Below are 72089 nucleotides of genomic sequence, written 5' to 3' on the forward strand. Positions count from 1 at the left end.
GGAGAGGGTGTACGAATACTTTCGTCAATTTCAGGCCAAGCAGTTAAAACCAGTTGTGATCAATGTACTGCAGAGGCTGTGTAAAAATATGTTCAATTTGAGTGACAGATTAAAATATTTTGTCTGCAGCTTTCATCGTGACATACTCTTTTCTTTTGTATGCTGGGAACTTTAACTTTCTGGTCGCCCATCCCAAATTTTAAAAGCAGTGATTGAGATAGATTTCAAGCTATCGATCTATGTAAAGTTTTTGAATCTTCGATGCGACGAGGTTAAACTTCTTGTTTATGATTCTATTTACGGTTTCTCATCATCTATCGCCATCTGATGCCTGAGCCGACTAAATTGTATTCAATATATTTTGCTCCTGGTATCATAAATGGCAAAGAAGATTGATTCTTTTATTCAAATTTCTTTCGAATCAACAACACTGTGTGTAAATGGAGACCTGGATTTGACATTCTTTGAGAAAGTTTATACTGAGGTCAAATCTACATATCATTATCTTCATAATGAATATTCAGCGTTTATGATTGTTTACCACCCTAAACAATATATTCGGGTTCGCATTAATTAGAAGGTACAACGTCAAATCGGTGAAATTTAGATTAGTTTCTTGGAATTTTTTGAGCGTTTTATGATCAGTTAAAAATCAATTCAATCGTAGAGATATGTTTTCTTGCAGCTTATTTTCTGTTGTTTCAAGAAAAAAGGTTAAATATCAGTTAAATATGTGTTTGAAATTTTTTCCCCTTGATCTCGCTGGCCTTCGCGGACCTTCCATTAACGAGCGCGACATCCTAATTTTATCTTAGCAGTTGGAAAAAACAATACCAAGTCATTTGAATTTTTGCATGGAAAAAGACAATTGCAGACGTGAATTGGACACAAAAATCGATAGTGTGAACTGTCCAATCGATGGCGACGGCGGAAGCAGGGACAATGTTACAAGGTGACGATGGCGGGCCGTCGATATTCTTCTGTATTAGCAGGAGGAAAAGCTCGTCTCAAATTTCTTCCTAGTCTGACAAGCTTATGGAGAGACAAACTCCTTCTGAAATAGGTTCATCATTTGCCCGAGGTTGGACTTGATTGCAAAGCAAGTTAAACCCCCGTCATCAGGTGTTTGAATACTGAACACATATGTCCTTTTATTAAACCAACTGTTAATCGAACTTTCAAATAAATTTAGATTTGGGAGATTTGAAATAACTTTTTAAAATTCTTTTATTCATAAAAGCTCTCTTTTTATTATTTATCATCGGCAGAATGATACACAAACACCTCAATCAAGAATTTAACAAGAGGCACATTAGCCACAACATCCACCTGAGTAACATTCGCACTACTGTCCATAAGATTTTCTCCTCTCTTTATTCGTATGAAAAATGTTGACCTTTTTTTAACACCCCTTCCCCCCATCCTAGCCTCGGCGACTGTATTTTGAACAAACGTCAATCTGCACTAACTGAAGATACAGCAGTATACTTGCACATTCAGGCGACTGATCGTGAAAATTTGAAAAGTTTGAAAATTTTACGACAGATAACAAATGTCGATCAGTAAAGCTCACTTCAGCCTCTGGCTCAGGTGAGCTAAATAATGGATTAATGGCGTAAACCCCAAATATCAATAATTTCTAAGTGCCAGGTTATGCACACTTTTCTCTTGATTACACGTGCCCTTGGAAGAGGGTGTTAACCTTTATTTGAACAAATTTGAATTCCCTTTACCCCCCCCCCCCCCAAAAAAAAATATTATGTTCCAAGTTTGGTTCAAATTGGCCCAGTTGTTCTGGAGAAGAAGGTGAAAATGTAATCAACGACAATGACGACAGACTTTCGATCAGAAAAGCTCAATTAAGCCTTCGGCTCAAGTTAGCTAAAAATGGATTAATGGTGTAAACCCCAAACATAGATATTTTCTAGGTGCCAGGGTATGCACACAGTAGCATACCAGGCATTCATTTGTATTAGCTTTGTCTGACTTTAAGTGGACCTCCACTGACATTAGTCGCTGATCTACATGCCTTATTTCCCCCCTCCTCAACCATTATGTCCATCATGTACAGCTGGGGTTCATTGTCAATGTTGTTTTCCCCTTCGGAATTGCCAACTATACTAGTGCTGAAACTTGACATGACTGTGTAGCACTTAATTTATTACACTATTAGTGTGAGATGGGTTTGTTACTTCTATTACTATCACAAATTCTAAATATTGTCCATCTCGTACCCATCGATGTTTGGCATTTTCAGAGTCGAATTTCAAAAAGTTATCTCAACAACTGTTTAACTGTTCGGTTTATCCATTTCATTTTTTTATTCAACTTTTGTCAATTTAGTTTGTTTGTGATCCTCTAATATCACCTACATGTATTAACATCATAATTCATTAATAACTCTGACCTAAATATCCGTCCATTGAGATTCTGTAAACGAACCTTACGCGTGCGTTTGGTAGAGGACTTAACACGTGTCTGCAAGTTTCCCTTTACACTCTCTCCAAATTCAGTGATCTCATGCTCCAAAACCCTTTACAACCTCTCAAAGAACACGATGAAACAATTGATTCCCTTCTCGATTATTTGGCATTATTTCTCATTACTAACGCTCTCAGAAAAACTCCACTATTAATAGATTTTTACTTTGGTTTAACAATCCCCTACAAACGATGATAATTAATCGTAGGGGATCGCACTCGAGCTTTGGAGAGCAGTAAACGTGCTTCTTGTGAAGCTAATCACTCTTTTACATGTTTCTAAAGTGTCAGCCCTCGAGTCTTCTCGTAAAGTTCTTCACAGTTTGTTATCTTCTTGTGCTATATAATTCAGAGAATATAACTTTTTTTCTCCTCGGTAATATTTTCTACATTCTCTTTTAAGTAATAAACTTCAAATCTCTCATTTTTCCATTTTTCAAGTTAGGTAGATATTTAAAAAATGTGTCGTCATCCTCTTTATTAAATTCAGCTACGCAAGTTAATCATTTTCCTACAAAACACTTTAATTATTTTGCAATCTTTTTAGGGAGGATCATTTTATTTTGAAGGAACTATATGTTTGTGATGTCCGAGACCTTATTAAGATTATATATATATATATATATATATATATATATATATATATATATATATATATATATATATATATATATATATATATATATATATATTCGATTAAGGAGGATTCATTTTTTCATGTGTGTCCGACCATACTTTATATTTTATCACCAATTCTGATCATACATGTATTGATGCATATTGGAAAAAACAATGAACGAGAGGCAGGCCACAGAAAACACAACTGAACAAAGTTATACATAGTAGTACATGTTCTAGTAATATCATGCCCAGGTTAAATCTTGCAAACTGTTCGGTGTTGGATAATCAAGTTTGTTAGATGGTCTTTGCTGATAAGAAAGTAGACGTACATAGCCTGTTAGTACATGTACAATGTATACGTCATGACGATGTCTAAGATCCTGCATCTGTATCACAAGGAATTTAAACCATTACATTTAGAGCCACTGCTGGACCTTGTTGGAAATGCCAGGTTTAAAGGAACAAACTGCACATACATGTACAATGTATCACTTCAATTTACCGTTCCCGATGTGCACTTTGCTCTTTATTGACAGTGACCTTATCCCAACTGCTATGAAATAAATATAAACTTTATTGGAGAATTATTTTTAAAATATATTTTCAAGCATTTCTCCACAAGGACATTAAGTTTATAGATTATCTGGCTCAGTTTTTTATTCATATGTCGACTTGATATATCCCGGTGAACTCGAAATAAAAGATATCGTAGAATCTGCCACATCTGTTTAACATTTGAATGTTTTACCGACTAGAGACGTTAATAGCAAACTAACAATTAAAGCATATGACGAACGGGACGACTTCAACTTTTCCATCGTCAGCCTCCTGTATATTTATATAGTAGAAATTTTTCACTATCACCTTCTTGTGGTGTTTATGTCTCCAACTGCTTCGTTACGCAAGAACATGTTCCGAGTATGATAAATTTTAACTGAGGCAGGCTACTGACAAATAAATTGATGTTCCAGGGCTTTCTACAATCTCGTATAAAATCAGTATTTTGCAAATTTCATGGTGGGAACGATACTTGTTTGCAAATACAACCTATCCTTGGGTTATTTTTGCTGATATGTTTCATTCCAATTGTTTGGCCATTGTTTTTATACTACACGTAATTTTGACTACGGATCACTCCGTTTACTTGATCAATACACAGGCCTCACGTGTCCGGTGAACAGGGGATGCTTTCTCCTCCTAGGCCTCTGATCCCACCTCTTTAGTTTCCAGAGGTTCTAGTTTTGCCTTGTTCACGTTATGTATTGTTTAAAGGATTTGTGAGACTGGTCATAGATTGTTACCTTCACCTTTTCATTACATATCTTGCTTGGCTTATTTTATTCAATATGCATTTGATAAAAAGATCAAATTAACACACATACAGGTAATAAGTAAAATCAGATTATCTTATACAAATATATTAAATTAACAAACAGTTAAAGATCACCGACTCTGCATACAAGCACTCTGAATTGATATTAAAAAGATGCTGGGGTTCCTCATTGACAATATCTATGTGGTCTTAGGAAACCAGGTCTCCCAACCATCTGTTGGAATTCCAATTGGCACTAATTGTGCCCTTTTATTAGCCGACCTGTTTTTATATTCTTATGAAGCAGAATTTATTCAAAAACTTCTACATAAGAAGAAACCCTTGTTGTGACCTTCTACTTGACATTAAAATATATCGACGACGTTTTATCAATTAACAATAGTTACTTTCATTTATATGTCGATTCGATATATCTCAGTTTATGTTGAAATTAAGTTAATAAGTTGAAATTAAAGACACTACAAAGTCTACCACCCCTGCTTCACATTTGGATGTTTTACTGACCACAGACGATAATGGCCAACTAATAACTAAACTGTATGACAAACGGGATGGCTTCAGTTTTTCCATCGTCAACTTTCCTTATTTATATAGTGATATTCCAACATCACCTGCATATGGTGTTATGTCTTCCAACTGATTCGACACGCAGAGCACGCTCAGAGTACAATCAATTTTAAATTGAGGCAAGCTACTGAAAAATAAGTTGTAACAAAATAATTGTTACAAAGATTTCAAAAACCAGTTTAAAGTCAGCTTTTCACAAATTCTACGGTCGTTATAATGACCTTGTTTGTAAAAACCACCTATCGTTTGATCTTATTTTGTCTGAAATGTTTGAAACCATTTCTTGGGTCACTGCTTTTATACTTAATTTTATTACGGAATACTCCGAATACCTGATCAATACATAGGGCTTCCAGCGGTTGTGACCCGTCAACAGGATGCTTACTCCTCCTAGGCACCTGATCCCACCTCTGTTGTTTCCAGGGGTCCGTGTTTTGCCCTGTTTACGATTTGCTTTGTTTACCGAATGTATAAGATTGATCACCGTTACCTTCACATTTTACATAAACTAAGTTAACTTAAACAGTACACACTATATTGTTAATCTGGTTTTTTCTACGATGTGGCAGGCAAGAACAGCAGTTGTAAACATCTCGATTTTCATATAACGCATTTATTTATAATCAATTTGCTCGCGGCAAATAAGATATAGAACATTATTTGTCATTTTGAACGAACATATCACAAAAACATATAAATAAGAATTCCTCGTCAATTTTAAAGCTTCTAAACAACTATTGTTTGTCTAAAACTTAAATCATATATGCCTTTATTAAAATGGCGTTTATTATACACCCCGCTTGAGAAGTGGGGATCAGTGTCCGTCCCTTGGTTCTTCCGTCTGTGCATCCCTCCGTCCGTTACACTTGGGGGTAGCTATTCCTCCTATACTACTAAATAAAATTTTATGAAACTTTACAGCAATGCCTTTGTGCACCTCCTATACTAGTATTTGACTTTTTTTGATCGGACACAAATTGGGGTTTCCCATAAAGCAAATCATGAACACTAGTACTGCCATTCTTTCATAATATTGTGGTGGCGGGGTAATCATTTCTTATCCGCAAATGAATGAAAATTTAATGAGACTTTCTCAGAACCTTTATTATAGTTATTATAGTGCCATTGTGCACCCTCCTTTTTGCGCTTTCATCAGACAGATATTTGGGGTTTTCCATAGCAAAACATCTATAATATTGGGGTTACCCATCTCTTATCCGCAACTCCTCCTAAACCACTGGATAAAATTTAATCAGACTTTCACAGAATCTTTATATCATAGTTATTCATTGTGCACCACCTATTTTACGTGTTTATAGGACAGATGTTTTTTGGGTTTTCCATGACAAAACATGGACTTTGAATTATGCTCATATAGGAGCTGGGGTATTATTTTGTGAGCCCGGGCCCCAAGACCATAAACTGAGAACAGACTTAAGTCAAAAATTCAAACCAATATAACTTTTGAAATAATTTTGATAATGAAAAAAAATCATATATTTGAATTTAAATTTTATATAAAATTACAAATTTTTAAGCAAATACATTAAATAAAACTCAAGATATTAAAAATCAAAATTTTGACTTTAGTCTATTCTCAGTTTATGGTCTTGAGGCCTGGGCTCACAATGCCCCTAATTTATAATTAGAGTTAACACTTTTTGTACACTTATAAACAATCCCTGAAACCTAAAATAATTAACTACATATAATTAAAAGGCCGGAGAGAAGATTTACCAGTATTCAAATAAACTTGTATAGTAACTGAATCTTAAATCATAAGTTTTCTAAAATATAGAAAGTTATGAATTTCTTTACGTTTTAATTCTAATTCACGATTTTCTCATCTATTCTTCGATTTAAGAGGTAAAAGTATTTAAATGGCGCTTTATTGACAACACATCGCTTCGACTATCTTATGTTTCGTGCATAAAGGATTTCGTATTGGAATATTGATCTAGAAAAAAATTTAATTAGCCAATTAATGGTCTATGAATGTTAATCACGAGTTTATGGCTGCCCTTTTTGCACTTTGTTTCAAGTAGAATTGAGGCTAAAGTGCAATGCCTACTTCCCCAAATTTACGGCAAATGCAAATCCATTTTCCAGTGCTTTAAGACGAAAAATTGTAAAATTATAATGTGAAATAGGTTCCGGGTTTTAGATTTACAAAACATTAAAAGTAAAACTGAAGAAAAATGATTGGTCCTCAAGAAACTGCTAATTTCATTACGATCTTGCAAGTTGTGCGAGAAAACGATAAAAGAAAATTGGAAGAATCAGGCACTTATTGGAGAAATCTGACCTTCTACCACGTCACCGTAAATAAGGATCCTCGGGATTGTTATTGGGCCAATATCCTGAATTCAGAGAGTTCCATTTGTGTTCAAAGATCAGGAAAGATGTACAAAAGGGCATGCGCAGTCACGAAAACGGAACAAATTTAATTGCCTATGTCAAAGATAGATTTTATTCCAAAAGCGTTTAATTATAGTCATTTTATGTCTCGAGGATCGTTTACAAAATTGCTTTAAAAATACATACATGCAATTTCTTATTCCAATCCTTCTTTCATTTCTAGATGACCATTTACTGCTAGCGATTTTCCACGACTATCTGCAAATAAAGAAGCGACTGACGGATATTGACTGTTCAAAATTAGTAAATCAAGTATTGAGATTTCAAAAACTTCAAAAATACTTATTTATCAATCAAATGCAGAAAAAAACCTTTTAAATGATTTCTCTACAAGTAGTTTTGCGTCCTATTTTTTGGTCACTTTGGTGAGACAATCGCTAAGGACCTACAGGGTCCGAGTTCATCTTTTATGCCCTCCGCAGATCGAAGATTAGGGGCATAATATTTTTGTCCTGTCCGTCCTTCTGTTTGTGTGCAGACTTTTAACGAGGTTGGATCCTGATATTTAAAGTCTTAAAGATTTTTTGTCAAGTATATTTTTGGTTTGTACACACATAGCTTAATTAAAAATCAAAACAAAATATTGGGGTCAATATGCTTTTTTTGGCGCTACTGTACATTTAATATGACCTTTTTGCACTGAAATTTGTGTCTTAATGAAAAATCACATATTCGACATTTTCCCTCAAATGTTTTTATCCAAATAAATCATGGGACAAAATAAACTATTAGTCTATTTAAAAAAAAGACTCATTAAAAGTGTGACTTAGAAAAATTTTCAATTGCTTCGCATAATCAATTTGACCTGTCTGCACTCACAAAATGTGATTTTTCTGGCATTAAAAATTTAACAAGCAAGAAAATTATTTTAAAGTCTTAAACTTTTGCTGAATTTAAGCAGATTGATCAAAGTTGTCTTATAATATATATTCAAAAACGAGAATCAAAAGTGAAGGTTTATGATGTAAATTTTTAGATATCACTAAAACAGTGTTAATTTTATGTTAAAATTGGTTCAATTTTTCCATGGACTTTCAGAATATATTTACTATATTTGTCACAATAAGATGAAAGAATTCATATAAAATAGAAAATTGGAAAGAAATAATTTATTTGGTATTTCAGAACCAGCACAAAACATTTCACTGCAAAAAACAGCTCTGTGTGCAACCAGCATCGAAAAATAGGAATCTAAACTTAACAGTACTGTATATATTTCAAAAGGAAAAATTGATCATTTTCTTCTTAAAAAAAAACAACTTCCGCCACAAAATATAGTTCCTGGCTTAATCCTATTTGAATGGAATTTGATCGCCGAAAAATATTTTAAAATATTTGGCATTAACTGTTGAACCATAGTAAGAAAACTCTTCAAGTTTGGCAGGAATATTCAACTATTAAAGTTCATTCAAATGAACTCAGATATTGAAGACCTGTGTTCGTCTTTTTAAGCATGATAAGATTTTATAACTGATTGGGATCGCACATATGCTACTCTGGTTCATTGGTGTTTATTGGGAGGTATAAGGGGTGAGAAGCAGTAAAAAAGACCAGAAAATACACGAGAATAAATTAAAATCCGGGGAAAATACAGCAAATGATTGGTCAACAATTACCATCATTGATTATTATTTCTTATGCTGATTTTAAGTTCATAATGGTCACCTTTTTTGTTTTCAATCCCTTCCAAAGGTACCAAACTTTTCCTTGGGACATTTTGACCAAAATACATGTACCTCTAAAAAAGGAGTCCTTATTTGACAAAAACTATTTAATCACTTTACTCGAAATGAGCCTTCAACATTGAGACCGGTTCAAATACTGTTATACATGTACTTTGAATATTTAAAGCAAGGATAATTTTACATTATTTGCACTCCAATATGTATTTTTTTTCGTGATTTTCAAATTTCTATATAGGCCTCAGCCTACTGCTTCCTCCAAAGAGGAAATATGGATTTATTTATTTTAGGTTTCATAACATCAACAGTAAAAACCTCCCAGCTACTTAACTGCAACATCTGTAGATACAGAAATATAGAGGTCTGTGTCTCACCTGGCAAACGTAGGAGTGCTACAGGACCATCTGTTGTAGAGGGCTTGCTGCGGCCCAGTTTGTTCACGGCTAACACTCGTATTTTATATTTATGTCCCATTTCTAGGTCAGCGATCCTACAGACCATCACTGGGGGCTCAGTGTTTCCAACCCTTAACCATTTCTTCTTGATAAAGTCAAATCGTTCCACCTGGTAGGAAAGTATGGGGAGTCCGTAGTCTATTTTTGGTTCTTTCCATTGTATAGTGAGAGTATGGGTTGTGGCATCAACAACCTTTACATTTCTTGGCGGAGAAGGTACATCTATAAGAAATGTAAATTATCTATATAATAAAAAATGGACCGACATAATATCACTGGGATCTCGTACATCTTTAAAAGGAAATTCAATATTATTCTAATTTGAGTTTTGAGGGACTTGAATGATTTCAGTTAAGCGAATGATATGACAGTTTACCAGGTTGTAAAATATAGAATATTTGTAACGGCAGTTTTCTCTGACAATTTTCGAAAAATAAGGGGGAAAATAATTAATGGAAATGTAACCTTTTAGTACTAGTGTAGTACACTTCTTAGGATTATATACCTAAAACATTAATTAATTTTCTATTTCTTTTCTTATCGTTTTTATCTGATATTTTTATGATTCACCTGGTTCAACGATGCCTTTGACTGAATATTCGGACATATGAAACTCTGTTCTAATTATAAAATCAAACGAGTTTCCCGTCAATAGGTCTTTTATCCCCTTCTCTTCAAATATAATTAGAACCAGATTCTTTAAACTTTTTCCTGATGAAGACTGACAGAATCTTTTCATGGCTTCTCTGGACGAAAACCGGAAGTCCATTATTGGAGCTGCACTATCGACAGTCACCTCCGCGCCGGAATCATCAGCCATTATTCTGTGTCTCCAGTCCAACTGTTGTAGAGCGCAACTTAATTTTTCTTCCATACGTAAGTCATATTCACTCCCTTTCTTTGCAAGTATCTCAATGATTACGTGTGGTGGTGGTTTTACTTCTGAAAAAACATTTATAAAAAACATGTTTTAAAATTTTCAAGATAAAAGTTAACCATTTCTAGGAATTGGTCATTTCTGAAGACTAACAGTCAATAGAGAAGCGTCTGTCCTCAGTCTACCGTCGTTATTTGATTCTTAAACTTCACCCATTCTTTAAAAATGATACTTTACTAACAAATCTAACCCATGGTAACCTTTGATGGTAATAATATACCCATGGAACACAGCACCTACCATCACTCATGCGAAGAAAATAAACTAACGTTCTACTTTGTACAGATTTTTGACTTTCTAGTTCCTATGCTACATTTGTAAAACAACTCTTCGACTTGATTAGAACGGTATTTCTTTTTCAATTTCTACACATAATTTACCTGTTCCTGTGGTTGAAAAGTTTTGAACTTAAAATATTTGGCTCAGTTGAGCTGTAAATGAAATTTGCGTGACTAGGTTGTCATTATCTTTCCTTTTTATAGAATATTTCTCTAAGCCGAATCCTTTTCTCAGACTAATTAGTTGTCATTACCTTCGCATGACTTTTGCATCATCCTCGTTTGAATTGACAAGCAACTTTAAATTAAGAAGAAATGTATTACCTTAGATAGCATCTGAGCATGCAACTGTACAATAAAAAGAAAAGAGCAATTGTTTGCTCCTACCCATTTCACTCGAATAGTCGCCAGCCAAGAAATTCTTCTCCAGATAAAAACGACAAGTACTGTTGATAGATGTGAAGTCTTCATACCCTTTTCCTGAAAAAAAAAATGTAAAAGTAAACACAAAGAAAACTAACTTCTTTTTCTTCGTAAATGTTTAGAAGATCAAAAGTATTGCATAGTTGCCAATGAGATCTAAATTAAATATATGTTCTTCTAAGACGATGACAACGAAAGATTCCGGTGACCTGAATATTGTTGTACTGTTTTTATTTTGTTTGTGTACAAGTATTTATTTTATTATTTCCCAGCACTATACCTACTTCTATGCCAAAAGGAAGCTAACAATCCACCTTGAGTAAACTTTATGCTAATAACAAAGAATTTGGGATGGGGGGGGGGGGGTGTGGAACAAAAAAAAATATACTTAAATACCTTGTTCCTTATATGACTCGTATGCTTTCCATACAATATTTATATCTATAACAATGGCTTCAGAAACTTTGGATTCAAAACAACATAGTCCTGCTTGTGTCAATTTCCGTTGTATGCCCTGATCTCTAAAGACCCTCAGGGTAGCTTCTTCCCATGCTCTTACATCATGTAGTACCACTAGCCATGTTGTTTTGGCAGAAATCTCTTGAAGAAACAATGATCGTTTTTGGACTGTCATTTTAATGTTGTCCATGCCCTGCAGAAATAGTTTCTGTTTACTGGGATTATGGAGTTCTTTCATTGTGTTAATTTCTAGCTGTGGACATCGAACATCTCCTTTGTAAATTCTGAAGAATACTTCTGTCACTAAAGAGCCATCTAAGAAAATAATTGTTAAAACACAAGTTTATTCAATGTTAACCAAGTTTACTGGTCGTATGAGGTGTCAAAATAATGATGGAATAATAGTGCGGAAACATGTCATGAATAGCTTTATTACATTGTATTCTTTTGCAATGTTTATACTATGTTGATGAGATTTTGGACGACGTTGATATAATGTCTCAACATGAAAAATAATTCACTTATTCTTTTTTATTGTACGTAAAAACGACTTTTAAACATGGTGTAATTGTTAATTTCTCCAGAATCCACTTGACAGACGAATAAAAACTCTTGTCACAGTATGACATACCAACTTGTAGAATATCTGATAGATTTTCCTGAACAAAGTGCCTCAAATTAAAACTAAAGGAATTATCGTGGAACTCGTGGAATCTTGGAAGTTTCTTGGAGATGTTTTCTAAAACAAAAAGAAACCTTTCTTCCAATGCACTCGGGAATTTTTCTCTTAAAAAGGTATAACTGCTAATTTGTCACTTCATTCCAAAAAAAGCTATAAATTACTCAGATTGCTCTATTCAGAAAATTACTGGCATGACCGATTTTTCAAACAAGTTAATCACACCTATAGGCGAGTACTATGGGCACATTTACGAATTCATAAATTCATTTGATAAATCAATATGCAGGTATTTTTATTTAACACTTTCAAGTTTTCGTTAAAGGTAAATGAAATTGATAGTTGAGCATTTATCGACTGATCAACCACTGAAGTTTTGTCGGTACGTTACCCAAATTCTGTTTAAAGTCACAGTCATTAGTCAGTAGACCCATTATATTCTTCACCATCACCAGTTCTTCTTCGCTTCCCTTTTGCTGCCTGAGCTTGAATGCTATTTTAGCAAGCTCTTTCTTAAGGAGAGCTGGTTCAAGCCCATGTTCCAACCTCATGCCATGCTTGCCATTCTCCTCTGCTAGTGTCTTTAGTCTCTCAAGAACTTTATTTGTATGCTTTGAATTAATTTTTCCAGCCTTTAGAATTTGAACATTATATTAATTAATTTTTAAAAATGTGTCTTTTGTAGTTATTTGAAAAGGTAATAATAATTAGATATCTTTTACCTATTCATACCTTTAAATTTAATTTTAATTCAAAAATACACTTGTTTACGCCCATTTCGCTGATGCACCATGTCTGCAGTGAAGTGACGTAATGGTCAAGAGTTTCTTGCGTCATATGGATGCCTTTCACGTATCTAGCAAGATCTTTGAGTTTATTTTCCACATCATTACTCACCCAGTTTCCTAGATCTACTAGTATTTGCAAAACATTTTCATATTCGTGTTCAAATTTTGTGTCTGGAATGCCTTCGTCAATGTGTTCAAACAAATAATTCCGTTTTTTCCTTAGCTGCTGAATATCCTGAAGTAACTCACCCGTGAAATGACACGTATAGATGACTAGGATGGACACAACAATGATGTCAAAGTTTTTCGAGGTCACTGTTGTTATTTTGTTTAACGGGTAAATAGTATGCCACTGATCGAGAGTAATTTGTTTGGCTTCATAATGTCGAAGCAAAATTTGATATCGTTCAGCATTATGAAGGTAGTTCTCCAAGTTTCCATGATTTACCTCTGAAACCTTTTTATCCAAAAGATTCCGAAAAACAATTTGACCTCCCTCCATAACCAAGTAAATCACTTTCCCAATGTTTTCTTCAAAGGGGTGAACTTTAGATGAACAAGGCAACTTCGGACCTTTATTGGTGGTATTTTCTTCCATTATTCATGAACGGATATTTTGAAGTATCAACTGATTTAAATGAATCTGAAATCATAACTTCACTCACAAATATAATGAAACGATCCCATATCATGACAATAAGATATAAAAAGAATGGTTACCGAAATAAAGTTCTTGTATTCTTTTCTATCTGTATTGTTCTAAATGCTTCGGTGAATCTTATCGTATTCTAACAGTTACAAATAACTCAATCCACTCAGTATGTCGATATACAATACAGTTAAAGAACTGCACGATTGAGTAAATATTTAAAGCGAGGGGTAAATTAAAACAATACATTAATTTTCTTAACTTTTTAACCAAATCAAAATTTGATATTTTAATTTTCGCACCAATGAATCTCTTTGATGTACAAGTACACATTTTCCATTCTCTCTATTCATCTATTGATATAGAAGAGACGAATAGTCAGTTACACTCTATTTAGGGGCCTAGACATGAAAACTTGGAGAAATAAATCACAAGAACTACATGACAGTTTAATTTTATTTTCATTATCATGACATAACAATAAATACATTTATGTGCCTCAAAAAATGACAAACAAATTTTTGTTTGCTATTTATCAACCTTTCTGAAACGTTGTCCATTTCCTTGTATTAAACTATATTAAACCAACTACATGAATTATTCACAACAACTTCCCTATCATCGTGAGTCACTCAGTTTGAAATCCATCCAGCGACTGAGGAAACATTCTACATAAATAAATGGTTCTCAGCGAAAATGAAGAAATTCGCGCAATCTGATTAAAATAAGATCTTTGAATCTCTCCGAAATTCTGCTAGTCGCTTTGTGTAGCGACTATCAGAATTTTGGACTGAATCAAAGATCTGATTTTAATCAGATTGATAAACTCGCGGATATTTCTCGCACGCGAATAAAAGATTGTTTCCGTCGACCAATTCAGAGATTCTGCGTCCATCATTGGTATATTAAAAGGGCATTATGATTCATCAGTGGGTAAATGTTGTACTTAACAGCTCTAAAATACTGATTAGAACAGGGTTATAGCTCCTATTCAGGTAATAATCCAGACAAAATTGGTAACAATTGTTTAAACACTTAGTTCAGGACAGGATTAATTTCCCTGGGTATTTATACCCATTTCACTGTGTTTATGTTCTTTTTTTTAAATAAAATCTAGAAATACTTTGATTTTTACCCAGGGAGTTAACCCTGGGCAAAGGCGATTCTTTTAGGTGTACTTGTTCATCAACACCGGAAGAGAGAGCCCATTTTATAAATGGTAAGTCTATTAGATTCTGTGTTTCCCTTATAATTTATACCAAGTCTTTTCAGGTGATTAAAGTGATTACAAAAAATCAATGAGGATGTTGCTTCCACAGTCAATCAGAAACTGGAACTCTTGGGTCTGTATATACATGTACCCCTATTTTTTGCACACGTAGAGATATCTCATTTATACTTCAGATCTGCGAAATTGTTTGAAAATAATGATGCCAATTGAAATGCACGTTTAAATGTTGGGAATAAATTTTAAAAAATAGAAATGTTAAATGACACAGTACCAACCATTCTTCCGGTGAATTCTCTTGGCCGGTCTGGGAATAAGAAAGAGTAAAAATAAAATCTGAAAAAATGGATAAAACTACAGGAATATTGTCCTCAGGATGTAATCTGAAGAAACAATGTCACAATACAGAACACTCTACTCTAGTATAATCCGCTCGATGGAAATCTGAACGTAATGTGTATAACTATCGTGAAGAGTCATTTTTTCAGAAATTGTTTGATATCGTGATCACGCTGAAGTTTGATCACAATACATGTATATGTAACATGTAGTGGAAACAGACATGGTCATACATAAAAACAAAAATCAAATATCAACAGCCTTATAGAAAATTTATTGGTCTTCCACAATATTAGAATCATGACTCGCCTGTAATCGAAACAGAACATACAGTTCCACAACTTTTACCTTATCCCCATATAGAGTCAGGGTTATAGGGAGATAATGACCTCGGGAATTCCTGATTATCTCCAGGAATGTCCTCCTTCAAGGAATATTGAAGTCATTTTATTGCGCTTCTTGCCAATGACCCCATTTCATTTGATAGGTGTGGTATATTAGCAGAGTTCTATCAAGTTCCCCATAATATATATAATATAGTATATTATACATATAATATCATTGCAGTTTGGCTTATTAATCAAATAGAGATCTTTCTATCAAGATGTGATAAACTTTCAGATTTCTCCTTGTTCTTTTCGAACACTACTAAAGCTTAGGATAAAAAAGCTTCTTTCTGATACAGATCCTCACTCGATTAAGGGGAGGTAAATACTAATTTTTCCATCAAAATATGATAAACTTTCAGACTGCTCTGAGAATAACTCTTCTAACCTACTAAAGCTTGTGATTAAAAAATAGACTTTTTCTGATACATGGTCTTCGCCAGAGTTCTGGAAAGACGCTTTGCTTTAGTTTGACTGCTTATGTCCAGAGGCAATGAAGATTTTTTGAAGATTGCACTCAATTTGATGGATTTAGCCATACTCCTCAGGCCCCAAGGAGAGATCATGAAATTCGTAATTTTGTTCTTCTTATAATAACAATATCTAAAGATGGTATAGACCAAAATTGGTTGAAGTTGGTTCAGAAGTTCAAGAAGAGGTTGATGTTGTTTGAACGTTTACGACAGATGCACGACAAACGACGACGGACAAAACTAACAGATAGCAATATGTCACCTGACTCAGGTGTAGCATTACTTAAAACAGTGAATAACTAGATGTCATTGAGATGGTGGCCATCTCAAAGGGCCCCGCTTTCAGCAACGAACATGAAAACGTAAAGTAGCTGAAAAGGGTTTATTTTGAAGAGGAACATTTGTGTACTATTAAGGGAAGTGTTGTTTGACTCTAAAGGGCTTCTATGTCATCCTTGTTATGATAATGGCACGAAAATCACGAGTACTCCATACCTTCTATCAAAAAACAGCATAAAAATCACGAATGTTGCATATCCTCTATGAAAATTGTTGCATATCCTCTATCAAAATATGGAAGGAAAATCACAAATGTTCCGTACCCTAAGTCAAATGGTAAAGTTTGAGGCTGACTGGACTTAAGGGAAAGAGATTATGCACCGAACAAAGATTTTAAACAGAGAAGCTATTTTTGACCTTGACCTTGACCTAGAAACTTCGTTCAAGTTCACTGCACATCCATTGACCAGTGGCACTCTGTGAGTGAAGTATGAGCCACAATGGACCAAGGGGAGAGAAGATATGCTCTGGACAAGGATTTTTCATATAATTCTGCTATGACCTTAACCTTAGACCTAGAAACATGGTTCAAGGTCACTGCACACCCTTTACCCAAAGGCACTCTGTGGGTGAAGTATGAGCCAGATTGGGCCAAGGAGAGAGAAGATATGCTCCGGACAAGAGATCTCGGACGGACTGACGGACAGACTGATCACTATAGGGCGCCCGCAGAGCGGGGCTCTAACAAGAAAACATGATGTTGTTTTAGTCTTATATTGACATAAATGTATATGTGAATGTTACCAAGCTGAACAATGTCATCGCTGCAAATAAATTCTGTGACTTCATATGCAAATGCTTACCCCCGAGATCGGAAATTTTCCGGAGACAGCCGAGCACATTGCTTGACCTCATCAATTCCTTACCTTGGCATGGACGAGCCAGGGAACCAGGCTTATCTATTTTCGTCCCCGACGTCGGAGATTTACGGAGACAGCCGAGCATATCACTCGACCTTTCCAGGAAATAGATATTTTTCTAGAGAAACCAGAAGTCTCTGACGAGAATGTTGCTCTACTGGTTTGTCCTTACAAAAAAAAAAGATTATCTTAGTATAGTCTACTAAATGTGTACCAAGTCTTATTGAAATCTGACCGAAACTGTAGGAGGAATAATGTTTTGAAAAAATTTCCTAACACATGGCAACATCGATTGTTTAAGTCAAAAACCAATACAGTAAAGTCTACTTGATAACCAAGTATTACTGAAATTGGATTTAAACTGTAGGAGGAGGAATAACACAGATATTAATTTTATTTTAAGTAACCATGGCAACACCATTTGTCATAATCAAAATTTGAGAAACAGAATTACATGTAGGTATCTTAGAGTAGCCTCACTAGTGTACCAAGTCTTATTGAAATTGAACAAAATCTGTAAGAGAAGTAGTGTTTTGAAAGAAATTCGCAAAAATGTCTACTTTTTGTAACATGGCAACATCGCTTGTCGAAAATCAAAAACCATCCAGAGAATCATGTTTCTTAATAAAGTCTACCTATGTACCAAGTTGTACAGAAATCAGACCAAAATTGAAGGAAGAGTACGGATTTGAAAAAAAAAAATCCATTTTTTTTTAATTTCTAATAAAGTGTAACCATTGCAATACCAATACTTAGACAAACACCGATACTTAGAATTATGTATCTTAGTATAGTCTACTTGTGTTCCAAGTCTTACTGCATGAAATCGGACCAAAACTTTAAGAAGAGTAGCATTTTGAAAAAATTTCAAAGAAATTTCTAATTTAGTAACACCGATTGTCCAAATAAAAATCTGATACTTGGAATTACAGTCTATTTATGATCCATATCTTTCTGAAATCAGACAAAAACTGAAGGAAGAGTAACATTTTGAAAGAATTTCAAATATATATATATAGTAACTTTATATATACATGTAATTATATATATATATATAGTAACCATGGCAAAACCGTTTGTTCAAATCAAAAACCAATATTTAGAATTATGTATCTTAGTTAACTCTTCTTGTGTATTTGCTGAAGATCTGTAGCTCACTGGTCTGAAAAAAATTGGGATGAACGTCCAAAGAAATACAGTGCCACCCATTGAAAAAGTTGTATATGTATTGCGCACAAAAAGTTCGCTGTTTCTTGATTCAGGCACGAAGCAATTGAAATTGGATTTTCGTGTTTGGACAATTTCCCTTTTTCTTTTTCTTGTCAAGTTTTTTCAGGTAAGTTGAATTTTTTTCTCTGGCTGCTCCCCCCTTTCAAAAACGATGCTACGTCCCTGCGATTTATTTCTCCATAAGCTGCCATTTAAATTATTACTAACCGTGTGTCCCTTACATATTCTTTTACTACTTCCACAACAGAAATTTCCTTTAAACTATATTGTTAATCAATCGCACGAAATCGAGACCACCGAAAATTTCGCCTATTTATGATGTCATTTTGGATGACAAGACAATATGGTCGAACGCACTTCGTGCACGGTTTGATACTTGATATTTTATACATTTTTTGTGGAAATAATAAAATAAACTATTTTTGGAACACGATTAGAAATAATTTGAGATGGCAGATTAAATATCCTAATTTGAGATGGCAGATTAAATATCCTGAAAAATAATTCGAGAAACAGCGCATTATTTTGTGCGCACTAAATATACACTTTTCAATGGGGGGCACTGTAGCTCTCTTGTAGACCAACCTAATTTTATCAAATTTCTATTCAAGTAATCATGGCAAAACCATTTGTTGAAATACCATATACATATGTCCCCGGGGGGGGGGGGGGTCATACAATCACGTGATTTTGTTTTTTTCCCGGGCACATGTATATGGTATGGCCAAAAAACAAGACGCTAAACATGGGGAATATGGAATAGCCTTCTGTTGGAAAGTGCACGTTTTTTAATCATGTCTTCGATTCTTACTAATATCATATATTAAAGTTACGAAGTTTTTAAAAATCGTTAAATATTAAGTCATAATTGTTGGTATTACGATTCAATTTGTTTTACATTTCTTCTCAGAAATATGGCACTTGAACTTACATGTACTCCAGTATACAGCAAACCGGGCCTCTGTGCTGCAATGAATTTCCACCAAAAATGTAATTTTCTAGTTCTTTTAGCATGTTTATGGGGGTGTGAGGGGATCGCACCCCCCCCCCCCCCCACCTTTCAACGGTTTTGATATATTGGACCTATACAATATATACTTTATGGCTTGATATATTGGACCTATACTATACTTTACGTGTACGGTTAAAATCGGCTTATCACAAGTTTGACACTCTAGCCAAATTAAGTGCCCCATCCCCTCTAACTTTGCTGGTATACAAAGCTAATTTACAGTTGAACCCCCTCAAAAGTAGCGTGTTTTTTTGTTGGTTGGTTGTGCACATCACCCACCCAACTGAAATTGCTTCTTACGGGTCACAGGCACGTAGTATCGGAGGGAGGGTGGGGGCAGGGGGAGGGACTGCCCCCCCCCCCCAACTTTTTTTTCCAGATATGTTTTTCTATAGGAAATGTTCATTGAAAGTCAGTTTGCCCCCCCCCCCCAACACACACACTTTTGGTTGCAGTATTGTCAAATAAGGGTAATATAAGGAGAATGCAGTGTTTGAGTAAACAAGAGGCCCACGGGCCTTATAGGTCACCTGAGTATTGTGTAACAACTTTCCAACAATTGAATTTGGTTCGTATTTTAAACCAGAGGCCATGTAATTCACAATTTTGAAAGAGGCACTATTGCTCATCATAACTATACGGTTAGCATGCTTACTTTGATTACTTAATACCCAGAGGCAGAGCAGAGGAACAAAAACAAGAGAAGTAGGAAGATCAGGATCAACAAAATAATTAGTCTAGTATTCACTATTAACTCAGAAATTGAGTTCTAATCTGTCCCCCACTTAACACTAATCACCATGCAGCCTATTAACAAACTATTAGTGCTTCTGTACTATTTATATACCCATATTAAGACCTCTAGCATTGACCTCTCTTATGGTCTTTGAAGAACTTTTAATAAGATAAGTTATTTTTGTCTCATTTTTATTTATCTATTACTTACAGGTCTACCTGATTATTAAAACTAAGAAAGTACTTTTTTAATTATACGATAAACATTCTTGCATAATTATCTTATTCTATTAACCTTTCAAATACATTATTTACAGTGATTAATTATCAAAGGTGAATGGAAAAGGGGAATAACTTCTCTCAGTAGAATACAAATTAATAGAGCCCTGCCCAGGACCAGAATGCTTAGACAAATGGTTCAGATGTTTAAAAATCTGGTAGAAATACGCTTATTCATATCATTTAAACTTTTACTCAGTTTGCTTCCGATATGCCAAGAAGTAGAGAAGAATTTCACAGGTACAATGCATTTCCACTACAGATTCAACAAAGCCTTACCCTAACACCAGAACCCAAGACCAAGGGTCAAGAAATTTACAAATTTGGAAGAGTTACCCTCATCATCATTACTATGGACTTCAAAGAATTAACACTTTTCCACTATATTATCAAAAGCCCCCCCCCCCCCTCGTTATGCCAGAACCCCTGACCCAAGGACCACAAGATTTAAAAATTCTGTTCGAAGCTCCCATTTTTATCATAGCTAAGCAATTTATTTATCAGCTCAACACTAAGGAGCCGACAGGATTAATTAATGATTAATTAATAGAATTAATACTTTTTCACTATATAATCAATAGAGCCCCCCCCCCCTCCTCAAGAATCCCCAAAACTGAGGCGATATATTTAAAAATTTTGGAAGAGGCATCCTTGTCTATCATAATCATGCACTTAGTTTGTTAAAATAATCTCCAGTAGCAGAGAAGAAGATTTTCAAAGAATCAATGCATTTTCACTATATAATCAATAGAGCCCCGCCCTAACACCAGAACCCCTGACCCTGGGGCCATGAAATTCACAATTTTTAAAAAGGCACTTTAGCTCATCATAACTATGTACTTAGTTCCTTTATTTAATACGCAGGAGCAAAGAAGAAGGTTTTCAAAGAATTAATGCTTTTTCACTATATAATCTATAGAGCCCCGCCCTAACACCAGAACCCCTGACCCTGGGGCCATGAATTTCACAATTTTGAAAGAGGCACTCTTGCTTATCATAACTATGTACTTAGTTCCTTTATTTGATACCCAGGAGCAGAGAAGAAGATTTTCAAAGAATTAATGCATTTTCACTATATAATCAATAGAGCCCCGCCCTAACACCAGAACCCCTGAACCTGGGGCCATGAATTTCACAATTTTGGAAGAGGCACTCTTGCTCATCATAACTATGTACTTAGTAACTTTATTTCATACCCAGGAGCAGAGAAGAAGATTTTCAAAGAAATAACACACTTTCACTATATGATCTATATAGCCCCACCCTGGGGCCAGAACCCCTGACCCTGGGGCCATGAATTTCATAATTTTGGTAGAGGGCTCAATGCTTATTACAATCATGCCAACAGTTTGACTGCTTGATGTCCAGGAGTAAAGAAGAAGATTTTTAAAGATTGCATTATTTTTGGTGATTTTAGCCCAACCCCTCAGGCCCCAGGGGGGCAGGGACCATGAAATTCACAATTTTTGTTCCCCTTCACCCATAAATGCTGTATACCAAATTTGGATGTAATTGGTTCAGTGGTTCCAGAGAAGAAGCTAAAAATGTTCAAAAGTTTACGACCGACGAACGACGGACGACGACATACGAAAACGGATAGCAATAGGTCACCTGAGTTTACTCAGGTGACCTAAAAAAAATTGGTACTTATAGGATTTTCGAGTTTGCACAATTTTCCTTTTTTTTTTCCTTTTTTTTTTTTTGCTTGTCAAGTTTTTTCAGGTAAGTTGAAAATTTTTTCCTCGGGTTCCCCCCCCCCCCCACTTTCAAAAACGATGCTACGTCACTGGGTCATATATAGAAAACTTAAGATAATAAAAAAAATTGCAAATAAGAATTTTCAAACAAATTTAATGAAGCAACAGTGATTTACCTCGCAGTGATATGGTCTGTAATTTTGCATCAGAAAGGTTAAAAGATATGGTTGAAGTATCTGTGCATAAAAATAAATTTCTAAAAGAAATTCTCAATTTCAACATGTTTCACATGAGCTTGTTGATAAAAAAAAGATTTCATAAATATTTTTTCCTACAATAGCTTAAAAAAACGAAACTTGCTTTCTAAAATAGAAAATTTGACTTTGATTTGATACATGTATTGTTCATGTTTATTGATATTTATATAGATGTTAGTCACCAAATAGCATTTGAATTATTTTTATTTCTTTTTTCTTATAAAATCTGACTCAGAGGTATTAAATTTTGTAGTAATTTGTTTCAACTCAACTTTGGATGATCCACAGTAATCTTATCAAAATAAGGCAAAATTACTGACCATATAACTTCTTCGATTCAGAATTTTCCCACATTCCAGTTACAAATGTTAAATTAAGGTCTTTTCATTTTAAACATCCCGCATATCAACTGATAAAACAAAAACAGTCATTTTGTCAGGCATTAGACACATAATAAGTACTCCTTTGGTGTTTCAGAAATATCTGTGAATAAATAAATTTGATTGATACATGCATACTTTTTAACTTCAAAAGAATTATATATTAAGCTGCTCTGACACGTCAACCTTCAATAAAACAAATATATTATGGCACACAATTATGTCTACAATAGATAAATTAAGTACAAATTGACAGAATTGTGCTATCTACATGGATTGCTTATATTAAAGTTGTGTTTTGTCAAAAATATACCGGTAGTGAACATTAATTTTCATTTTTTGAAACAAAAAACATTTAAAACAAATTAACTAATTTTATGTCAATAACAGCAATTCCTCTAATATTCATTCAAATATCACTCATTACTCAAAAAGAATAAAAACCAATGCCTTCAATTACCATACCAGTAATAAAACAGCTGTGAAATAAAACACAATAATTTATGCATCATTCCCTGTCAATAATCTACATTTCATACAATTTCAGACAACATTACATCAGTGTTTGTGGTGAGTCCCCTTTGCCTTGTCTGTTTTAGAGCTCTTAGGCACATGTGATGATGTCTGGTGATGTCTGACATCATCAGCATGCCGGAAATTAGCCCTTCTTCTTCCTATATCTGCGTGATCAGTCCCTCGACTACCTGCACCATGTGTGTGGGCGGGGCCTGACTTCTTAGAGGTGCTATGGGAAACAGAACTGGAGGCAGCTTTAGGTTGCTCTTTGTGATCTTTGTGGTTAGGGTGCTTCTTAGCATAATAGGTTTTATGTACCTCCGTCATTGGAGAGTGAATGGAGTTATCGGATAACCCACCTATATTGTCATACCACGACATTGTGTCTTGATTATCATCACTCTCACAATTATCATAAGTAGAGAACTCATCTACATCTCGAGTTTTACTCTGTCTTGGCATCCCATTGAATTGACCTTGACCTCCATTTGACCCTGACCCTGTGGGTACATCAGCACCATAATCAGCTGATACTTTGACTGAGAAGTTTTTATCCTCTTTGTTTTTCTTACTTTCCTGTTCTTTCTTTTTATTGTTGTTCTTGTCTTCTTTAGACAGTTCGGATTTACTGAGTTCTAGTGCTATATTTAGCATTTCCTCCTCCTCCTTCTCACTAAGAGGTATATCAGGTCTGTACTTCTCAAAATAATCAGGGTTTCTTCTGTGTTCTACAAAAATTGACCAAAAACATCAAAATAATGAATGTCCTACAAGAACAAGAAATGAAATATTAGATTTATCATTTTTACATATAACCACACACTTGTCAAGTATAAGAAAAGGGAGGTAATTCAACAGTCGGTATAATTGCAAACTATTTTATTTTTCATGCTATCCTATCAAATGATATGCAAAACATATGGATATTTTTTTCCATATATAACAGACAATCATAATCAATTAAACATCATAAAACTTGTAGAAGCAACACTAGGAGGTAAATACCATAAAAACATGAAGTGACACTGGGTACATTTAAGTAAAGTAAATAAATAATTAATTTTTCTCAAAATGTTTCATCAGCTGTTAGGATCTCTGTGGCCAATGCATGCCAATGGTTTAAATGACCATTAATAAAAGATGCTTGTGATGAAAAAAAAATGCATTAGTTTTAAACTGAAAAAATTAAAAAAAAAAAAAAAAAGGGGGTGAAATAAACAACTTAAATTATTAAAGGTGACACTTAAAGGTGACCTTCAATCCTAAGCAAGTCCCCAAAATAATGTTTGAAGATCTTTGTAAAGGACAGACTCTTTCTAGATTTTCTTTTCCCAGGTCCAAAAGAATTTTTACTGTCAGCTGAAGAATTGTATCAATATCAAAGAATAAATATGTACATCAAGATTGACAACTAGAGTCTGTGAATCAATACAACTGATAAAGCTGGACAATGAAGCTCTGTTATGTAATCATAATTGTTGTGTATTTATTCAAAGAAACCAGGTAACAGTACAACACCTAATACATGTACTTTCCACATATCTTTATCTTGAACTTTTGACTTAATTTGCATGACCTTTGACTTGTTTGAGTGACCTCAAAATCAGTGTGCAGGGATTGACATTAACGGTTGTCCAATTGCCCGGGGGAAGTAAATTCTCAGTTCGGGCAAGTGAAACTGCTGATGTACTTGTCCGATCGGGCAAGTGAATATTTCTGATAGATTTTTTAAAATCTTACATTAGTTTATAAACAAAACAATAAATTGAACATTTGATTTCTACCAGGAATATGACATTGTTTTTGCATTCAGAAATTCCTAGATCATACCGTTTATCAAAAAATCGGGTTCATTATTCCGTTTTTCTGTTGTGGTAGCTAGTTGACAAAAAACGCTTTCCGTCTGAAAACTTTCTTTACATTCTTATGAAATAAGATATTATAAAATAGTTTATTTATTAACTCACAGAATATAAAGAACACCAGTTATTCGTGGCGCACGATGTATTCTGATCAGGACATGTATGTTTCGAAACATGGCAACTATTTTCCCTTAGCGTTGCTTCAGTTTTTCAGGGGGGGGGGGGAATCAAAATTCACAAAAAGATCGCATAAAAAATTATTTTCAAAAATATGAATTTTATTTTTAAGGAAATATTGCTGCATAGCAGTGTGTGTTTACAAATATTTAAAATGAAACATGAGCAGAAGATATTTTTTTCTGGCACTTAACTTGCAAAATATAAAGCAATATTTCACTTTATTTACAATAACAAATTAAGATACCAGTTCTCTTCTTTCTAAATTTTGGGCAACCAAGTTTTGCATTCGGACAAGTCAAAGTTTGAGTTCACTTGCCCGAAGGGCAAATGAATCTGAAAGTTAATGTCTATCCCTGGTGTGTATTTCCTTTTAAATATCTGATTAATCATCTCATCTGCCTATATTTTGAAAGTGATGTTACATGTGTATTAAGTTCTAACATATTAAAAGTCTTGACCTTGACTTTTACTACTGGCTAAGCCACTCCAAAATACATGTCTGTTGCAAAAATAATATCACAAGATTTGAAAAATAATACAAAAGCTACAATAATATATAAAATGTACATCTTCATGATTTCTCAATAAAATGTTGACAGCTTTATGAGGTAGGGCCCTCTCTAAACAGAAGAAATCCACTCACTAATTTCAATGCTGAAGATTTCTAGATAGTAAGAATCATAATAGATGAAAGATTGATAGACATTGTGTCAATTAAGTGTCTGGTTTTGATTCACAATTCAGGCAAAAGTCAATGCTTATTTCATTTTTCTTTTTTTTTTCTTCCTCTTTTTGGAAATGGCTTTCCTTCAAATAAACTTCTCTGTTTAAGTCTTAATAAGAACTTTAATTTCACATTTTGAATTGATGACAGTCCAGTAAAACATTCTTTAAATATCAATTATATCAAAAGACCTATAGCTGTAGTATATCAATGTACAATGATAGGCACTGTGAATTTAACAACTGATCAAGCCTGAATTATATTTATGCTTACTTAATGCATATCAACTTCTAAAATCTCTAAACATTCATACAATGTAACAAAAAGGAAGCATTTCCTCACATTATACAAAAGGGTTCCCGTAAATAGTCATGACATCATTAATGTGGATTTCAAAATTTTTCTTATTAACACTCACCTTCACTAGAATTTCCCATTGGTGCGTCACTGCTACTTTGAAACTGAAAATATAAATCAGCAATTAATCTTATCAAAAATAAGAAAGAGGCCCATGGGTCATCTGGCCAGACATGTTTTTGAGAAGATTTCAAAGGATTGTTTCCTATATATTACCATGTGAAACACTGACCCCTTAATGAGGCCCATCCTTGTCTCAGATGACATGATAAGCTTTCATAACAGGGGTATACTGGCATATCAATATGACTAATTGTGACACTGCTGTTCTTCAGATTTTAAAAGTTTTTCCCATATATTCCCCATGTCAAACTTTGTCCCCCTGTTGTGACCTCTTCCTAATCCTAAGGGCAATATTTGGAGTATATTTTAATCTTCACAACATTAAGATGCTTGGCTTTTAATATGACTAAATTTAGCCCTTATGCTTTTGAAAAGATCTATAAAGATTCTTTTCTACAATTTCCTATGTCCAACTTTGAGCCTTCCTCACTTGATCATGATTCCATTCTAGCCTTGGTGTGGGGATCATTTGAGAAAATTTGTATTTACGCAACATGAGAATCCTGGCATGTAAATATGACGAATTGTAGCCATTTTCTTCTAGAGAAAAAAAATTTAAACATATATCTTCACTTCATGCTGATGTTCAATCAATTAACATGACTAATTGTAGCCCTTCAGTTCATGGGAAGATTTTAAAAGGGCTGACTGGGGTTTTCATTGTGCAATATTTCGAGCAGCATAGTAATATCAATTATGTATTTACTCTATCAATGCAATTATTTTTATAAAATTTACCAAAATTAGCAAAATTAAGAAATCACAGGTTAAAAAATATAATTACAATTCTAAAGAACTGATTTTGAAAAGATTTTTCAACTGATAGGTAGATGGAACATCATAATAGTGTGCTTGTGATGTAGTGATAAACTGGAGTTCTATAAGAGAGGTATAAAGAAAAAGTATAAAATATATGTTCTTGAAATTTAAAACACAGGAATATAAAAATCTCGCAAATATTTTCTGAATTTTTTTCTTTAATTATTAGTATCAGTAATACATGTATTCTATAAAAACAGGAATTTTTTGTACCGGTATTTTTTTTAATACATTTTGAGATGCCCCCTCTTGAATATTGTAGAAATATAGAATTTTGTGTTTTTATACATACATGTAATGTACAAAATAGTATTACTCATCATATATTATAATTTCAGCAAAAAGTCTACTGTAGTACAAGTAATTGTAAAATTTGCTTTGATCGAAGGGCAAAAACTTGCACTTTCCTATACATGTATAATCCTATTGTAAATGTACCTGCATTTTGAGACGGTCTCTAAAAATAACCAGATATAAATTTTCCCTAAACTTGGCATGTACACTGAAGTCAATGTAAGTTACATATCATATAAGTTTAAACAATGTAAGTTACATATCATATAAGTTTAAAGAGTTTTTCTATTGTATTTTTCCACACAATAAACCCCAGTCAACTCCCTTAAAAGAGTTTTCCTAATATTATATTCCTGTGTTAAACTTTGACCCCTATTGTGGCCCAATCATAACCCTGGGGATCAATATTTTAACAAATTTGAATTTTCACTTTAAGGGTATGGTAATATATTACTCAATACAAATTGTAGCTCTTGTGTTCTTTAAAGAAAATTATTTAAGAGTTTTATAAGTGTCATTAAATACATGTATATAAAAAAATTAACAAAGACAGACATACAAACTTTAATCAAAAGTGCTCACATAAGCTTGGCTCAGGTGAGCTTAAAATCAGTTTTACTAATTTTAGATTTACAAATATAATTGAAGTTTCATGCCAAACTAATATTAAACAAGAATAAATTTGATTTTCAGTTGTTGTGTTCAAGTAAGGAGTTACATATAGCTGAAAACTGTCACAGGACATATAAAAGTTATGATGAACTTATCTTCAATAAACCTGTATATATACAGTATACACACACTTGTAACAAAGTGCCAGGGACGGACAATTTTGCTTCATCATAAACGTAATTCGTTATAACCATAAAGTTAACAATGTTTAAAAGCCAGGGGAAATGAAAACCACTTAGCTATATGCGTAAATTCATTATAAGCATGTTCACTATAAGCATGTTTTACTGTACACCCATCTAAATCTTTTTGATGCATATCTATTCATACCCCACCACTGACCAGGTTTGATAATCACAATTTGGTTACCCATATAATGCCAAAAGGGTTAAAGTGACCTGCAATATACACGTCCATTTGTGTCAATACACACCTTCCCCCAAAGATACAGCAACCGATAATGTTTGACAGTCCTAGGCTCCATAGTGTTAAAGTGTGAACCAGACTCAATTTGACTATAGATAGCTATAAAATTACACAAAGATGTCACAACCACCTACTTTTGGGTCCCTACTCACTTTCCCCTATAGATGCATCAACTGACAAAGTTTGATGTTTCTAGGTCATTTAATGGCAAAGATATGCTCAGAAAATTTGAGGGTTCTGGGTCTTTTACCCAGTCAAAATATGCAAAGAACATGATATGAATGGGAAAAGCTAAATCATTCCAAAATTATCTATTTCTTGACACCCCCCACCCCCCCCTTTAAAGATTCTTAAACTGACAAAGTTTGATGATTCTAAGCCTTACACTGTGCAAGATATGATTTAGACACAATTTACTATGTACAGCTATAAAAATTCATAAATGAGGTCACCACAACCTACTTTGACTGAGAAGTAGCCCTACTGCTCTAGTACTCATAAAAGTTAATGTCAAATCCTGCTAAAGATGCATCACACCTGACCAGGTTTAATGGTCTCACAGTATGCAAGATATGACCCAAACATAATTCAAATTTGGATATCCATAAAATTTCAAAATGAGGTCATCACAACCTACTTTTGGGTTGAAATACACTCCCTCCCCTCCCTCCCCAAAGATGCATTAACTGACCAGGTTAAATGGTCCTAGGCCTCAAATTGTATGATCAAAATACAGTCTGTCCATGTAGAGCCAAAAATTTCAAAATAAGGTCACCACAAACTACTTATTATTGCAACACACCTTCCCCCTTGATACATCAACTGACATGGTTTGATGGTTCTACTTATCATAGTGTGACAGATATGACCTGTTCATGAATTCAGAAAAACTCACAAATGGACAGGCAGACTAATGGGAAATGCCATATCATAATACAGCCTATCAAAAACAGGCATTTAAAAAAGTGTATACCACTACATCATCTTCATCATCAGAAATTTCAATGAAGTCCTCCGTCGGGAATGGTCTACTGCCTCCATTTGTTTGAGGTTCTACAAAAGTAGAATTTGAACAAAAACTACAGGTTCAATGACAGCTTAACATTACTGTCCTTAAATGATAAATCAATTAAGCCTGAAAGGCTTCAATGACGTCGAAGAAGAAAAACAATTTCAAAAGATCATTTTGAATTTGAAGATAGTAATAAGTCAAGTGAGTGACTCAGGAGAAATAATAAAAAAAAATAGTTTTAAACAAAACATCACAATTACAGTCTGGGGCCTTATATCATGGTCCGAATGGAGTAGGGTGCGAATTGACCAGACACCGTCAAACATGTTTATGCTAAATTCTTTTCAGTCAGTTGAAGAACTATGAAGGATTTCATGAATTTATATAATATTTTTTCTAATTGCCAATGTCATAGCGTTGTATTAGTGATTGCATCTAAACTACAACCAAGACTGTTCTGTTACAGCAGAGACATATAAGAGAGGGACCGCTGACTCATTTTCGCGCCAAATTATCTTCATGTTTTCGCAGCGCCCCCACCGGGAGGCATAGAAAGACTTCCTGTCATAACAGCTGCTGTGTTGTCTTCGCAGCCTTTGGGGTAAATATTGCGATTATATTCTATATTTTATTATATATAGCCTGTACGTCAATTACTATTTACATAAGTTGATATCTTAGATGTATTTTTCAAGCTATAACGAGTTATAAAAAAAAACAACGTAGAACTTTAGATCATCAGATGTTGACACGCAAGTCATGGTCACATCGATACAATAATTTGAGTTAAAATTTTGTCTTGTATAAAAGTTGTTCCCATATATCATCATGATAATTGTAGACTCAGGCCCGTAAGAACCGGTGAGCAAGGGGAAAATAATTTTGCCAGTATACAGGCACGTAGTTAAGTATCATTGTAAAAGGGGGGGGGGGGTACATCTGAAAATCTTGGACAAGCAAAACCAAAAAAAAAAAAAAAGAGTAGAATTGTCGGAAATCCTATTTCATGGAGAAGGGGGGGGGGGCAGCTTTCAGTGGATATTTTCAACAGTAAAAGGTTGTGTAAAAGGGTATGTTTGGAAAAGGGGAAAGCCCCCCCCCCCCCCCCCCGATACTACATGTTACATGTCAGAGTGTATACAAAGCTTAACATTAGAAACTACTGTACAGTTACTATAATGTGTCCCTTAAAAAAATATTTAAATTAAAGTCAGACAAACTATTTTTTTGGCTCAACCAAAATTTCTAAAATAGGTTGTGTCCCCAGAACTGAAATTCCTTCCCTCCTATGGGGCCTGAGAGTTTCTCAACATAAGACCTGATGATAGTCATGGAATGTATTATTTTATCTTAAATGTTGATGGTTTTATGTAGTCTGTCATGTGATTGAATTTTTGTATATCCAAGAGTGAATAATCAGCATGTTATTTTTTTACATCATGTAAACATGTAGATACTCATTATTCAATTTTATGAAAATTGGTTCTTCATGTTATCTCCAGGTATGAAATCAGTTTCCTCAGCAACAGATACAGCTTGCCAGCAGTGGAAATGCAGAATGCTTATTTTAATGTGGGACTTTATTCCTACCACCATAAATCTATTAAGTGAGTGGCAATTTTCTTTCTATTATTTCACAATGATTTTAAAAAATATATCAACCTGCTACATGTAACTGTTAACATCTAAATTTGCATCAGGATCGATGTCGAATGCTGCCATGATTTAAAGATAATTATGCTCTTTGTGAGGGGATGCTCCGCCTTTAGGTGCCCTTGTTTTAGGTGGAGAATGTTTTTTTAAAACTGCTTTTATAGTGTGTGTGTGTGTTTTTTTTTTTAAATATACATACAATTGCCCTAACCCAGGTTTCATCTCATGAAGCTATTAAATTCTTTATTCATTGATTTGCATTTTCCTATTTTCAGATATTATGGTACCTCTACTGATTGATTCTACAAGATTCTAAAGTTTCCTGTTGTCTTTCAAAAGACCTTGACCTGCTTTATAATGGTGTTTAAAGTGAGATCTTACGATGAAAAAGGCAACGAATAGTAGTTTAGTAAGCTGCAAAGCTTAAAATTGTACCATGCTGCTGCATCAAACATGGCCAAACTCGAAACGCCACTGAAACAAACATTGGCTTGTATTGCACTACTGTTGCGAGGTTTTTCAACAATACAGCAACTGAATTAATGATATCCTTAACTTTTAATGGTAAAATCTGAGCTATTTTCAGTCAAGGACATTTGTAAAGGCTTTTTTTATGACTTCTGAGAATTTAATGATTGAATATTTTTCCACATATTTTTCCACTCCTTGGACTGTAAATTCTGAGTAAAGAAAAGCTATGTGTGATGTACATTTCAAATTTCAATGTGAGGTATACAAACTGGAATTTACTACAAGGCCTAAATGTGTGACAATAAAACATTAAGTCAACCAATACATATTTTTGTCTTTTTTGAACACCTTTTTCAAGTACACACACACACACACACACACACACACACATATATATATATATATATATATATACAATGTTATGCTCATGCAAGAGTACATGTTTGTCATTTGAATTTGAATAAAGGACATAATAACCAAGTACCTCTACATATTCACAAAGAGTCTTTATCATCCTTTCTATGATTTTTTTCACATTCAGAATATTTAAATTGTATAAAGGTTTGTTACATATAAATATACTTTGTAGAAAATACAGGGTTTTTGTATGGGCAAAACATTCTTTAACTGTGTCAGCTTGCAGGGCTGATATACATGTATATAAAGTATTCATTAAATTTTATTTTTGGCTTAATAAATGTTAAGAATGCTTGAATTGATTAATATAAATAAATATACTGTTAACTTCAAATTATTTCATTTTTAATTAGAATGTAGATCTAACAGAAGGTCAGTCTTCCTGCATATAAGTACCACATAATAAGTCTAAGGTGTGCAATGTATAGAGGGCTCCTAAAACCATTAGCAGTACTTGAGTTGCATAGACCATGTGCACTGTGATGGGGTTTTCTTGATCAGCACCACTTTAGTTAATTTTTTTGCAATTGACTTTTTTTTTTGCAAAATGGCACCTGTAACAATGTTTTATAAATGCAGTAAATGATAAAATGTATGAGTTGCTTGATTAGACTACAAGTCACAATTTATGCTTGGTTTCATGATGGTGTATTTTGTGTTTTTAGATATGTTATAATAAAAAAAAAAAATAATATATTTTATATACCACAATATGATATTTTAAAAAAAGGGCTTATTTCAGCACTTTTTATTTTAATTTTAATGAATGTATACAGATATATTTATATAACGATATAAAAAAAAAAAAATACGGGAAATACACAAACCTAGCTGCATGAAATCTAGCACGTAACGTTACGTGCATGTATAGGTAACCACTAAATAAAATAATACATGCCAGTGCAAAACCAACACTGCAAACAAATGGCCTCGTCAAAAAAGGTCTTCTTATCCTACACTATAAAATGCATATTACAGTGTATTTCTCATTGTAGATGTTGTACAGAAGACAAGCCATCATGAAAAAATGCAACTCGAGTCGGGGTTAGAAGATCGATTCCATCTATTTACTGTAGATAAATTTGTTCTCAATTCTTTGTCGTCATGAAAATGAAAGTAACTCATCCCCCTGCGATTAATGCCACGAGTAAATTTTGCTTAAAATCGGAGTTGTAGCGATGTTTACTACCCGTTCTATGATGAAACGCCATACTGTTTATAGTTTCTATGCCTCCCGGTGAGGGCGCTGCGAAAATCGGAACATCATTTTTCCATTCGGAATTAGAGTACCCAACTTAAAGTGAAAAGTCTAGAAACGTCCCGAATGAGTCAGCGGTCCCTCTCTTATATGTCTCTGGTTACAGTTACGATCGAGTTACGATCGGGCGTGGTATACGGTATACTGGGAAATGGAGGAAATAGAGAAATACAGTAATACTGGTCAATATCATCGGTTTTTAGGATAGAGTTGGTTAGAAGATTGTATAAGTAAAGCTAAGATTTAGAAATTCAATCTTTTTAGTCTTGTAGTATTCGTGTTTATGTAATTTTGTAATTATTTTACCTCCTGTTGTGTTGTTTATGTTACACGGTTATCGTTCCGAAATGTTATTCATGTCATTCAACGCACCCTTTCTGTAGAAATTCATCCGCAACAACCATCACGTTTTTCTTGTGTGAGAATAAAACATAATATTGTTGTTTTGCAATAGAATTAATTGCAGATATAATTGATGCAATTTTATTTTCAAGCTGTTATTCATTTTGAGCGTTTTCAAAGAAATTGGTTTATAGCTATTGCTATTTTCTATTGCGGATGCATCGACTGACACATTCGGTCGCGTACATATCCGGTCGCGATTTCAACTGGGCGCTTGCTAGATGACGTTCGAGCTCCAAGAGCTCGACGTCATAAAAATTCTGTAATTAAAAAAACACTAGAAAAGTGACAGTCAAACACTGATGTATCATGTATTTAAACAATGATTTTAACCTATTAAGATTGGAGGTGACCTCAACTTCTCTTGTCTCTCTCAGAATCTCTAGTTTTCCTCCAATTTACCTACTGTTTATTTTCATTTTAAAAATAGCTAAATTATTGCATCAATCAATTTGCATTGGTTATATCCACAGTCTACACACCCCCTGATCCTGACCTTTATACAAGTGATGCAAAAATCTAGGTGTGCCTTCCTCAAACTTGTCTTTTTCACTTAATGATGTAGCTTATCTAGGAGTAACTAACTCTATGAAATATCATTGCTTAACAATACAATTTTATCCTTGTCTAAGTCTAGGCCTGTGAAACATCATTTACAACACAATATTCTATCTTGTCTAGGAATATGCCTATTTGTGTTTATTTATCAAAACCATTTCCTACCTTGTCTGGGTGTGGATCTATGATCTACATTCACAGGATGGCGCTGCGGTCTGTTTCGCGGATGCTGATGATGGCGTGACCTTGAGGAACGATGAAAATGTCCCCCTAGACCTGGTTGGTGGAAGTGGAACAGGTGGTCAAAAGGTGACCTCATACCAAAAGAGTCCTCTTCCATAAATGTCGGGAAGTGGTCATCATGATCAGCGAAGAAGGACGAGTGAAATGGACTAGATGTGAAGGAGGAAAAACCGAAACCTGGACCATTGGAGAACATAAATGTAGTGTGACCTCTTCTCTCTGAAAATACATATGTACATTTACCAGATTATTTCATCTCTTTTGACATCTTTGTTCAAGACCTCAAAGTTTTTAATCTTTAATATGTTTTATTAACTTTCAACCTTTTGACTGAATAAGAAAATATCTAAAATATTATAATCAAAAGTAGTACAATATATAATTATGATTAATTATATATGTACTATCCTTTAAAGGGGCCTGGACACAGATTTGAAGATAACATTTTCTGTATACCGGTAATATCAGGACTTGTATGTTGCTATAGATTTTACACGGAAATATAATAAAAGCATGTTCAGAAGCTTCTTTGATCCGGAAATAATTGAAACTACGAATTTCAGGGCGCATTTGATTGACACATCCTTGCACTTTCACAAAGTAAACTTTATCCTTAATACTTAAGAAAAATAGAAATGTTGTTGTGTATTTATGAAAAATATTAAAACTATAATCCAGAAAATTCAGAGAAGAAATGTGAGAAAGCAAAACCAACTCACCAGTATTGTCAGTCCAAACTCAGTGATGTTTGCAGAGTTAACAAATTGAACACACCCAGTGAAACGTAAACATTAACAATAACAGAGTTTGTGCTCTATTTACAAAAACGGATGTTTGATGTGATGTACAGAAGAATGTCATTGTCATTGAATTCCAAGAATATTCATGTAAGTTCAATTCATTTAACTGGTTTTACTTTTTGAATAAGCATAAAAAATTATAATGTAAACAATGTAACTGTGTTTAGTCCCCTTTAATTAAAACCTCTGAAAAAAATTACAATTTCTTCAATCTTATCAAATCCAAAAAATTATTGCTCTGTCAATCCCATTTGCATTGGGACAATTGTCTGCTTATTTCTAATTTTAAAAGGGCCAATCCTTTATTTTAATTTGAAATTTCAAATTCTGTTTTTCCAAATAATTGACCTATGGATGGCCCAAGTTTCTTCCCTATCCAGTTAGAATTCAATTGTTTTGTACTATTCATGGTGACAATTTTGACTACTACAGACAGAAATTATAACCATGTCTAAACATGTTTCCTGCACGTTATTAGTGTTAAGTTAAATTTTCAGAATGTCAGTAATCTACTTTACTACCATTAATCATACTTACGGTTACCACCTCCAACAAGCCAGGGGAAAAGCCTAAACAATATATCCATCTGTAAAGAGAAAATTACAGTAGGTTATTTTACTTTCAAATTTCATTAAATATCCCTAATGGCAAAGACTTAGAATCCTACATCTACAGAAAGGCCTCATGTGAATTCCATTTGAAAGTTTTCATGTGAGATTCACTTAGAAAGAGTTTCAGTACCTTTCAGTATCCACTCACTGGAATCCTCCACAACTTCAACATTAAGGGGTTGGTTTCCAGTTTTTCTTTGTTTTAATAAATGTTATAATAAATCACCTACATAATACAGGACAGAACTCACCGTGGCAGTGTCATCAAAGGCTCCAACATCTGAAGAATCATCGTGCAAACCTACAGCCTCAGGTCCTGTGGGTAAAACAGAGAAAATAACTAATGAAAACATTACTCCTTATCTAAACTTACAGAAATATCACAATTTCAATGGCATAATATGATATCTGGAAACACCACACTTAGGTATGAGGATTTAATTATACTGGTACCCTCTGTAAGGTACTTGTAGGCATATCCAATTTCCTGAAACTTCTCTTTTGCATCTTCACTTTGGTTCTATAAGTAAAGTGTATTTCATTTTTATTTAATTTGAAACTTGATTTAAAAAACAAAGACATATCCAACAAAATAATGACAAACTAAGTAATACATATGGCACTGTTTATGAAAATTCTCAATTCATTTAAGTTTACTATTTCTATCAGCAAAAGAACAAATACATGTAAATGAAAAACACTAAAACCATAATTCAAATTCCAGAACAGCACTTAGGCTAACAAAAAAAACAAAAGGCCCAAGGGCCTTAACGGTCACCTGAGTATAATACAACAATTTAGAGGATCCATAGAGTATAAAATGAACTGAAAGGTGAAGCTTTGTTGCCCAAAAGCAAGAAAAATAGGGTGATCAGGATCAACAAAATAATTAGTCTAGTATTCATTAACAGTTCATACATTAGGTTCTAATCTGTTCCCCATTTATTACTATCACGATACAGTGTATTAACAAACTATCAATGCTTCTGTACCATTTTAATTCCTTGTTGACATCTCTTACATTGGCCTCTCTTAGTCTTTGATGAATGTACATTTAAAAAGACAAGTTATTTTTGTCTCATTTTTATTTATCTATTACTTACAAGTCTACCTAATCATAAAAACTATGAAAGTACTTTTTGTATTATACAATAAAAATTCTTGCATAATTCTCTTATTCTATTAACCTTTCAAGTACATTATTTACAGTGATTAATTATCAAAAGTAAATGGCAAAGGGGAATAACTCCTCTCAGTAGAATACAAATTAATAGAGCCCTGGCCAGGGCCAGAACACTTGACCAAATGGTCCAGATATTCAAAAATCTGGTAAAAATACTATTCCTTATTAAAACTTTTACTCTTTTTGCCTCTGATATGCCCAGGTGCAGAGAAGATTTTTAAAGAAATAATGCATTTTTATTACAGATTCACTATATTATCAATAGAGCCCCCCCCCCCCTCCACAGCAAGAAACATTAGAGCCTCTCACCCTGGAACCAGAAGTTTGCTCATCATAAGTAATCACTTTATCTGCTTAACACTAAGAGCAGACAGGATTATTTAATAGAATTAATGCATTTTCACTATATTATCAAGAGCCCCACCCTTACACCAGCACATCAGACCCAGGGATCATGCAATTCACTACTCTGGAAGAAGCACTCTTGCTCATCATAACTATACACTTAGCTTCTTTGCTTTTTAACCAGGAGCAGAAAAGAATATTTTCAAAGAAATTTTGCTTTTTCACTATATAATCAATAGAGCACCCCCCCCCCCCCCACCTCTTTTCACCAGAACCCTTGACCCTGGGGCCATGAAATTCAAAATTTTGGAAGAGGCATCCTTGCTTAGCATAACAATGTACTTAATTTGTTTAAATAATACCCAGGGACAGAGAAGAAGATTTTCAAAGAAATAATTCACCTTCACTATAGGATCTATATAACCCCACCCTAACACCAGAACCCCTGATCCTTGGGCCATGAATTTCACAATTTTGGAAGAGGCATCCTTGCTTATCATAACAATGTACTTATTTTGTTTAAATAATACCCAGGAGCAGAGAAGAAGATTTTTAAAGCATAAATGCATTTTCACTATATAATAAATAGAGCCCCACCCTAACACCAGAATCCCTGATCCAGGGGCCATGAAATTCATAATTTTGGAAGAGGGATCCTTGCTTATCATAACTATGTATTTAATTTGTTTAAATAATACCCAGGAGTAGAGAAGAAGATTTTCAAAGAAATAATGCACTTTCACTATATAATCTATATAGCCCTGCCCTAGCACCAGAACCCCTGACCCTGGGGCCATGAATTTCACAATTTTGGTTGAGTCACTCTTGCTTATTATAACTATGTATTTAATTTGTTTAAAAAATACCCAGGAGTAGAGAAGAAGATTTTCAAAGAAATAATGCACTTTCACTATATGATCTATATAGCCCCGCCCTAGCACCAGAACCCCTGACTCTGGGTCTATGAATTTCACAATTTTGGTAGAGTCACTCTTGCTTATCATAACTATGTATTTAATTTGTTTCAATAACACCCAAGAGTAGAGAAGAAGATTTTCAAAGACATAATGCACTTTCACTATATGATCTATATAGCCCCGCCCTAGCACCAGAACCCCTGACCCTGGGGCCATGAATTTCACAAATTTTGGTAGAGGGCTCAATGGTTATTACAATCATGCCAACGGTTTGACTGCTTGATGTCCAGGAGTAAAGAAGAAGATTTTTAAAGATTGCATTAAGCCCCACCCCTCAGGCCCCAGGGGGGCAGGGACCATGAAATTCACAAATTTTGTTCCCCTTCACCCATAGATGCTTTATACCAAATTTGGTTGAAATTGTTTGAGCGGTTCTAGAGAAGAAGTTAAAAATGTTCAAAAGTTAACGCACGATGGACAACGACAGACGAAAACAGATAGCAATAGGTCACCTGAGTGACTCAGGTGACCTAAAAAAGAAAAGAAAAGAAAAACAGAAGTTTCTAACAAGACTGTATTTAACAGAAAATTTTATTTTTAGTAACCATGGCAACACTGTTCATCGAAATCAAAAACCAATAAACAGAACTATGTATCTTAGTGTAGGCTACTTGTGTATCAAGTTATATTGAAATCAGACCAAAAGTGTAGGAGGAGTAGTGTTTTGAAAAATTGTTTACAGACAGAGGGACAGACAACAGACACCTTACTATAGCATAAGTTTGTCTGGTCTCTGACCAGTTGAGCTAAATATAAATAAATTAAATATAAATAATAAATAAGGGTAATGAACAAAATTTTTAGGAAAGTCCAAATAAAAAATCACCTTATCAGGATGGTACTGTAAAGCCAACTTCCTATAGCTTTTCTTTATTTGCTCTGCAACAAAAATGACACATTGTGGTATAAAATTGAAAATCAAATCAGAAAAACTTTGTGTACAGAGCAAATTAGGGATGGGTATCGGCAAATGTTTTGTATTGTGATATATCACAATTTTTTCCCAAAAATATCACAATAAATTGTGATATTTTTACAAATTTTTACTACAATTTCAAATGAATTTCCATAATATTTCTTTAAAATATGCTATAAAAACATATAACTTTACTTTTTAAATTTTTATTTATTTAATATAAAGCATGTTTGGATGCCTTGTTTAACTATTTTCAACATTTTTTACACTTCCTGTAATTGTCATTCAATAGTTTGAACAAATAAATGAACAATTTCCGGAATCTATAGTAGGGCTGAAACGATTCACCAAAATATCGATATTGTTCAATATCACTGCTCGATTCAATGTTCGATTCACTATCTCGATTTTCGGTTTGGTACGTTTTTTTATAATCGGGTTTGGTTATTCCTTGAAATAGGTCGGGTTTGACCTCATTTTAATACTTCGACACACACGAGGGAGAAAATCGCGATGGAGAAAGTTTCAGAGCAGGCTGCCATTGCTAGTATTGACACGAACAAAGTGCTCTTTTAATCTACAGAAGCACATTGAGTAATGCTCTTTATTGTATCACCACCTTTTACTTGCCTTTTGAAATCTGATGTTTTCTTTACTCTTATGATTTGTTTCTTTTTAAAATGTATCATATTGAAAAAATTGAATTGTGACACAAGTATCGCGATATGTACTGTATTGTGGAGTGGGCGTATCATTTCCACTGATTATTACTGATATTAGTTACACCTTTTATAACCGGTATTTATTTTCTTGGAATTACTTTGTGTAATTTCAATTTGTACTTATTAAATTGTTAATAATTAAATTTATAGAACATCTGTTACTGTTTGTGTATTTCTGATTATAGTAGAACCCCATAATGCTGGTCAATTCCTGTTATTAGCCTGACCTTACATTCAATCACGGCGGTAAAAATTGTCGATAGCACTGGTTCTCTGCCCTTGATTCCAGTTGCTGCCGCTAGGAATTACAAGGACAGGTAACCACTGCCACCATGACAGTGGAAAATCTCACTGCTTTGTCGCGCATAGTTATTACGCATTCTAAAAATAAATAGCATCCATGCTTGTGGAGAAGAATGCTAGGTGGATCCAGTGATCTAAATAACAGAGATGAAAAACATAGCATATGTTAATTGAAGAATAAACAATGAAAAACGTGTGAAATATTCAAATATGATGTATTGACTGAGTATACATAGTTTATAAATGTCACAATTAATGAACTCGAGAATGTTCCAGAAGTGTTAACAAAGCGATCCTGACGCATAAATACATAAATATTTAGTGATTTGTTTAGTTTGAGAGGCGAGTTAAGCGCTTTCATTCCCTGTAAACTTGAAGACATAAATAAAGGTAAAGAACATGTTATGTCGTATATAGTTGAATCAATGATTTACCATACCAATATGTGAATGGCAAATATGCAAGTAAATAATCATAGATTTGAGTTTTTTTAATAAGGCCTATGGTATCGCTTGCCAATAATTCGTAATGGTTTACTTTCTTTGTTAACAGCAGTGTGAAGTGCAGAAAGGTTTCTTTACAACAGCACTATGGATTTACGCTACTCCAGCATGCTAGAGGTTTACGGCGAGATACTTTTGACTTGGCGCCGCGTAACCTCTAGCATCCATTTTAAAAATTCTCGCCGCTGAAATTCCAAGTGGAAATAAATTGTTTAATTAAAAATTCAGGCTTTAAACATTAACGAATGACACGAAACAATAAAATATTCACTATTTGCGATAAAACTTACACATAAAACAATGTTAATCTCTCTTATTAGCGATAAACAGGGAATTATTTAATCTTAGACTAATTATAAATCTCGGATTTTCAGAAAATTTTGAAATCAGGTGTAGTGCCTGAAAACTAACTTAGTTTTGCTTGAAATATCAGTTTTCACTGTAGTAGATACTGTCTAAATGGGTAAGTGTGTATATAAGAAGCTAATATAATTGAATTATTGTTTATTTTTATTCATTCATGTTTTTATTGTGTTCCAATTTCATATTTTTATTGTTTATTTTCAGTCATAATTATTATTTCTAGGGTAAATGTCTTTTATGCAGTGTATCTGGTGTTCTAGTGTTGTATCTGTAGAAAATAATGACGCATGCGCAGATGGGGGTTAGTCGATGCCTGGCATCAAAAAACGACTAACCCCCATCTGCGCATGCGTCATTATTTTCTCGCTAAATTCTGCAGTTTTCTGCAATCAGACGGCGATATTAAAATAATCCATCGAATGTCCGTCATTAAATTATCCTACGACTCCACTGTTATCGCAGAACGTTCCTTCCTAGTTGTAGATATCCATTAAACATCGCCAACAACGCACGGCTTCATAGTCCCCATGAATGAAGACCCGACTAAAGAAATGACTCGCAGCAAACGAAAATACATACCGATGCGTATTCAGCACGACAACTGCACACACCTACATATGTTTTCACAACCGTAACAACTTTTAAATCCAACGAAACGCCCAGAAAAACGCAGCGATGTAAACACTACCAAATTTACAGCAGCTTCCTAATGCAGACAACCACTACTCGACGTCACAGTCGTAAAATACGACGTCACAGGTACACTGTTTTCCCGAACTTTTCTAAAGCAAAATGGCGATTAAGCATTGTGCGTAATATAAGGCATACTGTCTTTGTTGTTCAACACACGTACTTTTAATTGTTTGCAAAAAGTTCTCCTTTAACCAGGTAATTAAATTTCACAAGAGGAAAGGAAACTGGAATGTCTTTAGTACAGAAATCGGTCTTTGAAAATTGAAGATCCATGATCCGCCCACTTGTTTCACCTCCAGCTAAGAGGTGCATATTTAGTGTGCAAATCGAGAGTTTTCGAGCCATTGTGACGTCACCCTCAATAATTTGTAACAGATCATTGAAATCTTACAAATGAATCAATAAAAAAAAGTAATAAAGAGTTAAACTGTGGAAAACATTAGTTTGAAGTCTTTGTGTACTATAAACAAATTATTACTGATTAATCAGGTGTAAGGCACAACGATTCTCCACAAGACAGCATTGATATAGTAGTACTTGATGCACATGTAATACAATATGATAGCAGTTGATGTACATGTAAATATACTGTAGATAATCCGTTTATTTGAGATACCCCACCTGCCCCCGAAATAAATTTGTATTGAACCCTTTTATCGATTGATTTGTGTATGATCTAGAACTAACGAGAAGTGGATTGACTGGAACGGGGGGGGGGACTTCTTATCGTTTATACAGGTGCCTTAGCAAATAGCAAATGGATTTCTGTTAAAATATCTATAAATCCCCAGCGATTTTATATGATATTGGATAACGATCCCCTTTTTAATATTAAATATTAAAATAAAAAATTCTAGATACCTACCCCCACCAGGAAAAATGCTCCGGTATACTCGGTGAAATTCGTAAGTTTCTCTATTAAAATATCAAAAGCCACACATGCTTTTGTTCACACTTTATTAATAGAGTCTTATACAAACAAAATTAAGATGTATTATAAGAATTTTTAGTGTGTTTCTGTGTGTAATTGTGTGAGGGGGGGGGGGTGTAGGGGTGTTTGCGGACATCCTCCCCAACATCCCCTTTAAATCCCCCAATCGAAGTATATGGAATGAGTAAGATATATGTTACTGTCGACGTATTTTAAACACTTGTATGATATCCCCGAATATACTATTAGTGGCTCCATTCTTTCCCTATAATTTCTAGTAGATTTGTCATTAACGGGGAAAAATTCTTCAAATATACAGATTCGGTGTAATACATGTAGCACATTTCCATCAAAACTATCTATTTCATTATGAATACATGTAGCAATAAAGAGATATAACATACTCATCAGTTTTACTAGAGCTATTATCCCTGCCAGGCCTCCTGTGAAGGAAATGTCACTCAGAATTGCCGAGGAAAAGAAGGGCGGGGGGGGGGGGGTTTACCAAACACTGCTCAAGGAAGTGCTGCGCTTTTATTTCCGTTAAATGACTCATGACTTAAATGACTTCCATTGCTCAATTTCTATCGTCTAGGAGAGCAGTTCTTCTACATTAAAAATAACATTAAAAACATTTTGAAGTTTAAATCTTTGTTTACGATTTTTGTTTCAGAAAAGCTTATATGTATTTTTTATCAAGTGAAAACTCGATCACTAAAAGATACTTTCATAAATCTATTAGTCTGTCAAATGGTCTGTCTAGGTGCTGGCCGCGAGTGTTTTATTTTGTTCTTCGCAAGTTAGATTCCTTCAAGAATCATTTTGATATTTATCAAAAACACCATGAGAATATTTTGTCGACCTATACTGAATAACCCATTCAACAAAAATTAAAAAAAAAAGGGGGAAGGGGGTGGGTGGGTTACAGTACTTGTATTTCCAGAAGTTGCATGTTAAGTTATTTATTATTATTCTAATAACTGTCATGCTCATCGGAAAGTCTAAAACGAATTAAATAAAAGTAATTGCATAACATGTTTTTGCCTCCTGAATTTTGTAAAGACAAAAAATTAAGAGATTACACACACATTTCGTCCTCCTTTGAGTCTTTGACTCGCACATCAAGCCTTGGCTTTCGGTTAAATGAAATATAGTGATACTGTGTTTTGTATATTTTTATCTGATACCATTTTAATTTACTGAGTATGTAAAATTAGAGGTGAAAATCATGTTACAGAAATATAAGGTAACGTATTATGTATGCATCTCAATACATGTACCTGCAATTCCATCTGTATTTAAAAAAAAATGAAGTATCTGATGAGACTGCAGCTTTACTGTTTTGTACTTAAGGGCATTAGCAAGGTTCCTGGCTATTGTATAGAAGTCTCTTCAGCAGGTTTAATGGTACTAAATTGCCCCCCCCCCTCCGAAATAAGTTTTGCAAGTTTTGGTATTTTTCTTTTATTTCCTTCTTTCTTTGGGGAAGGGGGTATGCTTGTCAAAATTTTTCAGACGTCATCAATTATCCCCCCCCCCCATTTCTTGAAAAATGATGCTTCGTGCTTTGTTTATTCCTCATGATGCCAGCAAATCATTTGTGAATTCTTTTGAATGAATTTGTTTTCTTTGTGCAATGCAGATAAAAAGTTTTGAAGTCATGGATTTTGTGGCCACAAACAGGAATTAATGCTTTACCCTTTGTTTGTAAGAATAAGCATATAGTTCCTCGGACGATCGTCCCTCTTCCCCTTTTTTAAACACATGATCAATCCACTCTGTAAAGTATGCTTGATAATATTTTCACACAAAACGTCATATATCTAGTGTACTGTCATTTCATTTTTAAGTGATTATGCTAAATGCCCTTCATTTTCAAGCCCCACAAATACACAAATAAAGCAGCTGAGGATTTTTTTCTTTTGAAAGAAAAGATAATATTTGAATATCCTGTGAACTCCAGTTTAATGAATTACAAAAACAAATATTAGCATTTGTTTAATATTTTAACTAGTGATTAGATACATGTACTTCATTTTGAGTTAGTCGTTAGGGTGGCGCAGTGGTTAGAACGTCTGCTCTAGAGTTGCGGAGTAGGTAGTTGATCCTTACGTCTCGGGTTCGAATCCACTACGGGACGTGGAGACCAGTCCTTCGAATAAGATTATATAAACCGAAGTCCCATGTCGCAGTAGGTGCTGGCACAAAAAAGATCTTTTACTGCTCAATGGCCCTGAGTGCCTAGTATAGGTCAAAATTTGCAGATCTCCACCGGCAGGTGGTGGCGTGTCCATACGAGTGAAAAATTCTTGAGAGGGACGTTAAACAACATACAAACAAACAAACATACATACAGACATTTTGAGTTATGTATCCAAACTATTTAGATTTGAATGCATGCTTTTTAAATGAGATTGAATGTGCCAACATTCTTAACTATGAAACTCAGAAGAATTTGCTAGAGGAATATCCCCCCCCCCCGGACGAACTTACATGTAGATGGTGGAATAATGCTTTTGTACCGTCTGTCCTTTTATCTGTCTCTATTTGCAAAAACTTCAATTGAAATTTGAACTGCTTAGTTAAGCTCTCCGTTTTACACATATTGATGCCGTTTTAAGTGCTATTACCTTACCTCTCCTGGATTAGCCCAATGTTTGTGTTTAAATTAAAGCACTGAATGTATGCATTTATTTATTTAAAATAATTTGAAGTGTACTTTGCGTTCTCAGCATCGGTAACATTTGAGGAAAATGCAGCGAAAATACAACACCATCCAAGTGCAAGTGTGTTCATTATTCAGCCCACGGGCTGACTAGTGGAATGAAACTGCAAGTGCGCTTGCGTAATTTGGAATTCTGGGAAAAATATTTACACGACTTGTTCTAAAGAAACTCATACTATCTGCTCCAATCAGAAGGCCTGCTTCTCCACGCACACCCTCTGAATAAAGAAACGACCTCGATCTATTTATAGACTGCATTATTCTTTGTTCGTTCTCGACGAAAATTAAAGACATAGATTGTTCTAAGTGGGAAATGTGTACTGTTTTATATTATACTTTGAAAATATTTCGGTGCTTTTTATAGAAGATAAGTTTATATGTGCAGCACATTTAAAACTTGATATATATTTACATGTACCCTCAATCGCCGTTGCAAGTCATGAATTTGTGTGTATTCCTCTGGATGCCTGATGGAAGACCCTCGATCAATATCTTGCATAAGACATGTAATGGTCGGAATTCACACAATAATCCACTTGCTACCATGGTCCCAGCTCAGTGAAAAATGAATCTCTTTTCACTTTAATGATGAAAGTTATGAAAACATCAGAAAACCACTGTAAGACAGTAAAATCTTATAATTTACATGACGCTGTCTTTAAAAAAAGGACTGCAATACGTGGACTATAGGTTTGTGTTTCTAGCAGAAATTTAAAGAAGTTCTGGGTTAAATAAATACGTTTTACAATAAAGAAGTCTTCCATCTTGAAACATGTAAATTTTAATATAATCGTGATTTAACTTTATATGACCTTATTACTAAAACAGTAATAACGAATGAAAGATACTGTATGTAGCCTTGACCTTTAAAAAGGGACATCCATTTATTATCACAAATACCCCACATGTAAACTGTTTTGCTCGTGTTCAGATTTTATAATATCATGAATATTGTCCAGTTTTTACCAGTGTTGTTCTTGAAAGAGAGGACATATCTGTTAAAGATTACATCTGTATCTGTAGGACCCGGGAATGGGGTATTAAGTATTCAATCTAAGCTCATGTACGATCTTACCCCCTAAAAAACACCGAATGACATTTTTTTATGTCAGGTCCTCGACCCCCCCCCCCCCCAATGAAAAATGCGTCCTACGAGCACCTGGATGCAGAAAAATGATGCCGATGAAATTTGTCCTTTCTTTTAAATTCTAATCATTGAATTAAAAATATACATGTATTATTTTTTTTTAGATAAAAACATTTCTAGAGACAAAAAAATGAAGATTATCTTAAAAATGTCTGCACGTATTAAAAGATATTTTAACTGTTAAATGTCGGATTCTATTCTGTGACGAAGGAATTGTGTGCGCTGCTCCGCAGCCACAACGCTATACAGAGACGCTATACAGAGATTCGCGCCTCCTTTGCGCAGGAATGTCAAGTAAGTTTTACAGCCAACAGCCGTTGTCAATGCATCCTTGCACGAGTTCATTGGTTACTCAGAAAGGTGACACAGGTTAACCAATCGTTAACATTTTCTACAATCATGTATGGTCTGCCAACTATGAGTGATAGTAATTTTATAATAAAATAGAACAAAATTAATGATAACTCCTCTCCCTGATAGGTCAAAAGTTTTTTTTATATAAAAAAATTCGGACTATCTTCGGTAACCTTTAAAGGCTGGGATTTGTTTGATTTGTACGGAAGATTCAATCACACATGCAGCAATAGATCGACCCGTAGATTTTGGACCCCCCCCCCTTAAGGACCCTCTATTACACTAAAGGAGAAGTTTTTTTTGTACATTGAGAAAATTATAGTGAGTAAAGGTGTAAATATTAAGCTTATCTATAACATTTTTAACATAGGGTACCTCACATTTAACCCCAGAAAAAATGTTCCAATACAATGAAGTACTGATGAACAGCAATCACTGTTGTTTATTTAAGTGGGCAAAATACCTGCAAATGATGTGTTCAATCTATTTCTCTTGGCCTGTTTAAATGTTATGAATGCTTGATTTGATTTTAAATTAAGGAATAAACTGTACATTTCAATTTATTTTATTCTAGATCAAAGGGCAGATTACTCTATCTGCATACAAATACCACAAAATCAGAACTCTTTAGTGTGCAGTGTATATAGAGAGTTCTGTAGTACGTTTATCATGTTCATATGGACAAATATTTCAATCAATATAAAAAAAACGCCAATATGCTTCATAACAAAATTCCAGAAAATTAACAAATGACGTATTAAATGCAATTCAATCTCGTTTATATATTTTCTGCATGGGCCTTAGGGTCCACGCAATGATGGAGGTGTAAGTGCAGCTTGTGCACATGAACCGCGCCCACAGGTGAGAAACTGACCACAGCAGAACTGCTATAGTTGAGAGATTCATTTGTGAAAAACTGCGCGGATTTATAGACAGCCCCCCCCCTCCCCGAATGAGAGAGAGATGGAATGCAGTATGTTAATCTAGTTTTGCTTTGATGGTAGACATCATGCATCATCAGTTACATTTAAGAGTATACGTACTGCATGTATAAACATATTTTGAATTTCCAGTTTAAATTGTTTTCCATTTCATTACTTTATTTTGGAAGCAATTCTTTTCTTTCCTAATAACACAAAATGGGTGCTTAAACTTAGAAATTGACTTAATTAAATATACATGCAGTATGCACCCCCCCCCCCCAAAAAAAAAACATGCATTGCCTCGAACCTGCACGATTAATAATGATTAAAACAATCTACTCCAAAGTCTACCTTCCTTTTATGCATCATAATCTATATCATTTATAGAATTTAACAGTAGAAATGAAAATGTTTACATTCATCAACGTTCCTTGATTCTATGGGATCTAAGTGGCTTTGTTCAATTCTGAGACAAACTTTCTTTGATGTCCGCGCCAAAGAGAAATTAATTGGAGGTCATCATAATGATCACGATGCAGTCTAACAAAAATTTATTCTACGTTTTATTATTTATTATGTACAGCATTATGTTATAAATAAGAAAACTATAAGGCCAACTTTAAAATAATGTTGGTTTGGCCTCTCCATTCTCAAGATGAAAAATTTGGGTCTGGGAAGGTAGGTGGGAAATTTTATTCCCTAGAAAAATTTTAACATCAATGCTGAATTTTCAAAATGTATTTTCTGAAATGCATAAAAAAAAATAATTGTTTCCTGGAGGTTAAAAAATGTTTTGAGTGGGGCCTTTTTTAGCCAGTCGGTCGGGAGAGGGCAACCAAACAATTTTATAAAGATTGCCTTAGGCGAATTTAACTTAGATTACAATGACTTTTAAGAAACACAACATGATGGATAAAACAAATCATATACCATCATAAAACAAGAAAGAAACTTTCTGTGTTCCAGTGGCTGACTCTCAGCTTTTTTTAAAAAGCTAACCTTGTTTTAGGCATTACCGTGAATTTTAGAATATCTTTTTCTTTGTTTATTATGAAAAACACTTAGTTTTCCTGTTGTCGATCCATTATCGCTCTTAAAATAGTAAGAACTATATAGATGGATAGATTTTTGAAAGATGAATGGACGCTAAACAGAAAAAAAAACTTAATTAAAATATTCTTGCTGCCATTTTGCCAATTACAGTTGGAGAAGAAAACAAAGAAAGAAATCGGCAGCAATCTTTCCACGTGTGATCATCATACTACCCTGGATCTATGTTACGTGATGATACCAATATTAATGATTACTACTGAAATGTGATGTATCAAAAATAAATTATCGTGGTATAACAACAAATTTTACTTCATATTTTCTCTCTTTATTATTATTTTTTTTTTGGGGGGGGGGGGATCGGTTCGCTAGCAACTACGTTACTCTTTTTTTCTGGAATACGCATGCTCGACCTCACGGTAGGGCATCCTGGGAATACAACTGTAGATAAACTGTACCATGACAATTTCGTTTCATTATCTGTAAAAGATTCGTGCTTTGTTGTTTAACCTGTACGTACATGTAAATGTACGAATAGTAACAGTTACTTAGGTCTTATAATGCAAAGACTGAAGATATCAGTTAATTCTAAAATTATGATAAATACATAGCTTTTCTTAACTACTTTCCGACACGCTCGGATAACAACCTCGGATATGCTTGCCGGAAAGACCCGAGAAGATGCGATTGCTACAAAACAGTACCACACTGCATGGAATATTTTTAACTAGGTGCTCATTGGTTCTACTGATCTCTTATTTTTCACCTTAAAATTTAAAATACAGTAAACTACAGAATGCTTATAAAATGACTAATAAGTATTGCCATTGCCGATGTGAAGCCCACTCTAGATTCAACTTTCTGAATTGACCCCCCCCCCCCAGTTCATCACTATGCCTTTTTTATTTATAATTAATCGATTCAGCAACTTAAACCAATGGTTCAGATATCTTCTTGTGTGTTTTATGATGGCCACAGCGCTAGGTCAAGTTTCTTTTTAAAGGATATACTAAGTCTTGTAGCTGATTCTATGTTACGGCAAATATAAACAATAACGCTTACATTATACGACGAACTACTTTATTTGATATTATGCACTGACAGCTTAATTATAAATCTATCATTAGCATTTACTGAGATTTTTTTTTTTTGGCAATTACTTTGAGATGCAATATTTATCATGTTTATGCAGTAAAAAAAAAAAGACTAAAGTCTCCAAACTCAAAACACCTATTTCGAAGGGGGGTGGGGGGGTGGGGGGGGGTATATTAGTACATTTCTTTTTCAACAGCAGGAGTTTGCGAGTGCTAGATCTTAATGCTGCAACAAAACGGGGGAGACTACTTGAAGTATTTAAATAAAGATTTACAACAGTGAAAAACTATACTTAGACACCCCCCCCCCCGGCATTCTAAGGGGCTGCATTGTCAATAAAAAGAAATCTCTCTTTTTATGCATCAGCTGGAACGAGACATTTAAAAATAGCATATAAAGACAAAAGGTCTACATTATCGATAATATTTAATCTACATTAGTATCAACAAAATTAAGGAATTGTAAACCTCCATGTAAAGTGTTAACTGTTGTTCGAAGAAGAAATAATACTGTGCATATTATAAAAGCATCACTACAGTCTAACAATTTTCCCAGCAAAAAAAAAAGAACAATTATATGATTTTGCTTACATAATGTTACCTTCACTATCATTAATTATTTTATTTTTTCCAAAATATTTTATCAAAATGTGACATGATCTGTTTCCTACACAATATTGCCACGCGATTGCGAGTTTGAAAATCCAGCACTGCATTACTAGTACTACAAGTCGAGCCTGTGAACATCGACCAGGAAAACCATCATCAATGCAGGGACGCTATATGGAGAGACAGGATTTACATTTTATGTGAAATATAAACATATAAATTAATATTTCTTACATGATGGTGTGCTTTGAAACGTGTGATTATTTTCCGAGGTTAGGAGAATGAGGGGGCTACTCCAACAGAAAAAAAATCTCCAATTTTTTGGAGTAGCCAATCATAAGCGCACAACCTATTTGGGAGCGGGTGTTAGGACATGTAAATGACTCATTCGATCACATTTTACCAGGTGTCCTAAGTGTCTGAGTTTTTTTTAAACGGGGGGGGGGGGGGTCATTTTGGTTTACTTTGCTATTTAAATTTTATATCCCAGAAAATATCCGAGGGTGGAGTTGGACACTCCAGATATCCCTCTAAATCTGCGCAATAATAGTTTGTCCGAAAAGAGTCCTTGTATGGACAATTTCATTCAAAGGCTTACAGCCCCTTCCCATTCCCATGTTGTTGAAATATGATGTATAATAGTATGCTTATTCACCAATCAAGGGCCCTCAGAGGGCAAACACAATTATAACAATAAGATCACATTTAATTAAATAATATTAAAATATCGTAATATGGTAGAATATTAACCATGTTAACCATGAATATTAACCATGTTATATTTAACATGTAGGTATAAATGGAAGATTACAATACACAAATAAGATACTCGTGAAAATGCAAGATTACATATCCACAATTGTCTGAAACTGGGACAAAAATATTGAGAAGGTAGAAAACCACATGAAGCTAAAGAAAATGATAATAATAATAGATTAGCAGCATACTATTATATAGTGATCGAGCTGCGCAATTTATTATCCATAAGCTTAGGCAGCATCCGACATCGATTCCAATGCAAATTACGTCACTTCCGTTTCGCAGAGAACTATCTCACTCACCCACAAACAAACACGCAACTCCCTTGCGAGGGGATAAAAAATACACAGAAAAGTCGAACAAGTGTAAAAATCTATCATAAAGATGCACTTTTCTACATGGGAAGAAATTCTGTGGATTTTCTCTGGTGTAGCTGCATGTAGACTGAAATCAATCAATGCGCAATTAACGCTGGCTTACGCTTATCTTTATATTATCCGAGACAAATGATGTCAACAGTGTTGAGTGAAGGATCCAAAACTTTTACAGATATAAGATTAAAGCTTTAAATTTTATTTTTAAAGAATAATATGACGCCTTTAATTTTTTTTTCGGGGGTGGGGGTGGTGGTGGCATAATTTCAATATTTTATGTGCTCAATAATAATAATAATACATTTAAAATGAAACATATAATTATAGAAAATAAAAGAGTAAACAATAAACAAAGTTAAATAAAAAGGAAATTAAAATAAATGTTGGAATTTGTATGTAACCCTTAATTTGATTTTAGAAAGTATTAGTATGCCACAGGTACTAATTTTACCCCATTTCATTGACCAAGCAAAGCGCAGGGTTTTTTCTCCTAAATATGTCTTAGGATTCGTACGGGGTGGGATGGACTGATTTTAGGGCATAGATAGGAAGGAGAGTGTCTGGGGAAAAGAATTAAAATTTCAAATATTGAGAAATGTTGCCTGTGAACGTATGAAGGGTGTAAATAGGCCATGTTTACCTTCTTCTCAATGGGTAAGTGAAATATGCAGGGTATGGGGTAACTCACAGTGTCTTAGAAAGACTTGCACACTGTGGATTCTCCCTAGATTCAGAATTATTTTAAGGCTATAATAAAAAATAAAAAACACTAAATTCCAAGGTGCATCAGACATGCCACTGAAGAAAATATTTAATTTTTTTTTCTTAGATCCGCCTCTCCAAGATTCTGCCATAAATGCATTGGGGGGGGGGGGGGGGGGGGCTCTTTCTTTTGGAAATACTTCAAAATGCTCTATATATTTTTGATTTATATATTTTTGAGGTCGATTTGATGATTTGCATCAATTTAACTTGTTCAATTTTTTTTTTGGAACCAATACAAATATATATATATTTTGATGATGAAAATAATTATAATAAAAAAAAAATAAAAATATTTGAACTGAGTACTCGATCCGTTTTTCGCCAGGGGGGGGGGGTTATTCTGTCTAAAAAAAAATACGTTTGTATAGTACAAGAAAAGAGGACACGGGGTGGATTAATCTGACTGGTGTATTCAAATACTATTGTTATTATATTTATGACGCAGTATTTTTCTCTGTTCCCCGTCATTGCAAGTTTAAGAGTAATGTCACAAAGACTTGGGAATTTGTTTATAGTACACAAAGACTTCAAACTAATGTTTTCCACAGTTTAACTCTTTATTACTTTTTTTTTATTGATTCATTTGTAAGATTTCAATGATCTGTTACAAATTATTGAGGGTGACGTCACAATGGCTTGAAAACTCTCGATTTGCACACTAAATATGCACTTCTTAGCTGGAGGTGAAACAAGTGGGCGGATCATGGATCTTCAATTTTCAAAGACCGATTTCTGTACTAAAGACATTCCAGTTTCCTTTCCTCTTGTGAAATTTAATTACCTGGTTAAAGGAGAACTTTTTGCAAACAATTAAAAGTACGTGTGTTGAACAACAAAGACAGTATGCCTTATATTACGCACAATGCTTAATCGCCATTTTGCTTTAGAAAAGTTCGGGAAAACAGTGTACCTGTGACGTCGTATTTTACGACTGTGACGTCGAGTAGTGGTTGTCTGCATTAGGAAGCTGCTGTAAATTTGGTAGTGTTTACATCGCTGCGTTTTTCTGGGCGTTTCGTTGGATTTAAAAGTTGTTACGGTTGTGAAAACATATGTAGGTGTGTGCAGTTGTCGTGCTGAATACGCATCGGTATGTATTTTCGTTTGCTGCGAGTCATTTCTTTAGTCGGGTCTTCATTCATGGGGACTATGAAGCCGTGCGTTGTTGGCAATGTTTAATGGATATCTACAACTCGGAAGGAACGTTCTGCGATAACAGTGGAGTCGTAGGATAATTTAATGACGGACATTCGATGGATTATTTTAATATCGCCGTCTGATTGCAGAAAACTGCAGAATTTAGCGAGAAAATAATGACGCATGCGCAGATGGGGGTTAGTCGTTTTTTGATGCCAGGCATCGACTAACCCCCATCTGCGCATGCGTCATTATTTTCTACAGATACAACACTAGAACACCAGATACACTGCATAAAAGACATTTACCCTAGAAATAATAATTATGACTGAAAATAAACAATAAAAATATGAAATTGGAACACAATAAAAACGTGAATGAATAAAAATAAACAATAATTCAATTATATTAGCTTCTTATATACACACTTACCCATTTAGACAGTATCTACTACAGTGAAAACTGATATTTCAAGCAAAACTAAGTTAGTTTTCAGGCACTACACCTGATTTCAAAATTTTCTGAAAATCCGAGATTTATAATTAGTCTAAGATTAAATAATTCCCTGTTGATAAATCCATTATTTTTAAAATCGAAGCAGAAATGAAAACAAGTCGTCTGTTTGAAATTCGGGAATCGAATGCAGAATATATGACGAAACGAAACTAGTTTTCTGCTATGAAATCATTGAAATTTTCGTTTTCTGACTAGCAATCCGCAAAATTAGCATGAAGTCAAATCGAAAGTAATTCTGGTGACAAATTAAAATAATGACAATTTTGATTAATGAATAATGGTGCATACTGAATAAAGCGGATTTTAGGATTTCTTGTGACTTGTATACCCCATGCAACACGTAGGTACCTGAGAATTACTTGTTTACAGTTTATTTAACGCATTATATGTTCCGCCCAAAATCTCAGGCGGAACGAGCTTGTTAGAAAATGGCCTTCGGATGTAAGAGTCCGAGGTATATAAGGAGCGTAGGGACGTTAACCGAGGCTCTTACTTGTAGGAGTAGGATTTACGCTAGTCTAAATATAGATTTTTATCATCATTGCTGTTTCCTGTGATGCGATAAAATGGCAGTGGTTACCTGTCGTTGGTTTTTCAGGGCGCTTGCGCCCGTTAACCAATGTCAGGGTACCTGTCTAAATTGTCAACAACAAGAGCTCAAAGCGATCGACAATTAATTGTTGGCGACAATCGTTTCATCACTACTTTGTAAAGATACTACCATCAGTTGCTTCCTCGGTCAGCTCCAGTACCTCAAGGCATCGCTTCCTTTCTCTGGCTGGGTTCCTTCTCTGAGCCATTTCTGATGATTGTTACTCAGTTTACAGTATTTCACTTTTGAAAATGTAATAAATATATTTATTACTTATCTTAATATTCAAGTATCAGTTTCAAAGAAACTTAGGGAAAAAATACTAGTATTAATACACATTTCATTATTTGGGAAATTCTATGATGATGATGATGCATCGAACAAAAATGTAAAATCATTGGATGATTAACAACAGACATCACCATCACTGTATTGTTACTTCTATCCTGAAATATTTTTATTTAAAAAGGTCAGGTACTTACGAGAAAAATATGTCGGTCAAAACCCATTACCCTGGACATGTCTCATCTCTTACAGTTGCCTACAGACATGACGGAGTGTCCGTTTCCAGCTGTGTACTAGATCAAGAGGAAATTATGAATTAAAGGTTCACCAAGTCTTAATGAAAGGAGAAAAAACATTATAATTGTATCTGGTAACAAATATGACGCAAAATAGTTATAAAGAGATTAAGAGAGAGCATTCTAGAATGAAAAATTACCTATTGACACTCTTCAGAAAAAAAATCCCTTAGGCCTAATACCAAAAAAGCGAAAGTATAAAGAGCGCATGCGTAAAACTTATGCATAGTCTGGTTCCCGCACGCGGATTGGAGATAATCGGGGTGTGGATCTTTATTTTTAAAAAGGAGATAAAGGAGATCGTTCTATTGCTTTATTTGGGACTTACTTATAAAAGTTCAGTTGTCCGTGGCCTCATCTGGGTTACCTATACTATATAGCCTATTGTATTTCTTGCATGTTGCTTTTTGTCCTTATGCACATACAAGTAACAAATGCTATATATACCTCCAGGGACCATGTTTAGCCAAATATTTCTACATCCTCTCTAAACAAGTGCTTCTGGTCCGCTCCTCTCCTCACAAATAAGGAATGTAGCGTGGATCCTGACATTTCAAGATTTTACTTGGCTTTGGTTTGTGTCTTATCTGGATTTAAAAAAAATTACGCACGAATTTGTAAGTTTGTGAACAAGTGAATATTGCAAGCATTTTAAGATCCTTCCCAGTTTTCATAAATTTCACTCAATCTGATACATAAAAAAGTTTTAAATATTAATTCAAAATAAAACTAGGGGGAGAGGGGGTTGTCGGATCTTGGCATCTCAAGAATTTTAAATGGCTTTAGTTTGTGTCTCATGTAGTCAACTTGAATTTCTGGATTTAACAATTTTTTACGCATGAATAGCTTTGCAAGTTTTTTGTTAAGATTCTCTATAGTTTTCATGTATTTTACTGAAAAATTAATTCAAAACAAAACAGGGGGGGGGGGGTCCGGATTAGAAACACTTGGCTAGCGAAGAAGATATTTCTATGTCAACAATTTTTTTTCAAAAACGTATCTTCAGAGAGAGAGAGAGAGAGAGAGAGTACAGATAACAAGGGGAAGATAGGTCTGGTGAGAGAGGAGGTAGTTGTAGGTGAATGAAGGGATTTTTATTTTTAAATTGATTTCACAAGAAATATCAATTTAAATAAAAGTCAAAATACGGATAAAACAACAATCAAAACAGACATATGATGCATTTTGATAAAGATAAATTGCATCCGTTATCCTCTTTTTATGATGGTGCGTTTAGTTTTTCTTGACGCATGTGGGTACAGCCCACTAATTGTTTTCCCATAGGCGGCAATGTTAACATTTCTTCACATAGCAATGTCCCTAATTTTCGTTCAGCATTGAGTGACCCCTCAAATCAAAGCACATCAAGTTGTCTTTCCTTGGTTAAAATCTCGAGGTGGCATGTCAGATTCGTTTTCCGGCAAAATGCGTCTGTCTGCGTTAACCTCTGAAAATGAAAGTGAAAGTAGGGGATTTCAAGACTTCTCACTGGTGTTATAATACATAAAATAATTCTGCTGATCTTCTTGATAAATTACATCTGCCAAGCTTTTTTGCAAGGGAACATACTCCTTATCAACAAGTATGAGGCTCAGTTTAATACCTTATCACAGTTTTTTTTTTTACTCAGGTCTGCAAATTAAACAACTTGTAATTTTTTCTGCACTACTTTCTTCTCCTACCGATTCTAAAAATAATTAGAGGTATGTACCCATGTACACAGTTTTCGCTCTGTGAAAAGCTTCAGTGAAAACTACACCTCAGAGATTTATACATGTAATTCATTTTCTGCTCAGTCTTTCCTTATGTTTTACCATTGCCCACATGCTCCTACCTACCTCAGTATCCACCCACCCAAAGACCTATACTTACCTATCTACCTACGTAAGACATGCATTGCAAAACAAAATGTAATAAACTGAGATTAATACATTTTGCCTTCTTTGTCGAGGTACTTAACGCAAAATGTAAAAAACAAAACAAAACAAAAAACACCACTTTTGGAGATTACTGATTACATTTTGCGTTTTTACATGTTGCATCGAGGTTAATGCAAACTATAACACGCCCAATGGATTTTATGTAAAGTTTAGATATCATTTAATGGAGACTATTTTATATCATATTTCCTGAGATTTCAAAAATCTGTCAATACTATATATTTTTAAAAATACAAAGGCATGTGTATTCACATTTTGTGTTCCTAACTTTGCATAAATTTTATTATCGCCAATTCAAATACATGTAATTACTTGTGTTACTATAGAGATAAAAACTTATCCTTAAAAAAAAGAAACCATTCCCGAGGCGCAACAAGTTAAAGAATTTACAATAAAATATAACAGAAACGCTTTAACATATATATAAGTTATAGATAAAATTAAATCCTATTCAATTCATACAAAAATATTTTGAGAATAATTCAAAGCAAGAAAACTTCCAAAAGTTCAAAAATATAATTATCATTTTGATAATTTTTGTATATATGGCAACTAACATTTTGTTTTAATAAACTCTGCCTCGGGATCGATGTGAAGCGTATAGCGATAGGAAATTTAGGAATATTTTGGATAAGGGTAGTCAAAGTTGTAAAAGAAAATTTAAATGACTGCAATTTACTGTATTCCCACTTTCAATGAAAGATGCATTTGTTTGTGGGGATAATAAGCGATAATTATATTCTGCGAATTTACATTCTGCGTTAACTTCGACGCAAAATGTAATAACACAAGATGTAATAATTCCAAAAGGTGTGTTTTTACATTTTGCGTTTTTACATCCTGCGTTGACCTCGACCCAAAATGTAATGATAAAAAGTGTGTTATTACATTTTGCCTTATTACATTCTGCGTTGATTTCGGCGCAAAATATAACAACGCAAAATATATTAATTTCACTTTATTACATTTTGCGTCGTTATTACATTTTGCGTTGTAACAATGCATGCAAGCATACGAACAAGAAGCTCAGTGTAGGCTTAAAATTACTCAAATTGTAGTACTCATTACAAATGTTTATAATTATGATACAGTTTACTTAGTTTGAAAAATATGTCAAGGTTAGGCAGTCAAATAGATGACCAGGGGGGAGGGGGTGGGGTGGGGGGTCATGTTCTAGATGCAAACAGTGGATGAAATAAATAAGGGGAATTTATTTGTATTACCATAAGGAAGGTATGAAAGTACACAGTGAGATATGTATACATGTTTGTATACAAGTACTAATCAGTATTTATCTTTTAAAGACTAGTGAATTGTATTTAACATTATCACTCGTTTTGTTTAGACCTATTATCATATGATCAACCGTAATTCTCAGTAGATGGAAATGTAACCCATATTCAGGTAATGTACCGTTATGTTAACGAGTTCCCTGTTTGTTTGTCTGTCTGACTGGTTAATCTTGTGCACTGTTCGGTTAAGGATCACAAAGCCACGCACGTTGGGGTTAAAAGTAGGAGATATGACGTTGTTCTGAAGGTCATGAAATGAAGAAGTAATCAGTGTTTTACTGTTGAAACATTCCAATCATAATATACCTGTCTTTCTTTTCTTATTTTAAAATTATTACTAAACATATACGTGTTCAAGTTATTCAGAAGTAGACTCGGTTTCATAAAACTGTGAAATTATTACATAATTTAGGGTAACGTGGGGAATTTTCCTTAATCAAATTAAGGAAAACATGGAACAAAATGCTCAATCGAGGGTAACAAAAATTTGTACGGTGGCAGGTATAATACTTTGTATGAGAATTTTATTTATTTATTTATGGCAAGAAAAAATTCAAGGTCACGAATTAAATAAATTCATGCACATGTTTTGTATAGAACGTGAAAGTAGAACAGATTCGAACATATTTATATAAAGTTCATTAATAAAATTTTGCAAGTGTTAGCTACAGACACTGACAGCATGCAGTTATTATCCTTGTTACACTATATTGATAGACTAAGGGTTTTACGTAGATTCCATGGCGTTCTCAGTCTAATATTAGAGAAGTAAACTTCAACTACAAAATTAATGGTTTAGTTTTATTAGTACTGTGAGGTTACAAACCTCTACAGTTTGAAATAAAAATGATGTAATTTTTTCGATTCATAGTACTTGTGTTACATTAAAGTTTTAGAATTCATAGAATTTAAAACTAACTATATAACAAGATTGTTATAGTTAGTTTTAAATTCTATGAATTCTAAAACTTTAATATAACACTTGTATTATGGTATATACATTATGAAATACTGTGACTTTGATGCGAAAGATTTACGGATATGGTGTTAAATTCAACAATCTAATATTTGAAATTTATGTCGATTAAAAACTAACTTAAGCATGTTTTTAATGATTTTTTTGTATAAACTGTTTTTTTTTTCACAGTCGTTACACATTTTAACACACATTGCTTATCAAGGAAAACAGCTTTTTGCAACTTGTTAAAGCAGTTCATGACATGTGACTGCAGTAAAACATGCAGAGTTGGATAGACAGTTTTGAACTCGTTCTATCATTGTGTATTTACTTTACATACACGAAATATACCAAAATAATTAATGGCTACAAATTTTTGTTTTGAAAAAAATCTTATTCCATGTTAAAGCCATTGCTTTCATTCAATCGGAGTAGCACAATATCAAGTCAAAAACGATGCTATACGATGAACATTATATTAAATTTATTGACTGGGTCTGTTTGCCAAACTGATTGCCCGAGGTCGTTAGGCCGAAGGCAAACAGTTTGGTTCGAGGGGTCGACAAAACGCATTTTGCCCGAGAACACATTCAATTCATTTAGTTATTAATACCATTTTTTTTGACAAACATGTACATGTGTATCTTGTGCTGGCTTCCATGATGTAAGTTTCCTTTACCCGCCCTGCCGTTAAACTCGGTCAATTCCATCACATAAAGTTGGAAAAGCCAAGATTAAAGTTGGAATTACCAACTTTAAAGTTGGAAAAGCCAAGATTAAAGTTGGAATTACCAACTTTAAAAAAAAATTCGTGGCACTAATACGCTTCCTTAGTCGAACACCAACAAATGCAAATGAGATTTAGCTGATCCTGCTTACAGCGTGACAAAGCGGTCCAACATATCATCGACAGGTCCAATATCTCACTCCGTGGTCAAGCGTCGATTTTTTTTAAGCCCGCTCAGTAAAAACATAAGAAATGTTAGACTTTTTTAGTATTGATTTATATAGGAACAAATTTTTAAAGGTATAACAAAAACTTTTATTTGTCTGTTTTTAAGTATACATGTACAACATGTCAGTGAATCGGAGTTCAATTATATTAGTCACTCATTGTCAAGATCACTGCAAAAGCAAATTCATTTCCCGGTGCTTTTTGTCTTGTTTTAATATAGGAAGTATTGGCTTTCGTAGAAACAATAATGCGGCAGATCTAATCAAAACCTTTTTTTTTAGCTTTCATTAGATTATAAGGATTTGAAATATTTCCGACTTCTTCCTATCTTCCTGACTTAGGTATACACGTATTTTTAACTTTTACAGTCGACATATACGTTTTAACCAAAACCTCTCTGGTTTTTATATGTCTCTGTTTTAACTTAGTCTTTCTTCTCTCTTTTTTCTCAGCAAAAATGTTTTTAGTTGGAATATTTTCAATCATGGTGGCATTAGGAGGATTTTCATTATGTGCGTACTTCAAAAGGTATGTCGATTCTTATAATATACATGTATCCACCAACTTTTTGATCTTGTTTTAAGTCAATTTCCATTATAAACCTCGGTGTATCTCCAGAAATGTTAATTTCAATACTACTTTCACGTCTTTTTCTTCTTTAGGAATCGAAAAAATTCAGATAAAAATCATTTACCCTCTACCACGACTCTAGCGAGACAGCAAGACAACGTACAGTTGACAATCAAATCAAGAAGCACAGCTCTTCCCAGTTTAAAGAACATGCAATCGGACTTTTATGAGTCGAATAATTATGAGGACTATGAGGAGCCAGCATCTGAAGTGAAAATGAAAGACTTAGATGCTCCTCCTCCTCCAATCCCATGTCAAGATTCGAGAGACCTGAAATACGAATCGTGTATCAAATCAAATAAAACAGAACATGAATATCGAGGACTGTTTGAGAAAAGTGGGGAGTTTACAGCAAGTATTAGAAGTGAACATGCCTACGTTGAGCTAACCTAAAACTAACCAAGATATCAGCGTAATCCAAACTATTTACATGATTATGTTGTTACAATTATTTTTAATTGTCTTAGCATGGGCGGATGAAAGAAAGATTCTTTTCTAAGGAAGGAGGTGTTTCTCTGTGTTTGGGAAAGGAGTATGTGTTTGGATTTGCTTTCTATTACACACTTCAAATTTCTCAAAGAGCACTTCAAAATGCGACTTCGCCTCACAATACACATTGTCATATTCCTTCCGATTCATTTCATTACTAGAGTGTTCCAAGGAACGCATGTGTCGCCAGCTTTATAACATCATCAATATAAGAGAGGTCATCTATTTATTGGCCACCAACAAAACTGAAGTAGATTCTGACAATCAAATAGAAATATGATTCCCATATAATTCAACGATTTCAGTCTCTCTTTACTGTCAGTCTACAAAGATCCATTTTGGTATACCGATTCCGATGTATTTTCACAGTGTTTGTGTGGTAACTGTATATCGTACATTTTCAAAGTACATTGGCATAACTCATAAACATGTGATATAAATACTTACTATCAAAACCCAGCCTCTAAAAATCCAGAAAACATTTATAAGTTAACCGGAGTATTTTTGCAAATTAGGTCAAAGGTCAAGTGGATTGCTTTTAAATAATATTTTAGGACAAACGGTACAAAGATTTGCCCCTTAAATATCAAAATTATCCTGTATATTGGCACTATGAACTCTTTTGAAAAGTAGGTCAAAGTTCCAGATAAAGGGTCATGAGTCGGTAGTTATGGTATTTTACAAAATCCATACTGTTAAGCAATATATGTACAAAATATCAAATCTATACCTCTTACAGTTCTACACAGACAAACAGACGCCAGGTTAAGTGATCTCCAAGTGTCACACCGCTCTTCAGCCAGGCAACACAAAAAGTTGTGACAAAGGTCTGAGGTTGGAGAATGGGGAAGGATTGTGTTGACAAAACCCTTCAGAACGAAAAATTCCCAGGAAGTTTTGTTTGTTTGTTTGTTTATTGTTGTTTAACGTCCCTCTCGAGAATTTTTCACTCATATGGAGACGCCACCACTTTCCGGTGGAGAGCTGCAAATTTTGACCTATACTCTGCACTGAGGGCCATTGAGCAGTGAGGTATCTTTTTCGTGCCAGCAGCTACTGCGACACGGGACTTCGATTTATACGGTCTTATCCGAAGGACCGGTCTCCACGTCCCACAGTGGGATTCGAACCCGTCTGTTTGTCCGTCCGTCTTTCTGTAAACTATTCACATTTTCGACTTCTTCTTCAGAACCACTTGGCCAATTTCAACCAAACTTGCCACAAAGCATCCTTGGATGAAGGGTTCAAATGATGACCCCAGGGGATAGGGTGGGGTCACAATGGAGGATCAAAGTTTTGCATAAAATATATTGGAAAAAAATATATAAAAATCTTCTCAAGAACCACAAAGCCATGTTTAGTCATATTGATATATAAGCATCCTCAGGTAGTGTAGATTCAAGTTTTTTCAAATGATGACCCCCGGCGGTAGGGTGGGATTACAATGGGGGATCAAAGTTTTACATAGGAATATACAAGAGAAAATCTTTTTCTCAAGAACAGCAAAGCGATGTGTAGTCATATTGATATGGAAGCATCATCGGGTAGTGTAGTTTTAAGTTTGTTCAAATGATGATCCCCAGGGATAGGGAGGGGCCACAATGCGGTATCAAAATTTTACAAAGGAATATAGACGAAAAAATCTTTTAAAAAAATTTGTGCTTTTTCCTAGCCAATGTGCTCAGGTGAGCGATGTGGCACATAGGCCTCTTGTTTTATGTAATTGCTGTTACCCCTGTCTAAACAAATAAAGATAGCATTTTATTGTTTAAATATAGACATGAATACAGACTGCATAGAAAGTTTAATGCTTTTTCGAACTCAAAAAATGAAAAAAAAATAATCATAATAATGCATGGATAAATTACTTATATAACATTGTTTCCGGTTCACTTTAAATAAATATTACAAATATATATCGGTATGATTTTAGCACACCATTCAACTTCCTTCTCCTCCAACAGTTTTGGAAAGATTTTAATAACACTTGGCACACTAATAGGTTGGGTCAATATTTATTAAACAAGTAGTCCTTTTATGCAAACTACCCATAGTCCTCTGCGTCTCCGCACACTTGTTTGGTATAAACGAACTCTGGCGGAAGTTTGTCCTTTTATGATGTCGATTATTCATTATGACGTCATGATTGATTTAAACTTACCAGGGGTACTTTTTCCTGTACTTTACGGCTATAACATCATTAAGCAGAAAATAATTTAATTATGTTTGTATTCTAGCCTCTGATTGGTTAATATACAAAAAGGAATACAAATTATTTTAGGAATGACTCTAATTCTTGACCAAATTATTCGCGTATAACCTGGTTTGGGTCAGTTTACGCTTTATAATCCGCGAAGCGGATTATAAAACAGCGTAAACTGACCCAAACCAGGTTATACGCGAATAATTTGGCCAAGAATTAGAGCCATTCCTTATAATTTAATTTTAAAATCATCAAATAACTATGGGTGTAAAATTTCGTTGCTTTTTATTAGTTCAAATTTGCCGCTCAATAATACAACCGTAGTAACGGAAGTACCGAGGGGAGGTAAAAACTGATACACAGGCCTAGCAGCCTTGTTGTTTGTTTACACGTGGTAAGATCGAATTATTGTTTGGTACATTCATTAAATTTGGAATTTTCCATGAATCCCGAAGACTGGAAATGAGAGGATTGTATGGATACAGATGATTCAGCTGGTTGTCAGGGGGGTGTGTCCCCATACCAAACCAGGTTATACAGAAATAATTTGTGTTCCTTTTTGGATATTAACCAATCAGAGGTTAGAATACAAACAAAATTAAATTATTTCTGTATAACCTGGTTTGGTATGGGGACACACTCCCCTGACAACCAGCTGAATCATCTGTATCCATACAATCCTCTCATTTCCAGTCCTCGGGATTCATGGAAAATTCCAGATTTCATAAATGTACCAAAAAATAATTCGATCTTACCACATGTAAACAAACAACAAGGCTGCTAGGTCTAAGTATCAGTTTTTACCTCCCCTCGCTTCTCATCACTTCCGGTACTTCCGTTACTAAGGTTGTATTATTGAGCGGCAAATTTGAACTAATGAAAAGCAACGAAATTTTACACCCATAGTTATTTAATGATTTTAAAATTAAATTATAAGGAATGACTCTAATTCTTGGCCAAATTATTCGAGTATAACCTGATTTGGGTCAGTTTACGCTGTTTTATAATCCGCTTCGCGGATTATAAAGCGTAAACTGACCCAAACCAGGTTATACTCGAATAATTTGGCCAAGAATTAGAGTCATTCCTAAAATGACCCATTTTCATGGACTTTAATTTGAAATCATGACAAAAGTACACTGTAACACCGAAACCTATCTTTAGTTTTTATCCTTGAAAGAAAAGGTTAAGAACATATAAAAACTCGTTTTCTGAGAGACTATTAATTGGCAATATTGATACATTTCCTTTGTCTGAGATGGAGAATTTGAAAACTGTCATTTTTATACCCCACTTTCTTTATTTTTCATTGAAAATGGCAGTGTAAAATGTGCTTTATCATAGCGTTTACTTACAAATTATGTCCCGATACACCTTTGTTAAGGATCATTGAAAGAACTCGTTTCTCAAATTTTAGAAATCTGTAGGCACTTTTCATTTACTAGATCTTGACCTTTTACCCTGGATATCTCAAATCCTTCAAATATCTCTCAGATTTTGCTCGGTCCCATTGAATTGATTTCCTATCTGTAACAGCACCTGCCCATGCCGACAAATTATCATACCGCGCGCGGTATTCAATTTTTCGGCACGACCAGGCACTGTTATAGGACTGGTGACATCCAAAAACAAGAATTCAATGCTTAAAAAACCTTTTCCACGTCAAAACGGTTCTTACATCTTTTAACCACATCAGTTCTGAAAGGCGCTAAATTTATAATAAAGATGAATAAAATAAACAATATCAACAGAGAAAATTAGAGAATGTAAAATTAAACAAGCGAAACGCGCGGCACTTGTACTGTTATACAACCGACGACATCTAAAAATAAGAATTCAATGCTTAAATAATTATTTCATTATTTTGCACCCCTTTACAGTGATTTTATACATTTTCGACTCGAGCTAATTATCATGTATATTTACAGGCACGTAGTATTCGGGGGGGGGGGGGGGGGTGCCCCCTCTCCTTTTTCCACACATAACCTTTACTGTTTTACGGTTGAAAATGCTCATTGAAAGATTGGTTGTCCTCCCTTTTTTGTTGCAGTATAGTGAAACTACGGGTGATGTTGTAATGAAAGTCGAAACCTCTAGCCCCCTCCCAACCCTACGAAAAAGGAATTCCGACTTCGGATAATCCTCCCCCCCCCTTTTTTTTGCTTGCTAAACTTTTTTCCAGTTGAGATTTTTTTCTGCCCTTCCCTTTCAAAAACGATACTACGTGTCTATTTGACATGGTTAAAACCATGGTTTTATATATTTCTGCAGATGAAACACAGGGCGTAAACCTGTAAGAAATATATGACGTCACAATACTTTTTGAAAGGGCTATATTTCTCGACACTGATTGAATATAGCGTTGGTTGATTTGGTTACCTTTATTTGGGCAATGCAAGCGGTGGCTGCAGGATGAAAAAAGTACAACGGTCACAGTTTCTTATGGAATCCGGATAGGGCCATGCAGTTCACTATCGCATCATCGCACCATCGAGGTTTGAGTCGATAGTGCGATGACGCGATAATGCGATAACGATGAAGCGATGACGATGATGCGATGGCACGACAATGCGATGACGATGATGCGATGGTACGATGAAGCGATAGCGCGATGACGCGATGGCACGATAGCGATGATGCAATGGTGCGATAGCGATGATGCGATGGCGCGATAGTGATGGCGCGATGCTATATCGTGTCATCGTTATTGCTTTATCGCACTATCGTCATCGTGTCATCGCACCATCGCTCTATCGACTAGTACTTTCTATAACCGGATAACATTCCCAGCAGTCATTGCACAACATGGCGTTTGTTGACGAAAAGATTCAAGAATATTTCTTTAACGGATACGATAATAAAGAAATCATATTCCTTCTTTGGAGTAATTATGGTGTGAAAATAAGGTAGGTATTATTAATTGTCATAAGTTATGATAATATAAGTACCTGTATAGGCTAATATTTTCTCTAAGAGTAATAAAGTTACTATACATTAAATTTATAGTCTCATTCAAAGATTGTTTATATGCGTGTTCTACTTGTATGTATATATCTGTTATTTAAGAAATAGTGATTGAAGTTAAAATCTCCCATTTTAAGATATATTTTATGCATTATTTTTTTTTAAATAATTAAGCTGTAGACATTTGAAAAGGCGCATGACCAGACTTAATTTGAGAAGACGGAGACCATACAATGTGGATATGGCAATAAGGGCTATTCAGGTAATATTGCTTGTGTTTTATTTCATCTTTCTTTTTTGATAGATTGATCAAATCTAGAAAAATCGTCAGTAACATCTACATTTTGATGATAGCTCATTATTTTTTAGTTAACTCATACAAATGTTAAAAATTTCATATGATTTACATATATTCTACTCAAAGGAAGAAATGATGTTCAGTGGACAGACTCTTGGGTGTCGTTCGATGAAACGAAGACTTCTTCAGACACATGGCTTCTTTATAGGAAGGTATATTATCTTATTATGATTAATAAACAGAATTCAAACGATGTGCCTATTGCTTATAATGAGTTTTATATCAATAAGATATTTATAATAATTTCATTGGATTCATTTTTTTCTTTGTTAAAATGTAATGGTTAGATTTAAAATCGTTGATGATTAATTATATATATACTGTTCTAGGGATAACATGTTGTGTTTATTGAGAATAATCGATCCTGATGGAGTTGATCTAAGAGCAAGTCACTGCTTGACAAGAAGAATGTATCTAAACAATGGACCAAATTATCTTGCACATGTTGATGGGTACGACAAGTTGAAGCCATTAGGCTTCGCTATACATGGTGCAATGTGTGGGTAAGTTAATGTGCATCAGTTTTTAGTGTTCATTTGAGTCATGTAAGATTACAAGAATTTATAAAGTTATAGAATTTATGATTGTTATATACTGTTGTAGCTACATATCAGAAAACAATATTAACTATTAATCTAAATGATCAAATTCCTATTCTTTCGGATTTTCAAGACGAATACTATGGCTTAAAGTTGCAAGAACAAACAATGACTCCTTTGTTGTAGCATCATATTTCTTGAAATACCTGGAGGAAATAAATAGTTGAGTATATAATTTTTACAAATCATTGATAAATATATTCCTGAAAACTGTAAATGCAGTTTAATTTTCACAAGTTAATTTTCTACTAAGTAACGTTCTAAATATTACATTATTTTGTATTGATACAGAATAAATACACATAAAATGCATTATTTTGTAAAAAATATTTACTTGAACAAAGAAACCATATTTGTCTCAGTTCATGGTAGTATGAGTTTTCCAATACATAGGTGCTCCAAGGTGTGTGAGACTTGATGCTGGAACTGAGAATATATACATTGAGGACATTCAAAAACCCTGCCGTTGGTACGATAATGATGACATGTGTGGAGAAAAGAGTGTAATCAAAGGAAGATCAATGTCTAACCAGGTATGAATATGACGGTTTTTTTTAAAATAACAATATGATTCAGTAACTTATATTGTATAAACAAATCAGATGAGTTTAATAACCTTCTAAAATCTGCACACCTAGGGTTGAGTTCCAATTCCAGTTAACATTCCTGCAGTAGAAGTTAGAGTAATTTACCCTTTGATTTGAAAATTGGGGGGGGGGGGGGGGACTGATCAAATCTGAGGAATCTACTAATCACAGTCAATTCAATAAGTCCCAACTTAATATAAGATCAAATAACTGAAGTAATTGAATACTTTAAAAATTTTTATGTGTAATCCTCATTTAAGTTTCTTTTCAAACTCTCTACTTTTCTGAACATTTTTCCTGAGGGAAAATAGATCAACTGATTATTTTCACTATTACTTTTCAAAGACAAAAAAAAATTCTTCATATTATTATCTTTCATAGGCATCATTGTGTAATCTGATACCACAGATAATTTTAAAAATAATAAGTTTTGCAAACTTCATACTTTAATTATTTGCATCAGTTTCATTTAATAGAGTTCAAGGTGACACAGTTCTTTTTATAGTATTAGTTATACTACAGAGTCATTAAGGGGGGGGGGGGCATGGATGCAATTGCAACCCCTGAAAACACCAATCTTTTGTTTAAAGTTTTGCTATTTATTTGTTTATTATATATTTGAAAAAAATGACCCCCAGAATGCAACAGACTTGTATGCATTTTTATTATAAATTTTCTGACCTAGGGGAGGGATAACCCTCCCATACCCCTTTCAAGAAACCTGTTGTCAAATATTTGAAAATGAAGTCAGTTTAATGATTTAAAATATCTCTGCACATAATCTGATATACAAATTATTGTTTCTGTATCATTATGAAATTAATATATGACATATTTATGTGATTGTTTTATGCCCCTATGATTCAAGATTCAGGGGCCTTATCCATATAGCTTTGGGACTGTCTGTATTTTTATCTGCAAAGACTTTAATGCACCAACATTTTTTGACGTAATGACCTTGACCATAGGGTTCGACCTTCTTGTGAAAAAACTTTAATTTTGGACATAACTTCTGAATGGTTGATGTTAGAGATTTCATATTTCTCAAGTGTATTTCTTGTAAAAAAAAATATCTGTCTTTGAGTACCAACATTATAATAATTGACCTTGGAGTTTAACCTACTTTTGTAAAACTTTGACCTTGGCCATAACTTTTAACGGTTGATCCTAGGGAAGTTGTGTATTCCTTGTGACAGTACCAACATTTGTACTCAATAACCTTGAAGTTTGACCTACTTTTGAAAAATCAGCCTTCAGTTTTTCAAAAACACATTTTGATTTAAGAGAATTGAACGCTGGTGGAGAACACTGAGAGAGATGGGCATCTCCTTCTGGATACACTTGTTCAAAAACATGGAAGACCAAGGGATGTTCTCATCAGCAAATAACGAGCACATGTAAGAAGAGAAATAAATTCTTTATTTATACTTTAAGAATTTATGCGATTATAACCTATTATGATATTTCTGCATGCAATTTAGAGAATGCCTTCGCTTTTGTTTTATGAAAATCACCCAACGAGAACTTGATCAAATAAAAACAGAATGGAATAACCATTACATCAGAGCACAAAGACCCTATGATGATGATGGAAGTCTCCCAGGAAAACCATGATGTTTTTCCGCCCTCAAATTTTTAGTATTTTTCCTAGCAAAGATTTGTTTAATCACTAACTTTAATTTGAATATTTTTCTGTGTTTACCTTTCTCCTTCGATACCTTGATTGTTTTTCAGTGCTCAAATTTAAAACAGTATCAACACATTATGACTTCATTTTTTTATGTACAGGTGCAGTAGATTATAAATTTCCAGTGGATATTCATGACGTGCTAGAGTTTCAAAGATTATTTCCTAGTCCAAGCTTGACAGGATGTTGTGAGGACAATGCAGCATACTTTAATCATTTGCTTTTGGATGGTGGGAGAACTGTTCCAAACACTACTGAGAAGGCCATGGAGGCTTTGAAGTACTTGGTTGGAAAGTTGTAAAATCCAAGTTAAGATTAGAGAAAAAATCATCACCTGATGTTTCACTTGACTTTTTTTCAATTTTCATGAAAAATGTTGTACACTAATCATCTAAGTGTATGAATTAAAAGTCAAAAACAGAAATTATTACTATGTTTATTGGGTCACCATACATGCCATATTCATTAGAACAACTATTAATGAAATTGCAAAATGAGGATATAAGGAAAGCAAACTGCTCTGAGAAAAACTTTTTTGGCATACAGATGCAACAATCTAGAATTTAAAATTCAAAAGCATGCTTACTACCACAAATACACCAAATATCAATTAATATTCCCATACAAAAATCAATGTATTTTTGTATTATCTTTCCCTGAAGAAATGATCCTCATATGATTATCAATGTCCTTTAGTATTATCTTTCCCTTAAGAAATACTCTTATTCCTTAATATGACTATCACTGCCATTATTGCGTTTAAAAATTAATTGAATGAAAAATTTCAAAACATAGATATAGCATTGAATACATAAAGTTATTTTCTTAAGCAAGATGGAATCCCCCCACCCCCAAGTCATTGCCAAGTACATTTTTCTGTGAAATTCCTCAGGGGGTTCTCCCCTAGATATTTCCAACAAAAGATCGCTGGTATGTGCAACTGGCAAGCAGGCAGGGTCTTCCACAAATTTACTTTCAAGCTTTTTGTGAAATCCTAGTGGAGGGATTGCGTCAGCTCCAGTCCAATAGGCCAAGAACATGTTTAGATTAATTTCAGATGTATCTTCTGAAAGAAAAGGAAACTAAAGGGTTGAGTAAGAAATACATGTCAAGTAGTATAGAAATTGCAAATTTTGACTAAGAAAAGCATTATTGCCTCTTAAGGTCATATGCAACTTGCATTTACATGTACCTTACCAACTATTTTCCAGGATATTCCTAATTTAAAATTATAGAATCTCAGCAGGTGTTTTAAGACAAAAAAAAGAAAAGAAAAAAAGCATACATTACCAGGTGTTTTCAAAAGATGTCAAATGATGAAAATCATTGTATTTTCTCAAAGAAAAAAATAACAAAAATATAGTTTTAGCTGGTATTTCCTCAACATTTGCTTCAGAGGAGGTAACGGCATTTACAGGCATCATTAAATTGTACAAAGGTTTTTCAATTATTGAACTCTTAATTAAATCAACAAGGGAATAAG

General features: G+C 34.1%; 3 protein-coding genes and 1 long non-coding RNA gene across 4 annotated transcripts; 3 read left to right on the forward strand and 1 right to left on the reverse strand.

Moving 5' to 3' along the window:
* Positions 1–22481: 22481 nt before the first annotated feature.
* Positions 22482–56119, reverse strand: LOC133189989 (uncharacterized). Its single transcript, XM_061325446.1, has 11 exons — positions 56085–56119; positions 55846–55941; positions 55493–55605; positions 39714–39766; positions 36836–36902; positions 36634–36698; positions 36309–36357; positions 34894–35190; positions 29931–30010; positions 26685–26727; positions 22482–24228 (listed from the first exon to the last, which is right to left on the reverse strand). Exons 3-11 carry the CDS (start codon positions 55569–55571, stop codon positions 23543–23545), a joined length of 1419 nt encoding a protein of 472 aa, XP_061181430.1. The 5' UTR covers positions 55572–55605; positions 55846–55941; positions 56085–56119; the 3' UTR covers positions 22482–23542.
* Positions 30449–32477, forward strand: LOC133189996 (uncharacterized). The gene is made up of 3 exons (XR_009721545.1): positions 30449–30570; positions 31472–31576; positions 31898–32477. It is a non-coding gene; the product is annotated as an uncharacterized LOC133189996 (long non-coding RNA).
* Positions 56120–61553: 5434 nt separating the features above from the next.
* LOC133189806 (uncharacterized) lies at positions 61554–62112 on the forward strand. The gene is made up of 2 exons (XM_061325198.1): positions 61554–61617; positions 61752–62112. The coding sequence occupies exons 1-2, from the start codon at positions 61574–61576 to the stop codon at positions 62110–62112; spliced, it is 405 nt and encodes a 134-aa protein (XP_061181182.1). The 5' UTR covers positions 61554–61573.
* A 4765-nt stretch (positions 62113–66877) lies between these two features.
* LOC133189807 (uncharacterized) lies at positions 66878–68367 on the forward strand. The gene is made up of 5 exons (XM_061325199.1): positions 66878–67317; positions 67550–67637; positions 67800–67885; positions 68063–68236; positions 68337–68367. Exons 1-5 carry the CDS (start codon positions 67217–67219, stop codon positions 68365–68367), a joined length of 480 nt encoding a protein of 159 aa, XP_061181183.1. The 5' UTR covers positions 66878–67216.
* The last annotated feature ends 3722 nt before the right edge of the window (positions 68368–72089 follow it).

Source organism: Saccostrea echinata, unplaced genomic scaffold (assembly GCF_033153115.1).
Source record: "Saccostrea echinata isolate AGI-Se365-2 ecotype Australia unplaced genomic scaffold, CSIRO_AGI_Sech_v1 ptg000020l, whole genome shotgun sequence".
Taxonomy (NCBI): domain Eukaryota; kingdom Metazoa; phylum Mollusca; class Bivalvia; order Ostreida; family Ostreidae; genus Saccostrea; species Saccostrea echinata.

What these genes read in the sequence shown, in the direction of transcription:
- LOC133189989 (XM_061325446.1), bottom strand. Translation starts at nt 55,571, where the DNA reads ATGGCTCAGAGAAGGAACCCAGCCAGAGAAAGGAAGCGATGCCTTGAG. An exon ending in GACCGAGGAAGCAACTGATG is followed by an intron (nt 39,767 to 55,492) that starts GTAGTATCTTTA and finishes TTTTTGTTGCAG; the next exon opens with AGCAAATAAAGAAAAGCTAT. An exon ending in ATGATGAAGATGATGTAGTG is followed by an intron (nt 26,728 to 29,930) that starts GTATACACTTTT and finishes TTATATTTTCAG; the next exon opens with TTTCAAAGTAGCAGTGACGC.
- LOC133189806 (XM_061325198.1), top strand. Translation starts at nt 61,574, where the DNA reads ATGGTGGCATTAGGAGGATTTTCATTATGTGCGTACTTCAAAAG. An exon ending in TTATGTGCGTACTTCAAAAG is followed by an intron (nt 61,618 to 61,751) that starts GTATGTCGATTC and finishes TTTCTTCTTTAG; the next exon opens with GAATCGAAAAAATTCAGATA.
- LOC133189807 (XM_061325199.1), top strand. Translation starts at nt 67,217, where the DNA reads ATGGCGTTTGTTGACGAAAAGATTCAAGAATATTTCTTTAACGGATAC. An exon ending in CATGGCTTCTTTATAGGAAG is followed by an intron (nt 67,886 to 68,062) that starts GTATATTATCTT and finishes ATACTGTTCTAG; the next exon opens with GGATAACATGTTGTGTTTAT. An exon ending in ATACATGGTGCAATGTGTGG is followed by an intron (nt 68,237 to 68,336) that starts GTAAGTTAATGT and finishes ATACTGTTGTAG; the next exon opens with CTACATATCAGAAAACAATA.